Consider the following 72,089-nt stretch of genomic DNA (forward strand, 5'->3'; position numbering starts at 1 on the left):
GGCAATAGGAACGATCGATCTGGTGATCACCTTGGGAGAGGGACCTCGGACAGTCTCAAAACTCCTCGAGTTTGTCGTCATCGATTGTCCCGCCGCATACAATGTTATTTTGGGCCGACCTACTTTGATAGCGTTTGAAGCCATAACTTCCATCCACCACCTTGCGCTAAAATTCCCCTCTTCCTTGGGGATATGCACGGTCCGAGGTGATCAGCTTGCTGCCAGGGAATGCTACAGCATTTCTATGAAGGGAAAATTAAAACCCGAGCAGTTAACGATGACTGTCCAGAGCGGGAATGAGGAATCTAAGGAGCTTGTGCCTAGTCCTGAGATTGAAAAACCTCAGAGTGCCAAAGGGGAGAATATCATCTTAAATAATGATATCGACCCCAGAATAGGCGAGGATAGATACGAGCTCCAGGCCATTGAAGAGCTCGAGGAGGTAAACATTGATCCACGAGATCCCTTGAGGGTGGTAAAACTCGAGAAAAATCTATGTAGAGAAAGGAAGGCAGAGCTGATTAAGTTTCTGCATGAGAATCTAGACGTGTTCACCTGGTCTCATGAAGACATGGTAGGGATTAGTCCGAGCGTCATCATGCACACCCTCCACTTGGATAAAAGCGTGCCTGCGAAATCCAAGAAACAAAGGCACCTAGGAACAACCCAAGCTGAGGCCCTAGAAGAGGAAGTAGCCCGACTCTTAAAGTGCGGCTTTATCCGCGAGGCAAAGTTCCCAATCTGGGTCGTCAATCCTGTATTGGTCCTGAAGCCCAACGGGAAATGGCGGACCTGCATCGACTTCTCTGATCTGAACAAAGCCTGCCCCAAAGATTGCTTCCCCTTGCCAAGGATCGACCAATTGGTAGACGCCACGGCGGGGCACGAGCTCATATCTTTTATGGATGCATATTCGAGCTATAATCAGATCGCCATGAATCCAGCAGACTAGGAACACACTAGCTTCATGACCCCAACTAACGTTTATTGTTACAAGGTCATGCCCTTCGGGTTGAAGAATGCCGAAGCTACATACCAGAGGTTGGTAAATAGGATGTTTGCCAACCAGATCGGTAAAAACATGGAAGTGTATGTTGACGACATGCTGATGAAGTCAAAAACTGCCAAGAACCATGTTTCCGATCTGGAGGAATGCTTTAAGATATTGAGAGAGTACGGCATGAAACTTAACCCCCAAAAATGTACTTTCGGGGTCGCGTTAGGAAAGTTCCTGGGTTTCATTGTCAATACCAGGGGAATAGAAGCAAACCCCAATAAGATCAGGTCGCTACTCGAGATGCCCTCACCTCGATCGCGAAAGGACGTTCAAAGTCTGACCATAAAGGGTGGTAGCCCTTAATCGGTTTATTTCTAAATCTACCGACAAGTGTCTGCCATTCTATAACCTGCTCCGGGGGAATAAGAAATTCGAGTGAACCAAAGAATGCGAACATGCCTTCCTCGACCTGAAAGCACATTTAGCCGAGCCGCCCGTATTATCCAAACCAATGGTAGGAGAGCCTCTTTTCCTTTACATGGCTGTCACGGAAGATGCAGTTAGCGCCGTCTTAGTCCAAGAAGAGGACCGGTCTCAAAAGCCAATCTATTACATCAGCAAGAGGCTTCTCGGAGCTGAATCCCGGTATCCGTTGATGGAGAAGATGGCTTTCTGTCTCATTATGGCCTCCCGAAAGCTCAGGCTGTATTTCCAGTCCCACTCGATACGCGTCATAACCGATCAGCTTTTAAGGCAGGTTTTGCAAAAACCTGAAGCATCGTGATGTCTGTTGAAGTGGGCTATTGAACTCAGCCAATTTGAGATTTTGTACGTATCGCAAACTGCAATAAAAAGCCAGGCCCTGGCTGATTTTGTGGCAGAGTGCACATGATTCCGAGAAGATCCTGTAGAAGAGTCAGCCCAGGCCTCCTTAGCCTAAGCCTCATGGAAGGTCTTCGTAGATGGCTCGTCTAACGAGAACGGCTCTGGGGTTGGAATCATATTGATATCCCCAGAAGGACATCGATTCCACTCGGCGTTGCGATTCGGGTTCAAAGCGTCCAACAACGAGGCTGAATACGAAGCTTTACTGGCTGGGCTAAGGGTGGCCTAGGAGCTGAAGGCCAGCTCCGTTCAGTGTTACAGCGATTCCCAGCTCGTGGTAAACCAAGTGTTAGGGGAATACCAAGCACGGGGAACCAAGATGGCTGCTTACTTGGCCAAGGTAAAGAAAGAACTGTCTGCTTTCGAGCGTGGCTCAATCGAGCAGATACCTCAAGAGTAGAATGCCAACGCGGACGCCCTCGCAAAGCTCGCTACCTCCGGGGAGGCGGAGACTTTGGGGTTAGTGCCGTTGAGTTCTTGGAGAAACCAAGCATAGAGGAAGTCAGGGCGGAGGTCGAGATGATCGATGCCAGACCGACCTAGATGACCCCCATCCTCAAATATCTCACGGTAGGAAAGTTACCTGAAGAGCGAAATGACGCAAGGCGGGTACTTTACCAAGCTCCAAGGTATACAGTGATAGATGGGATATTATATCGGCGTGGGCACTCTCTACCTCTCCTGCGGTGTGTTCTGCCAGGCGAGGCGAAGACCATTTTGCAGGAGGTGCACGAGGGTTTTTGCGGAGATCACACTGGGGGGCAAAACCTTGCCTTGAAGATATTAAGGCAAGGGTATTACTGGCCCGCTCTGTCAAGGGACTTGATCTCCTACGTCAAAAAATGTGACAAGTGCCAACGATTTGCCACATTTTCCCGAGCTCCCCCGGTCGAGCTGAAGATGATCTCGTCCCCATGGCCATTTGCGATCTGGGGGATTGACTTGGTTGGTGCCCTCCCTACTGGAAAGGTAGGAGTTCGTTACGCGATGATAGTTATCGACTACTTCACCAAGTGGGTAGAAGTAGAGCCCTTGGCAACGATCACTTCAAAAAGAGTCATCGACTTCATGGTCAAGAGAATTATCTGCCGATTCGGGTTGCCAAAGAAGATCGTATCAGATAATGGAACGCAGTTCGATAGCGACCTCTTCACCGAATTCTGAGAGGCACGACATTGTTAAGAGTTTCTCCTCCGTGGCCTATCCCCAGGCCAATGGGCAGGTCGAGGCCGTCAATAAGACGCTAAAGGCAAGCCTTAAGAAAAGACTGGATGAAGCCAAGGGAGTTTGGCCAGAACAGCTCCCCCAGGTAGTGTGGGCATACTGGACCTCGCTTCGAACGCCGACGGGTCATACTCCTTTCTCCCTGGCTTTCGGGAGTGAGGCAGTCCTTCCTGTCGAAGTAAAGGTAGCCTTGCATAGAGTCCAGGCATTTGACCAAGACTGCAATGACGAATTGCTATGCGCGTCCCTCGACCTGATTGACGAAAGACGAGAAGATTCACAGCTACAGCTCGCGCATTATCAACAAAAGATCACTCGTTATTTCAACTCAAAGGTCAGGAAACGCGCCTTTAGCGTTGGCGACCTGGTCCTCCGAAGAGTCTTCCTAGCCAGTAAGGATCCCAAGGACGGAGTATTAGGACCAAACTGGGAAGGGCCCTATCAAATAACCGAGGTCATAAAAGAAGGAACCTACAAGTTAGCTCGGCTTAATGGAGAAGCAGTCCCACGAACTTGGAACGCTATCCATTTGAAGAAATATTACCAATAATATCTTTGTAAGGCTTAATCAGAAAAGCCATCTTTTGTTTATTAAGTAATGAGAATTAAATCTTTTTACATTATTGTATATATTTGTGGATGTAACGTCAAGTAACCACGAAAGACCCTTTCCTAATTACTTGGGGGGCATATGTCCTGGATATAACTAGGTCGTCCTAAAACTTAGAAGTTAGTTCAAATTGATTGATCGGTGTTTTTCTTAAAAAGCACAAGATATCGATAAAGGATTAACACGAACTAAGTTTTCAAATTAATTTCCTGGATACAACCAGGTCCTAAAACTTAGAAGTTAGTTCAAATTGATTGATCGATGTTTTTCTTAAAAAGCACGAGATATCGATAAAGGATTAACACGAACTAAGTTTTCAAATTAATGTCCTGGTTACAACCAGGCCCTAAAACTTAGAAGTTGGTTCAAATTGATTGATCGATGTTTTTCTTAAAAAGCACGAGATATCGATAAAGGATTAACACGAACTAAGTTTTCAAGTTAATGTCCTGGATACAACCAGGTCCTAAAACTTAGAAGTTGGTTCAAATTGATTAATCGATGTTTTTCTTAAAAATCATGAGATATCGATAAAGGATTAACACGAACTAAGTTTTCAAGTTAATGTCCTGGAAACAACCAGGTCCTAAAATTTAGAAGTTAGTTCAAATTGATTGATCGATGTTTTTCTTAAAAAGCACGAGATATCGATAAAGGATTAACACGAACTAAGTTTTCAAATTAATGTCCTGGATACAACCAGGTCCTAAATCCTAGAAGTTGGTTCAAGTTGATTAACATGTTTTTTCCTAGAAAAGCATAAGATGTCAATCACAACACCAACATAAACTAAGTTATCGCCAAATGCATTGAAGAGAAGTAACCATAAGGTCGGGGCAAAAATATGTAAACAAATTGAAATAAAGTTGGGGATACCAATTGTTTCGAGGATAAAAACCTCATAATATAAAATTACAAATAAAAAAAAGTAAATGATAAAAGGAAAGGAGAAAAATCCTAAGCCCCGCCAGGCCGCTCTGATGAAGTCACCCCCTCACCATCCTGCTCGGTGGCAGTGGAAGTCTCCCCGGTCTCGGAGGGCACCTCTTGTTGAAGGCGAGCCTTAAACTTCTCCAAAAATGACCCCCACACGTCCGGCCCCAGGAAGGAGAAGTCACCATCCGGGTTGAAGACCCAGTAGTGGTACAGCATGGCCTCCATGGAGGAGCTGGAAGCTGCCCCCTCTGCTGCCAGAGCAGCCTTGGCCTCCTCGACCTCGACCTTCGCGGCGTCTAGAGCGGCCCGAGCAGCTTTGGCCTCCTCGAGCTTGATCTTCGCAGTGTCTAGGGCGACCCTGGTGGCCTCGGCCTCCTGCAGCTTGGTCCGAGATGCCTCTAGCTCGGTCTGCGCAGCGACCGAAGCGGCCTGCGCGACCCTCTCATTTTCTCGGGCAGTTGCCAGGGCCGCCTTGGCATCTCGCTCCTGTTGCTGAGCAGACGCAAGGGCGACCTGAGCAGCCTGATGCTCACCCCTGATCTCCTCGACCCTGGCCCGGGACCGAGATATGCTCCGGTGAAGGGCCAAAGCCGCATGCAAGACCAAAAGATAATAAGGCAAGTGCCTTAGAGAAAAAAAAAAGAGAAACAAGCAAATAGGAAGAACCAGTGGCAAAGCCAACTTACCGTGAGGGTCATCCCCAATGAAGACCCCATCACGTTCTCGGGGCTCCTTGTCTCTGTCTCCCGCAAATCCCTCGGGGTGGCATTGTAGCAGTGGTCCACCATATAGGTCGCGGTTTCGTAGAACGTCCCCCTAAAGGCCTCGAGGACTTTCTCCAAGGCATGGGGGTTGACCGGGACGCACACACCGGGGGTCGGAGCTGACAAGGTTCCAGTGGGCACATCCTGTTCCCTAGTAAGGACAGGAGGTCACAGGGGAGGCGGAGCCATCTTCTCCACTGCAGGAGGGGGTAGAGGCACTTTCTCTATGGCAGCAGGACCTTGGTTTTTCCCCTTGGCGGGAGACTTGGAGGTAGTCCCAACAACTTTCTTCACCATCCGAAGCCTCTTCACCATGGGCCCGGAAGACCCAGAGGAACGGTTTCCTCCATGGAACATAGCTCGAAGATCATTGCCCCCGGGCTGCGACATCTCCTCATCTAAAACAAAGACAGCAAAGCATTAATATACATGTAAGAATATTTGGGCAAAAAAAAAAAAAAAGAAAGCAGAGCTTAAGTATGTATTGAGAAGGGTCCTACCCTCCGAGCTAGAGGAGGAATCTATTGACACGACCTCCGGCCCCGGAGCTTCTACGGGGGAGTCTAAGATAATGACTTCACGAGCTAGAGGAGGCTCTGGGTCCGGATCCGCCTCGGGACTGGACTCTTCTACGTACTGCCTAAGACCCGGAGCTACTACACCCTCCAGGAGGGAGGGCCACGATCTAAGATTGGTCCCGTACTCCTCAAAAAAGGCCGACCTAAAGGCCAGGGTGTTATCTACTACTACGGTCCCCTTAGGGCGGCTCATATCATAACATAGCACGAGCTGGTCAACACATTGGAGTAGGGTGACATCGCGGTCTGGGTCATTTTGGTGGCGGTGAACGGGTTGGCTGGGGTTAAATCTAGCAAGCCGTAGGTCTGCAGTGGCCCTGTCTAAGTCCCTAAATAAATAAGGGTTACCTTGGCCGGAGGGGCCGGCTGTTGCCCCGGACTGGATCCTCTCTGCATTGACTTCCTGGGAGACCTCCAGAGCCCGCTTCCGGCACACGAGGGGCACTTCATCCTCCTCGTCCTCATCCTCATCCGCAGCCTCCTCCTGGGGGATGGGCGCCATCTCGCGAGCAACGGGGATGGTCCGCGGTCTCCTCAAGGCCAGAGTCTGGCCCAGGAAAATTAACTTACACGCCAGCATCGTCTCGTCAGACACGAGCTGGCGGTAATCTTTTTCACTTGGGGGGAGCCCCGCCAAGGTTTCGTATTGACCTCCAAGGGTCACTGACTTGGCCGTCCTCGCGAAAATAGCTGCATGATAGTTTCTAAGTCATGAACGAATAAAAAGAGGCTAATCAGCAACCAACTTACGAGCTGAAGATAGAAGGAACTTACAAGGACGGTTGAAGTAATGGTATTCGCAGTTGCGAAACCCCTTTGACATGAAGAATTGGTCCTTGAAGTCATTGGGGTGGCTGGGCAGCTCGATGACCACAGCCGAATTGGGAAAACGGGTCAGGTAGTAGAACCTGTCACCTCGCCCCCGTTGCTCCGGGCTGTCTTTGAGGCAAAAGAAGTAAAGGATGTCCGTCGGCGTGGGGACCTCCCATTTCTGCTTCAGGAATAAATACTTCAACCCCGCTAACAGACGGTAGGAGATAGGGGGAGCTGGAAGGGGGCCAGCTTCACGTGATTTAAAAAATCCGCGAAGTACTGGTCCAGTGGGAGGAAGGCCCCAGCCTTGAGATGCTCATCGCTCCAGGCGGCGTACTCCTCATCGAGCGGCGCGCAGCTCTGCTCGCCCTCAAGGGGAGGTCGGGCATCCAGAGCGCCCCTCCCTATCTCAATATTATGGGAAAGCATAATTTTGTTGACTTTCCCCTGGGTGGTGACCTTCAAGGCGATCCTCTCGGCCTCGAAAAAGGCGTCGGGTCCCACCTCGACCTCCTTCTCCACGGTGGGACCAAAGTTGGGGATCGGGGAGTCTGTGGCCACCTCTTTGCCTTTGGTAGCTTGCTGGGAAGATGAGCTGCCATCACTCTTCTTGGATGCGCTCTTCTTGGGTGCCATTTGGTCGCCTAACGAACAAAGAAGAAAATTTAGAAAAGGCGACCTAAGCATAAGAAAGAATCTAGCGCGAAGGGTTTCCTTTACACAGGCTGAGGTAATCTCAGCCCGCAGTGAGTGAGACCACGCGATTCTATGAACACGCGCCTATGCTCCCAACGGGTCCCCGATTACTCGGAATCCGCGTGTCAGGAGGGTCAGGATAAAAGTTTTCCTTGGAAGGAAAGTTTCGGTAGGCAAAACCGCCTGTGAAGTGTGTCCCCTAAGCTACCCGGTTTTTGCACCCTAGAAACTGGTTGTTCCAAACAGGCATAAAAATTTTACCCAGAAAATCACCCCAGAGTTGTATCCTATGAGTCATGCTCCTAAGCAGTTTTTCCTACGGTCGATACCCCTATGATAAAAACCTATGCATAAAATACCAGCAAAGAAGAACAAAAAAACAAACAACCTATTGCATGGACTAAAAAGAGAGTTTACCTAAGCAAGAGAAAGGGAAAACATTTAAAGCATGCAACAAATGGAGGACTTACAGAAATTTTTTGCTGTGTAAAGACTGAAAGGAGCGTCTGGGTTGAAATCCTGTTGGAATCGCTGGTATCGGAGTCACGAAAGAGCCCTAGTGTCTGAACTTCAGGAACGCTGGGAATAGTGACTGGAAGTAAGAAAGGGTTTTGAAACTGAGAAGAAACAAGAAGATGAGAAAATTTTCAAATAAAAGGGTGGCTCATGCGAAGGGTGGCCAGCCTTATATATACGTAAAAGGCCAAAGGATGAGGGTCGTTCGATTGTCTTGATGTGGGATACGAGGATCACTACTCGAAAGACGAAACGGCGGCCGAAGATAGGCTAGGCCATTTAATGCGGTTCTCGGAAGACGGACCGTCACCAACCACGATGCTCCACGTATCCGATACCAACGTAATGGGCGGGATATGAAGAGTCCACAAAGAAGCCTAAAAGCCCCCACTGTGGCCCCAGGTGACGTCATATGCCACGAGCAGGGGCTTGGGGGGCAAATGTACGCCCTAAATATCCACGGGTTATTAGCTAGCTGGAAAATGGCATAATTCTATCAGCCACGTGGAGGCCACCTACCCAGAGCTACTGTTACAAATCTCTACCTCTCTAGCTCGAGATAACCAAAGGTTTAGTGATTACTAAGGGATCGGATCAGCAGCATGGACACTACGAGCTGAGACTACATCAAGCTCGGGGTACGAGCTTGAGATGACACCTCTGACCTTTTATAAAGTCAACCACGCAATGTAAACGTGCATATATCAGACATCACGTGTCTGCTCCATTCCTGAATTCTCGGACACGCAGCATAAACGTGCGTGTTCAGGCACCCACGACTGGGTTGGGCCATGCGGCCCATTATCCCCCTTACCTATTGATTAGACCACACTTCATTGTCAGGTTTTAGGAATTAATCATGAATGTCACATAAGTGACCTGATGGGTAAGAAGGTCACGAGATGACCTCATTTGCCAACACTCAGGTGCCCTCTCCCTATAAATATGGAGACCCTCGAAGTTGCAAGGGGTTGGCTTCTAATTTGTAAAGAAATACCCTGTAAGGAATATCAGAGATATATCAATAATATTAGCTGGTGGACTAGAATGATTTTAACCTTTGAACCACCTAAAAAAAACTACTAGATTTATAATTTTCCTCTGAGATCATTCATCTATTACAGTTCATTATTTAGTACTAATCCCTTTCCTTATTCATATAATTATCTGTTGCCGAAGAACTGCGTCAACATATTGAAATAGTATTAATTAAAATAATAGAGATCTAAGTCAGTGCTAAGACAAACAATATTTGGTACTAAAATGGTATATTTTCACAAATTTATTTATATTTAAAATGTTTATTTGTATGAATAGTCCTTAAATTTTATATGTTTTAGAAAGTTGTTCCCTATTTTTTTTTCTTTTCAAATTAGTCCCTATATTTTTGTGTGTATGGACATGAGTTTTGGCCATTAAACGGTGTAGGGTCACGGCTGCCAACAGATAAAAAACTTAGGGATCAATTTACTAAAAAAAAAATTAGAGAACTAATTTACCAAAATGTGTCAAATTTAGAGACATGTCATACAAATAATTCGATATATAGCTACAATTAAATTTAACACATATAGTGAACTTCTTTTCTTTCAGCCTAGCCCATTTTTTCGAGCTCAGTGCAATCATTCTATAATAAAACACTTCCCCGACTTAAGCTTTCTTTCCATTATTAGGATTTACCATTCAGGTAACTATATAGTATTATGATAATTGATAAAAGAAAAACAAAAAACAAAGAGCAATAAATTAAGGAAAAAGTGGGGAACAATTAAAAAAAGCATTTTCCCTACACAATCATATGTGAGTATTTTTTTCTGCCAAAGAACAAGGCCCACTTTATACTTGTCATTGTAGCCAATCTCGCGATCAGCATTGAAGCTCAAAAGAAACCTGCAAATTGTTATATAATAAACATATTTCTTCAGTATCCATCTATGACGAAATCCAATCCTCCAATACTGAAATCTCTTAAATGTTATATATAATTATTATTGAATTTTTAAAAATAAAAACTTTATATCAAGTTAAAAAGAAAAAATTGGTTATGAGACCAGAATCCCCATGAGAAAACATTATAACTCATAAAAGTAACTGTGTAGGACATGAGGGAATAAGGAGGTAAGCAAAGTCGTCATTATGTTTAATATATTTTATATTTATATATTTATTTTTGGTGTGGTTTGGTTGTGGTCAAAGACACAATCCCATGGTTTATTGGCTTGGCATACTAACCAAAAGTCCTCGAGATGGGGTCAAAATCCCATTTGAGGAGAAGAAAAGGAGTAAGGAAGAGCAAAAAAAAATTGACATTTTAAAGGAGTGGCAAACGAACATGGCTAGGCTACCCCACTCATAGAGTCATATATAGGCCTTTTCTCATTGCCTTGTTAATCTTATCCATTAAAGGGCAATTTACAAAAGGAACTTTTTCAATCCTAAACGACGATTAATAAACTAAATAATACATGTCTCTTGTATTTTTATGAGTAGTATTATGCATATATTCAACCATATAATATATATATATATATAGGGTTATGATCAATGAAAGTCCGTTGTTGCTAGCTGATCCATATATAGCTACACCTCGTTGAAAGTTTTCATTATAATAATTAAAAAAATAACAAGAAAATCTAGCACCAACTCTTCTCTTCACATGCATATCATTCACATAGAATAATACTATTAGGTGATGCATATCAATATTAGAGTGAGTTTATTATATCTTTCCATGTCCAAAATTTTGACTATGTATGAAAACTTTTGGACAATTGTAGTACCTACTCTACTTTTATTACAGTGCACATGATGCAGAAACATATGAATGTGATGGTTCTTAACTGTGAGGGTCAGAACTCAGAAACTCATATAAGATATCTTATATATTCCATTCATTAACGAGGCCATATGCACATGTTTTATATATTAATTTCACGGAAAATCATAACCCAGCAGTTAAATTAATAATGCATTTTTTTTCATGTCCTCTTTTATATGTGTATATCCTTAATTTATGGTATATGCATGTGACATTAAATGTTATCATTTTAAGGTGTTGAAGATAGAGACTAATTTGTCTGATGCATCATTAGGAAGGTTACTGATTGGATGAGAAAGCATGTTTTCAGCTTTGTTTTCTTATCATTACGAATATGGGGCATGCACCGCATGATACTCTTCTCTCTTAAGAATTATATGCTCTAATAAGGTTTGGTGAAAACAAAATGCTTTTTATCTAAGATTAATAAACCCTTTTTTTTTTTTTTGAAATACAAGCTAGCTATAGACTCTACTAAACCAGTGAGCATATCAGACAGATAGTATAATAATAGAGACACCAGAGTCAAAGACCGAAAAACCTGAAAAATTGATACTTTATGATACTGCTCATTACCAAAGTAAAATAAACAAAGTGGGTTTGTTTCTATGTCCATCAACTTTGAGGTGTGGTCCTCAGTAGGCCAACTTTTATGAAAACTATAATAATTCTACTTTAACTTTATGAAGATGATGATACCATGATGGTTCACTATAAATAATTTGAACCGGGCATGGCCTTATTTGATATTTCCTTCTCTAAAAGGCTCTATACTACTCTTTAATATGTTATGTTCTCAGAATATGAAAATGGGCAGAAGAGAGATCATGAAAAGTATCCTTTTAGTACTAATAGTTTCGGCACTTGTGTCCTTGGAATGTGAAAGAAAAGCAGTTGCAGAAGCCAGATTGAGGAAAAGTTGTGTTCTAAATCAAAAGTGCCACTTGGAAGTGGCTGAGCCGTTGGATGTGAAAGATCAGTATAGTAATCCTGAAGATCAAGAAGTTATGCCTGGTGACGACTATGACAAGTATAGACAGTATGGTGATGTTCCAAGCCCTGGTGTTGGTCACTGATTGAGACTCCACTGTTTGTCTTTCTAGTGTGGTCTTTCTCTTTTTTCAATTAGTTTTGTTTCAAGTCTTACATATATATACCATCTATCTGTTGGTAAATATCTCTATATCTATATATTCACAGCTATGTGATTCTCTTTTTGAGTTTCTTTATTCATCTTCTTCATTTTAATGTTTTTTTTTGTCTTTTCTTAGTGTGTATATCTCTACATATGTTTTGTGAACAATTCTTGATGTTATTAGTTCAGTCGCACCATATTTATATTAGTTATTAAATTTTAAGTTATATGTCTTTAATAATAAAGGTTGCAAAAAATATATTCCAACAAACAAGCTGTTATGTGCATTGAATTTTGCTCTACCATATGCAATATTTTTTTTTTACAAACATATCAATCAATAGAGGAGTGATAATTTTTGTAAATTTGTTTTAAAATTAATTAAGCCATTAAGTAACACTTAATTTGCAAGCAACTTCTTACCCAATAGATGTTGAGTCAATAATTTTGCCTCAATCGAACTGCCTTAGCTACATACAATTATAGTGGACAACTTGGAAAGTTATTATGCTGCTTTTATATTTTCCATATTAATTATTGTCTTTTATATAAACATATGTATATTATATTTTCAGTGGTGGGGATGAACAAAGATTATGATTATGATATAATTCAATTAAACTATTTTTTTTAGGTTGATCCCAATGATATGTCTTGATGATACTTCGCAAACCAATTTCACCTTCTTTTAACTAATCGGCCCTAATAATCTTTTAGAATGAGCTAAACTCTCCCTAATATCCTTCAAAAAATAGTTTGTTATTTTTTTTTTTTAGATTATGAATTTATAAGTTTATAATAAAATTTAATGAAAAAAAAAAATATTTGCGATAAAAATATTCAAATTATCTGAATTTATATTAAAGTACCTAAATTTATTTATTTTTGCGATAAAAATACACAAATTTAACTTTTAATTGCACTTTAGTACACCTGTCGTTAACTTTACAATTAGATGGTAACGACAAGTACTGGCGGTACAAGTAAAAGTTGTATTTAGGTACTTTTACCGTCAAAAAAATAATTTTGGTATTTAAGTATAAAATTTAGTATAACTTATATAGTTTCGTCACAAATATTCTAAATAATAATAATAAAATTAATTTTGAAAAGTAAAATAAAAGGTCTAAAAGTTTTTTATTTTTCTTTTAAAATTGTTTTTTTTATTGTTTTGATAGTAATTATATGTAAGAAGCAATTGACTTTGAAACTGAAAAAAAAAAACTCACTGAAACTATAAGTTAAGACTAATATATCAAAATAAATCTATTACTTCTATAATTAATGTGGATGATTAAATAAACAGTTTTTTCTGCTACCTTAAAATCTGATCAATTTGAGAAAGAAAAAAGGTTTATACCTGTTTTGGACTTTGTGTTTTGTAAAATGGTTCAAATAGGTCCTTAAATCTAATTTTGATGAATAAAAAATTAAATATAATAATATAGTTCTTAGGCAGAATAACTGTATTTTTGTTTCGAATTGTTAGTTTTATGAATTATTTGTGATTTTAGTTCAAAAAAACTTTGATCAAAATCGAGTTTAAAGGTCTATTTGAACTATTTTAGAAAATACGTGGTTCAAAAAATAATTTATCAAAATATAGAGTCCGAACAAATAACGAGGCAAAACACATATTCAAAAAAAAAAAGCATAAACCCACATAAAAATTGATTTACAATACTACTTGTCAAGTAATTGATTTCCCTTGGATATAATATCAATCAGAGACATGTGTCACATGTATACATTTGAAATAATTTTTTAAAGCAGCTTACGTGTTCAATTGATTAATTAATTTCATGATATCAATCAGATGACAAGTTGCATTTTCCAAATAATTTTTCTTTTTTATTGGATATTTGTGATATAAATACCCAATATTTTAAGAAAATATACAGTTTGGACTTAATCTTTTTTTAGCAAGTAAAAACATTCAAAGCTAGAAAAACAATAATTATGTTAGTCCTAGTCTTTTTAGTTCCGTTAGATGCTGAATGAGATGACACATGTCACCACCTCATTGAATTATCTTATAATTTAAAAAAATATCATATTAATTGATTTTAAATAAAAAAAATACACTAATTAACCCTATTCAACCCTATATTTATAACTCTAACCCTTAGTTAAAGTTTTTCACATTTTTTACTCTTTAAGACAAAATTACCCCTTTGTTAAACAAATAAAACTCTATTTCAGTTTCTTACTCTTCCTCCTTATCGTTGAAAACCCTCCCTCCCAAACCCAACTATCTTCCCGTCGAAGCTGCGGTGGTATTGTCGTCTTCGGCCAGCACCCACCTCGTCCCTCTTCCCAGTTGCGTCATCATCTCCACAGCCACCTTTTTTTCTTACCCATTTTGTTTTCAGCCCCTTTTACACTCTTCCTTCTCTCTCTCTCTCAAATCTACCACTGCCCCCATCCCCTCCGCTTGGTCCCGACCCCACGAACCCACATTGCTGCCTTGCCGTGCTTTGCAGCCATATTGTCGAGCTCACGTCGCTGGAGCCCAAGGTTCACAACACCTAAGACCCCACACTCCCCTTGCACGATACCCTAGTCCAAGGTATTGTTGTTGGGATCCCTTGTTGTTATATTATTTATGACTCTTTTGTTTATTTTGAATTTATCATATTGATGCTTTGAGATTTGATGGTTGTGGTTGGAAACATGTTAGAAGAATGTAAGGTTTGGACTTTGGTTAAATTTCTAACTACTTGAGGAATGTTTTAATTGGGAAATAAGGAGTGAATTTAGTGTGAATTTGGTGTGAAGTGAAGTTGTTGTGAACCATATGTAATTTCAGTGTGAACAATGTGTGATTGTGGTGTGAATTTAGTGTGAACCATGTGTGAAGTGAAGTTGTTGTGAACCATATGTAATTTCAATGTGAACTGTAACGCCCTGGTTGCCCCAGAACAGTTACGGTGAACGGTGGACCGGAAATTTGACTCGTTACCCGAGTCCTTTGGTCAAAAACGTGCTCTACGTGTAATTAACAGGTTAAGGTATAAAACCAGTAAAAAGGAAATGGAGATTTTCATTACAAACTGCTCTGCAGAGCTAAACAAAATGTTTACAAGTGGTTCTCAGTACAAAATGGTCATTACTGTTTAAAATTTACAATCCCGCCGACCTAAGCGGCAAAAATAAGGTAAACCCCCTAGTTCCTCTGAGAACACCTTGGCCGTGGTGGTCAAGCGGCCGCATATGTACACATCACCACATCAGCTCTCCACTCAAGGCTAGGTGAGCTTCTCTTTCCCTTTACCTGCACCACATAGCACCCATGAGCCAAAGCCCAGCAAGAAAACATAACACTTTGCATAAACATTATCAAATGATTATCATTATAATCACACTGAGCATAAAGCTTTCAAACAAATGAGTGAACATCACATGAGGTTCCGATAAACCATACTGAGTGACTGGCAAGCAAGTCACTAATTCAAATGGAAGAGTGGCTGCTAGGTAAGCCACTAGCCTTCAACAGGTTCTGGTAAACCTTATTGAGTGACTGTCAAGCATGTCACTATTTCAAGTGGGAGAGTGGCTGCTAGGTAAGCCACTAGCCTCCAAGCGCTTATTTCATTCATCGACCCTCGGGGTCGGTCTGGCATTAATGCTCTTTGAGCCATTCAATGCTGATAGTTGATTAGATCTAATCTTGTTGGCTTGCGTTAACACGCTAAGGCCGTCCTGACTAATGAGCCAGCTCAACGTGACCAGTGCCCAATACCACTGCCGAACCTGACTAATAAGTCACAGCTTCACAGTTGATACTAGCACCTTTGCCAAATCTGACTAATGAGTCAGTACCATGCGTAAGTGAGCAACATATGCTAAACATTCTTTATTCAATCCAAGTCCATATTAACACAACCAACATGCCTCATGAATCTCCCTGCATGTCACACTTGGGGTGCATTTTTCTTACCTCTGGTTCGAGCTAGAATGAGTAAAAGAACGACCCTTGAGAACGATCAACCTTTAGATTCCTTAGCGGTTACCTAATCATAACCAATTATAATCCATTAATAAAATAAATTAATAAATGGTTCACAATCTAAAATCACACTCCCGGGATCAATCCCCCACTCTTGGGATGCTTAAAATACTCAAACGGAGCAAAGGAACCAAACCCCGAACCTTAAGGATCATTCCGAGCCCTTAAATGTGCTTGCTGAAAAATGGACTAGCGATGCAGCCCCACCAGATGGGGCTGCAGCCCTGTGAGTGGCGCTGTAGCCCTAATAAATGGCGATGCAGCCCTATTTCCAAGTCAGAGAGCCCATCTCTGAGCCCTGAATAGCGCTGCTGCGCCAATAACAGACCAGAAACTTTCTGGTTCATCTTCTTTGCGATTTTTCTTGAAACCAAACCCTCCAAACCAATCCAAAACCTTACCAAACACCCAATTCAACCCCTAAACTTCATCTACATCATACCCTCATCAAAACCCAATCAATTTCACACAAAAACTCCCATTGATTCTAGCAATCCACACCAAAACTATAAGCTGAAAACTATAAAGTAAAACAGAGTATGGCTTGTTTTTCATGGATGAATTCTTACCTCAAATGGAATTAAAGTCCTTTTCAATGGGTGAACCGAGTCTACAACTCCCAAGCTTTGATTTCCTAGCTTGTATCTTCAAGTTGGGACCAAAAACTTCAAAGAATGATAGAGAGGAAATGATGTACGGGAAGGTGATGAAGTTGCTCTGCTTTTGCTCTACAACTCTCTACAGCCACTTGAAACATATATAACCCAAGCAAAAAGACCTTAATACCCCTAGGTCATCAAAAGCTTCTAAAGCCTTCCCAAGGGCAAAGTTGGTACTTTCGAACCTATACCGTTAATCATAATTAACGCTTCCCAATTCCCGCTATTCTCAAAATTCCCAAACACCAATAATTCATGTCCTGTTCCCCTTTTACTCCCGGCAACGTTCTAATCATTAAAACATCCCGAGACTCACCCCGAGCGTCGAACCTAATCCCGTTATGACTAAACCACTACTTTAACACTTAAAGATCGTCTCATGCCGAACAGCTCGAACAAATCCACATTATAATGTGGCCTTAAAACATATCACCAACATACATCCAAATAAACAATTTACCCTCAACGGGCCAAGTTACCATCACACCCCTGTAATTAAAAATATATGGACTCACATGCATGCATTTCACATCATATCATAATATAATCAACATATACATGCATTTTATCAATTAATAACACAATTAAGCAAGTATGGCCCTCCTGGCCTACTATTCACGCCGTTAAACATATCGGGGAAATCGGGGCATTACATGAACAATGTGTGAAATTGGTGTGAACCATGTGTGATTGTGGTGTGAATTTAGTGTGAACCATGTATGAAGTGAAGTTGGTGTGAACCATGTGTGATTTTAGTGTGAATAGTGTGTGAATTTGGTGAGAATAATGTGTGAACGATGTGCGAACCATGTTCCGAAATTATGGTGAACAATGTGAGAATGATGTGTGAACCATGTGTGAATTTGGTGTGAATGGTGTGTGAACCATGTTCTGAACTTATGGTGAATAATGTGTGAATTATAAAAGGAAACTACACTAACTAACCCTATTATAAAACTGCACGGCCTCAATTTCTAGTGTGTATATATCTCTTTTTGTTTATTGTAATAAATTTATTAGCATATTATATATGATATATAAGTGAAATCAATTGTGGAAGGAACTTGTAACTCAAATACAGTAGTTTGTTATCAAATATATGAATGAGTATTATCAAATGACAAACATGCTCAAAGTAGCTAAAGAATAGGTACCATATTTATCTCCATTGTTTTTAATTGAATCCTTATGGAGTGTGTACTTCACAACAATTTATGTTCTTTTAATGTTTATATGTGAATTTAATTGAAAAACTAGTATCTTTTAATGATATAGAAAAACTCATTTGAAATATCATTTTATTTCTGCAGAATGTAAGTAATATTTTTTTAGGTTTTGGGTTTTTGATTGAGAAATATCTTAGCTCAAGCAAGACCAACAATGGGATGGCTTATGGATTATTATGTGTATATATTTGTTAAATACTAACTTTGTTAGAATTTTGTGTGAACAGAGGTGAATTTAGTGTGAACTATGTCTGAATTTGGTGTGAATTATGTGTGAGGTTGGTGTGAATTTGGGTGAGCTATGCGTGAACCATGTGTGAACCATGTGTAAATAATGTGTGAACCGTATGTGAAGAAAGTGTGAATATATCTGAGTTATGTATTAAGCGCTTATTTAATTTACCTTTTCAGATGTCACTCCTCATGCTTCCTATTGAAAGGCATTATCCAGCAAAGGCTGCGTATAGGGGAGGGAGCATTATGAGTACAATAATAGCGAAGTTCACGACATTTGACTTGTTGGAACGAGCGAAACAGTCACCATTCAAGCAATTCTTCTTAGCTCCGCCTCTACAATATTCTGGAGTTATTATTCACCAGTTACTGCTTAGGAGAGTTGTTGGTAGAGGAAAGAACGAATATTGCTTGAATTTTAATATTTGTGGTCAGAATACAAGGTTTGGAATTAGTGAATTTGGTTTGATCACTGGATTGAATTGTTGAATTTCTCCGGATCAGGCAAAGTATAAAGAAATGACCAAGAGTAAAAGACTTCTCCAGACATACTTGAACAATAAAGAATGTTTTTCTTCTGAAGAGTTGGTAGATGGATTCAAAAGGTGCGATGTGAAAGAAGACGTATGGAAATTAGGTCTATGTTTTTTGGTAGACTCTCTTTTATTACCTAGTGAACCAAAGAAGAAATGCTTTATTGATGTCCTTTCCATGGTGGAAAATGAAGATGACTTCTTCAACTATCCTTGGGGGAGATTATCGTACGAGAAGACATTATTCGGCTTGACAAAAGATATGGAAAGGCTAAGGAATAAATACTTGAAGAATGTTGAGCAAAAGAGAAAAAGACCAGCACCTCAATACACAATTTATGGTTATGCCATTGCTTTGCAATATTGGGCCTATGAAATTTTCACAAAGTTCTCTGCATTTGTTGATCAACAACCCCTTGCCTTTCCAAGAATGCTTAGCTGGTCAGCGCATAAAATGCTGAAAGAGAAAGATATTGAAGGTGTATTTAAGAAAAAAAGTGTAAGTCGTTAAGATTTTATTTGAGTTTGTGATTTATAAGTAATGTTTATACCTTATTAATTTATTATTTTGTTGCAGAATCTTGTGAAGGCCACGCTCAATCCAAGACCCGAAGAGAAAGAATTTCATGACTCTATTATTCAAGGACCAGATGAACTACTCATGGGACGTGTTATTAGCTTTGTAGACGATGATGTGGAATTGGAGTTTGAAAGGGAAGAACGTGAGGAATCTCCCACAAAGCCCGATGTAGCAGATGGGCATCGTCATGAGCAAGACAAGAAAGAGATACCAACTCCAATTAACACCCACCATGAAAAGTTGTTAGCTGATATTGACACTTTGAAAAGTAACCAACAAAGAATGGAGGAGAAGTTGGATTATCTAATTGAATTAGTGCTCTCGCAACGTAAAGGTAGTGATTCTGAGGATTCATTATCAGATGAGCATCTTGCTTCACCACACCGTACATTTATTATGGAGCACGTTGTTGGAGAAGATAGCCCTAGCTGTAAGGTGGTATCTCCTGAAGATATGGCTGGGGTGGAATTCAAGAGAAGGAGGGTTCCAACGAAAAGAATTTTTGGTTCCGAGTTTACTGATCCAACTAAGAAGAAAAAGAAAGCAAAGACAATTGTAACTGATCCTTGTGAAATTAATCCCCTACAACCATATGACGAAAAACAAATGAGACGTTTTAAGAAATGGGTAATTGGTTTAAAAAAGAATGATAAGCCTATTTCTCTCTTGGCCGGTTCGTGCACTGCGAAATGGTTTATTCAGCTACTTACACCACGTACATGGCTGGACGGACTGGTAAGACTACTGAAATAATTTTTTTTTAAAAATATATATAATTTGAATGTATATATACTTATAATATTTGACATGCAGCACATTGATGCAGCTTTAGGGTTGATGAAAGAACGAGTGTACACTTACAAGAAGACTTACTCCGAAAGATTCACCATCGTGGATTCTATGTTCCAACAGTTCTTCGAACCACATTGGGAACAATTCAACAAGAGGAAAATCAAATCAAGCTACATTTGGCCAAAATAAGTGCTTGATTACTTGGTAGGTGATGATAACAATTTCAAAAGGAGTTGGAAAGACATTGACGATGTGTTTACCCCAATTAATTTTTCTGGGACACATTGGGTGTTGTTAGAGATATCATTGACAAGCTATCTTATAAAAGCTTATGACTCTAATATCACTGTGGTCTCCAACAAGGAGTTTGAGAATAAAATGAGCAGATGGGGAAAAATGCTACCATTTCTAATTCAATCCAGTGGGCTGTTAAGCCATAGGAAAGATGTCCAACTACAAGCAGAGAAAGTACGTTTTGAGTTCACAAGACTTGGCACAAAAAAAGTGCCACAGACCAAAACTAGGTATAACTCTGTTAACCATATTTATATTGCAAGTAATCACTATGGTCTTCCAATAATTAAAAAACTTATTTCCTTTGCAGTGGCGATTGTGGGGTATATGTCATCAAACATCTGGAGTACTTGCTAGCCAAAAAACCGCTATCCAAAGTAAATGACGACAACGTGGATTTCTTTAGAAAAAAGACTTGTGTAGATTTGTTTTACCATAACTTACAACCATAGTTGTCTTTTATTTAAATATATGTATCTTACTTTTGAATGTATGAAGAAACTATGTCAACTTCATCTCATTAAATGGTATTGAATGATTTCGTTTATTTCATCTTAATAGTGGAATGGATAAATCTTTGTCACTTTTATCTTATTAAGTAATGTGTGAATTGAGTGTGAATTAAGTGTGAATCAGGATTGAAATATGTGTGAATCGGGATTGAAATATGTGTGAACTATGTGTGAATTAGGTGTGAACCAGGTGTCAATTATGTGTGAATTATGTGTGAACCGCGTGTGAAATATGTGTGAATCATATGTGAGTTATGTGTGAATTAGGTGTGAATTAAGTGTGAACATATACTGCGGTCGCAGGAATGTCCTAGAAATGCCAAAACTTTTCAGGAATTGCGGCCGCAAGACACTCTTCCTGCGGTCGCAGAAATTGCTCCGAAACACCGTTTTCTACCAATTTTTGTCATTTTGTCATTTTTCCCCATGTTTCCACACCTAAGTCACCTAATCCATTCGACACCTAATACTTTACCTGAAAAATACATAGATAAACAAGTCTAAAGCTCATTTATCATGAATTAAGCGTGAACCAGGTGTCAATTATGTGCGAATTATGTGTGAACCCTGTGTGAAATATGTGTTAATCAGATGTGAACTATGTGTGATTTACGTGCATGTATGAATTAGGTGTGTCCGAAACAACAAACTTTAACACAAAAAGTCGTATTACTAAACCAATCTAAAAATTCAAATTCCGCAATTGAAGAGTACAAAGTAAAACAATAAAAGTACAAACTAAGCATGTCTAGACGGCGGGGGACAAACAGTGGTGCACGTCACTCGATTGTGGCCCAGGACACCACATATACTACATCTACGTTGTTTGCTATTCTTCTCACCCTTTGATAAACGTCGTTTCTTCTTTGGACGACCAGCCTTCTGCTTCACTAAAGGAGGGGCTATCATCATACTTCTTATGTCATTTGGTATCACCCAAGATTCTTCATTACCCAGCGTATATACAGATCCACCATAGGATGACAACCACGCTTCAACTGTGTAGAATCTGGAGCATAAACTATATGGACTAATGCCACGATCTCGAGAACCAGCTAGAGCGTGTTCACAAGGAAGACCTGTCAAATCAAATCTTCTACAACTACATGTTTTCCTCCTCAGGTCGACATCTCCATCAAGATCACCATCCAATACTATTATTTCATACTAACTAGACGGAAAAGGGAACGAGGTAGTGGACTTGTCTGCTAACTTTCGCAAATCAGCTTCCACTTCTGTGGCAAGAGGACCTGTAGCCGCTGATGCTGCAGTTCGACGCTCGAAAAACCATTTTTGTAAAGTGTGCCTCATAAATTCCATGAGACAAGTAATTGGCCACCCATGTGCCTCAGCAATGACATTGTTCCAGCTTTCGGCAATACTTGTAGTCATTAAATTATATCGATGACCAGGAAAGAAAGAACGAGCCCACTTTTCAAAACCCACTTGATTCTCTAAGTATTGAGCAATTGCAAGATCTTTGAATTTAATCTTCTCAAAATGGCGTAAAAACTCTCGCTTTCTATAAGCTTTCGCTGCAAGGAATAATTCTTCATGGCAATGGTCAGTTTTGAACTTCGCACGTATATTCATGCTAACATGATGTATACAAGCACCGTGGTGTGCCTCAGGAAAAATTTGAGTCAAGGCACTTGCTATACTAGTATGTCTATCAGACACGATACTAGATTCTCCACTTCACCAATCGCTTCCTTCAACCTCAGTAGAAAATACAACCATGAGTCATTATTCTCTGAGTCAACTACTGAAAATGCAATTGGATATATTTTCTTGTTAGCATCTTGTCCCATAGCACATATAACTGGGCGAATATATGTTTTAAACCCCATTATAGAAACACCTAAGTCCATGAAGCAATATTTGAACTTACCTTCATTGTCCATCTGCAAATGAGTAACAGTTCCAGGATTTTTTTGCTCCATCATGTATAGAAATGAAGGAAGTTTCTGAAATGATGATTCTGGTGTACCTCTTATGTAAGCCAATGCATGCTCTTGACACCTCCAAGCTTTAGCATAGCTCATATGAACTCCATATGATAAACTCATATCTTTTACAAGTGACCTTGGCTTGTAATTAACATTATCACCCTCAAATTTTCTCCTTATGACATGTCCAATAAGCCATGGGGATGCCTGACGATGATCTTTATGTCGAACATCCAATGAACATGTGTGTTCACCGAAAAATTTACGAACCTCGAACATATTGGAATTAACCAATTTTGTAGCCCTCAACCTCCATTTGCATTTATCATCAACACATACTGTACACCATATATTTTTCGCAGACTTCTTTACTTTAAACTCAAAGTTTTTCTTTAATGCATAAAGATGGAGTTTCATCTTCAACTCTTGCTTGTTCTCAAATATTTGACCCTCTTTTATTTCCCACGAATTGATACTTGAAGAAGATGTCAGTAATTGAGCTGTTGAGGCTGAAGTAGAGCCTTTTTCCCCTTGATTCAACAAAAGTGGAGTACTTCATAGATTATCTTCACCAACCTGTCTTACTTTACGACCTCTATTATTTGAGGAATCATAGCTCTTCAATACTTCATTGGAGGTTGACCGTTGTAAATTATGCTTCACAAGTACATCATTGCAGGTAGACCTATCAATATTTTCATTATCATCTGAGCTTAATGCATCATTATTATCATCATCACAACTGTCTTCATTGCCATCTGCATCATTATTATCATCATCACAACTGTCTTCATTGCCATCAATGCAAAAATCATCATTCACTTTGGTTTCAACTGGAGGAATAGTATACAACTCACGTGTTTTAGTAACCAAAGGATCATTACTTCTCTTCTCTATAGTAGACACACATAGGGGTGTCCGATGATTGATAGATGTTCTTATCTCATCAAGAAAAAAAGCAACATCATCATCATTACTAATCAAAGATGGAGGGATACCTTTACTTCCAAAATGATAGATTACATTTAAGTCAAGATCAATACGAGACTTGTCAGCTCCGATTAAAGTATACAATTGATCAATAAGACTATTGTAAGTGATAGTCTTTGGCACCTTCATACCCTTGCTTTGTTTAGCACTAAATGACCAACCTTCGTTCAAAACTTGTTCCCACGATCCATTATATAACACCACAATATTTATATGTGTTTGACCTGTATAACATATGACAAAAGGTTCGAAATCCAAAGGTTATTAGGTAAAACTAGCCAAAAGAAACAAAAAATAAATGTGTGAAGCAAGCATGTGTGAACCAAGTGTGAAACGTGTGTGAACAGTGTGTGAACCCAGTGTGAATTATGTGTGAACCAAGTGTGAATCATATGTGAACCAAATGTGAATCATGTGTTAAGTACTCGTGAACCAAGTCTGAACCAAGTATGAATCATGTGTGAACAAAGTGTGAATAATGTGTGAACAAAGTGTGAACGCAGTGACCTAAATCGCGAAAATGTGAACCAAGTGTGAACAAAGTGTGAATAATGTGTGAACACAGTGACTTAAATCGCGAAAATCATTCGAAAATTCGTCATCTCAACATAAAATTATTTCTCTTCACATATTTTTTTAGTGTATAGTAGTTCCAAAATTCTATTTAAACTATTACACAAGACACCCATAACCTATAAATAAAAAAATACTTACTCATTATCAAATCAAATGTTCAATCCTCTTCAAGTTTGGGAGATGATTTTTATTTAATCTTCTTCAAGTTGGGTGAGAAGAAAAGAGATGTGAGAGATAACGTCACTTTCTAAATCTTGGTGCGAAAAAATGGTGATGACCTTTGAGATTTGATGATTTGAGAGAGAATATGTGTTTGATATATTTTGTGAGAGTAGATCATTTTCGTGGCTGCTAGGTACGTGCAAGACAAACAAAAGAGAGAACAACTTAATATCTATTGAAGGGTATTAATGTCTTTTTAAGTGCCTATAAGGTCATTAATGTGAGAAACATTAATGAGGGGTTATGGTTATAAATATATGATGAAAAATGGTTAATTCATGGAGTTACCCTTATGGTTTCATCATATCTTCAACCTCTCTTCTTTTCATCCTTCTTCGTCTTCTTCATCTGCAACAAATGCCTCAACGACGCCTGAGCTTCAAGCATCAACGCTGGCACTTAGGCTCTGAGCTTCAAGCTTCGATGGTGGCTTGGCGAGCTTCAAGCTTCGATGATGGCTTCAAGCTTCCCGAACCACTGCAAGGAGAGACAGACCCCATCCATGCCGAGCAGCATTTGGACCGAAAACACCCATTGCCAAAGCTGGACTTCAAGCTTCGAGGAAGTCGGATCCATCTATCGTTACCGAGGAAGAAATTTGAGGAGGGACGCCAATACCACCAACTATTTCCCTTGAGCGCCACCACCCAAGGAAGGGTCAGCAATGCCCCAAGGAAGAGAAGAAACCCTAACTATCTGCAGGAGAGAGGGAGAGGTTTAAGACGTATTTTTTTTCTTCTGAAAATTATTAAATATTTAGCGCTTTTAAATGATTTATGTTTAATTAGATCATTTAATTTTTTAAGAACTAATTAAATTTTAAATGAGGTTATATTTAACTAGTTAAAAAAAAAATTATTTAAATTTTTATAATTTTTTAATATTTAAAAATATATTCTTTATTTTAATATTAGATTTTATATATATTTATGACTTGGACCAATCACGAGGTGACACGTATTGGTCCAGTCAACACCTAACGGAACTAAACGAATGGGGACTAACGAAATTATTGTTTTTCTAACTTTGGGTATTTTTAGCGCTGTAAAAAAGATTTGGTCCATGCCAGATATTTTCCCCAAACATTAGGTACTTATGCCGCAAATATCTTTTTTTTTTACAAACCAAATAAAATTAATTTTAATATTTTGCCTTTCCTTTCTATATACCTCTTATTATTACAAATTAATAAAGTATGAATATATGGTAGTTATTTTTTGTCAAAAAAAATATAGGAATATTAGTGGCTAAAATTACAATTTAAGCACTTAAATACTTAAAAAAATATGTTAAAAATATCTAACTTCAATAATTTCGTACTTTGTAGGTACCTGATGTTAAATTTTCTGTTAAGTTTGACCAGACATTAACGTAGTAGCATACCATTAGTCAAAAATCAATTAACGACTAAAATATCCAAGTTGTTATGATTTAATTACTTAAGTACCTAAGTTCTTTTTATGGTAAAAATACATAACTTCAATAATTTGATACTCTCTAGGTACTTGATGTAATGCCCCAAATTTCCTAATAAGGTTTAGGACCTTGATTAGGAGGCCGGGAGGACAATAATTGATTTATTATAGTATTTAATGATTATATGCATGTTTACATGAATTATATTATTATATGATGGTGGATGCATGCATATGGGAGAATTTATGATTATTAGGGTATTTTGGTAATTTGGCCACTGTGGGCGTAATTGTATATTTTGGGTGCATGATTGTGATTAATTAATATAGCCACATTATAAGGTGGATTGGTTCGAGCTATCGACATGAGACGATCATGAGATGTAAGTGTTCGGTCTAGTCATAACGGGTTTAAGTTCGGGGCTCGGGGTGAGTCTCGGGGTGAATTCAATGATTAGAGCATTACCGGGAATTAAAGGGTAATGGGATATGATTTATTGGTATTTGGGAATATTGAGAATAGCGGGAATTGGAGAGCGTTAATTATAATTAACGAGATAGGCGGGAAATGACGGTTTTACCCTCGGAAGCTTTTAGAGGGATTTCTTTGGCTTAAGGGCATTATGGTCTTTTGACCTTAAGGATTTATATTAGTTTTGGGGGGTTTGGAAGGCTGTAGAAACAGAGCAAAACAGAGCCTATCCTCATCACTTCTCTTTCTCTCCCGTGCAAGTCTTCTTTCATTCTTTTCTTTGGATTTTGAGAGCCACCTTGAGAAGTTAAGCTTGGAGATCAAAGGGGGAAGCTAGGGAACTTGTCACAGCCATTAAAGGGGATTCAAAACCGTGTTTGAGGTGAGTTCCAGTTATGAATTTAAGGTGTGCTCTGTTTTTTTGAGTTAAGTTTTGAGTTTCTTAAGTTTTTAAGCTTAGGATTGGACTTTGTGAATTGTTGAGTTTTTGGTTGGTTTGAGCTTCAGGTTTTGGTGGTTTTGGACCATTGGGAAGTTTGGGAACTTTGATTTGATGATTTGGAGATGTTTGGATGGGTTTTTGGAAGGTTTTAGAAGTGGAAAAACAAAGAAAAATGGCTGGTGCGAAGTTGGGCCGCGGCCCTGTTCTTGGGCGCCGCGGCCCTAGCTTGAAGAAGGTGGTGGAGGCTCTATCAGGGGGGGGCGCCGCGGCATGGTCCATGTAGGGCCGCGGACCTTAAGGGGAAAATTGCCCAAAAGTGTGTTTTTGTGATGGAAACTTAACTCTAAGGGCCTAGGATCGATCCTACTACTTAGTTGAGTGGGATTCGATGTTCTGGAGGCTTAGGTTGACTTTGGAAGTATTTAATTACTCATTTTGATGAGGTTTTATATTTGGTTATGACTAGGTGACCGCTAAGGGCTTAAAGGTTGATCGTTCTCAAGGGTCATTCTTTAAATCGTTCTAGCTCGAATCTGAGGTAAGAAAACTGCACCCTGTGTATATGTGACATGCATGGCTATTAATGATGCATGTTGGTTGATTATTGAGTATGACATGCATGGCTATTATTGATGCATGTTGGTTGATTATTGAGTATGACATGCATGGTTATTATTGATGCATGTCGGTTGATTATTATGTGTGACATGCATGGCTATTCTTGATGCATGTTGGTTGACTATTAAACGTGACATGCATGGCTGTTATTGGTGCATGTTGGATTGCTGGATATGTTGTATATGGTGCATGAGAAACATGTGATTAGGACATGTCTGTATACTGAGTATGATATTGTTCAGAGCTTGAGTCTCTGTGTTTATGCATCATCCTAATTGTACTAGTACATGTTTAGTAAGCATGCTGGATACCCTGTTTGTGGATATGGAACATGTGATATATGATTGGTGGCATGACTTACTTGTGTTTGACACTGACTAGTCAGGGACCGACTCTAAAGTCGAGAATCATGCATTGAATGGCTCCATGGCATTAGTGCGGGACCGACCCTAAGGTCGAAGAACTTATAAGCGCTTGACTGGTCTATGACCAGATGTTTATAGCCAAGGTATATGACCCCGGTGACTGTTTGTCACATGGCTAGGGGATGTTGTCCATAGCACGACTCTAGAGTCGGGAGGAAGGTTATGTTGGTGACCATTCACCATGCACCTGTCCTGATCAAACTTATGAAATAATCATTTATCAGTTAAGCCCTGGTGACCCTATCGTCACATGGCTAGAGGGAGCTATGCTCGTTATCGTGACTTTCAGCTATTGTCACCTATTTTCTTGGACTGATAGTCCTGAACGGTTATTATGATCGTTGTTGATATTATATCATGTTTTATTGTGTTTTCTTGCTGGGCTTTGGCTCACGGGTGCTACGTGGTGCAGGTAAAGGGAGGAGGAAGCTGGACCATCCTTGAGTTGAAAGGCTTAGGTGATGATGTGTACATATGCAGCTGCTCGTCCATCACGGCCGAGGTTTAAAGTGGAACTAGGGGTGAACCCTGTTTTGCCGCTTAGAACGGCCTGTTGTAAATATTTTCTGTAATAGACTCTGAAATTATATTTTCGGGATCCCAATGTATATGTTAAACATTCTAGTGAAACGTTACATCTTAACCAAAGTTTTTAATCCCTAAACCGCTAATCATACTTAGTTCACGATTTTGGACAAATGACTCGATTAGCGAGTTTAGAACTGTTTGCAAGGCACACCGTAACGATCCCTGGAGTTGGGGCGTTACACTTGACGTTAAATTTTTTGTTAAGTTTGACACAATCATTGACGTGTCGGCATACTATTGGTCAAAAATCAATTCATTTTTATTTATTTCTTAATAAATTAATTTAAACTTAAAAATTAAGTAATTAAACATAATCTAAATAAGTAATTTGGAAAATGACATTACAAATTAATAAAGTATGGTAGTGATTCGTAGTAGGACACGTTATTCTCATTATAATATTAATAATCTGACAAAAGAAATTATGATATTAAGATTTGATGAAAAAAATACAACAAGTAAAGAAATAAAAAAAATTAAAATTCTTCTGAAAAAAAATTAAAATTCTTGTAAATGTGAAAGTGAGAACTAATAAGAAAAGATGAAGGTTTATTTGCATAATAGTAAGTGCAAACAATGTACAGTGCACATTTATTTAGTTTTATTTTAAAAAATTATTAAATATTTTTACTGAATTTTTGTGATTGTCATATAAATTTTAAATAAATAAATAATATTATTTATATAAAAGAATGATATGAACATATTAAAAAAAAAGTTAAACATAAACATTGTTTATAGTATTTTTTTTAAAAAAAATATGATATAACATCGTAGATCATAATAAACTACACTGGTTAATGTATAAAACATTCATAATATTATTCAAATCACACATTTATGATTGGAGAAAAAACTTATTTATTCTTGATAGAAGATAAATGTTATTCTAATTTCTTATGCAGTTACACAGTCGTACTATTTATACATATACACACACATGATACATATATATAATGTACTTATAATATTTGATGTTATTTAATATGAATATATATATTTAGTTAAGTTACATTAAGTAATCAAAAAATATATTTTCTTTATAATATAAACAATAATTTTTTTTAATAAAAATTAAGATTATGTATTATATATTATTATAATAATAATAATATTTTATAATATTTAAATTTTTATTGATATATTAATAAATATTTGTTTTTAATAGCTTTTAAAAGTATATTCTGTTAAATATTTGTAATATACAGTTAAAAAATCATTAAACAAAAAATTTCTATTATTTATACATTTTTTATATAGAAGAGAAATATTGAAAAAATTAAGATTTAATTAATGATTTATTATTAATTAACTAAAGTCTAATTAGTTTAACAAAACAAGTAAGTTTTTATTTATTTTTTAATGTTTCTCAACTTGAATTGTTATCCTGATTGAGTTGGAGTATTTTTATTCGTTGATTACAAAATTTGATGATTTATTTATTAAATGAATTAATCCAAATATACATTTAGCCAGGGTAAAAAAATTCAATCTGGGCAAATAGCAATTATTTATCTCTCCAAATCAAATAGAACATAAATTGTATAGAATTAATTATTTTTTTTATATATTTCTTTAATCAACAGGGTACGCGCCTTTAATTAATCGTGGACGTGACCCTTATTTGTGATTATTAGCACTTTGTTTTTAACTTTTTTAATGATTTATTAATTTTTTTTTTAAATATATCAATTTAAAAAAATAATATAAATGCCTCCCAAATTTACTAATAAGACTTATGGCCTTGATTAGTGTGCCTGGAGAGCAATAATTGATTTATTATATTAATATGTGAATTTGATGATTATGTGATTAGTAATGCACGTTTAGGTGAATTAAATATGCATGTGGGTCTCATTTGGTTATTAGGGGCATGTTTGTAATTTTAGCACGTTGATGGCATAAATGCAATATTTGTGTATATTGTGATTGACACCACGTATGAGTGGTGATATATTTGTGATGCACGATCCGAGACAGTCCTAGGGAGCAGTTTGGCTAGAAAGTCACAACGGGGTCGAATACCCGGCTCAGGAGCAGCCTAGGGGTATTTTGGGGATATTATATGTGTTTGGAATTTATTGAGTAACGGGTAAAAGTTTGGTAATTATTTAGACATATCAGGATTTAACGAGGATTTATAGGAATACTCATGGACTTAACGGGGTCTGGCAAAAGACGGAGTTGCCCTTGGTGGCACTTGAAGATTTGAGTAGAATTAAGGGGCATTCTAGACTTTTGTTAAAATGGGGTATACACTTAGAGACTTAGGAAATTAGTAGAACTCAGAAAAGAGAAGGATAAGCTCTCAAGTCTCTTTCTCTCCTTCGGTTCTCTTCTTCTTCTTCCTTGGGTTTGAAGACTTTGATTTATTGGAGAATTTTGGGCTTAGTTTTTAAGGAATTGAAAGTTGGTTGTGGTTGGGATTAGGTCAAGGGCAAAGTCATTAGCAAGGTATGGAGTTCCATCAATTTGAACCTGTTAAATTCTATAGAATTTATGTTAAAACTTTGAAGCTTGCATGGAATAGGTCCTATATATGATCTTGAGTGTTTTCTGAGTATATGGGGTTGTTTATGAAATGATTAGGATGTTAAGCTTATGGGAACAAGGATTATGGGTTTAGGCCTTGAATTGGGTTGATTTCAGAGGGTTTAGGCTTGAGGAAAATGTAGGAAAAATGGAGGTTTTCTGGGTTTGGAGGTTCGAGCTGCGACCCGTGTGTGCGTGAAGGCCTGGGAAGGCCTCTGTTCTTGAGGCGCGCCGCGGCCCAAGGAAGAGCATGTCGTGGCCCACATCTCCTAGCAGAGAGGCATTTTGCCTCTGTTTTGGGTTGCGCCGTGGCCCTTAAGGGGCTGGGCCGCGACCCTAATTCAATGTATTGGCCGTTTGTAGGTTTTTGGCTCGGGAACCCAATAGTTAAGGCTTGGGAAGGATTTTACCACCGGGATTGGTAGAATCTAAGGTCCCGAAGACTAGAATTATATCCCCAAAGTTATTAAATGGATTAGAGCTTGATGGATGGCAATTGTTGATGCGTTGTGACTAGGTATCCAGCGAGGCTCAAGATAGAGGACTGCACTCGGGATTTCAGTGCTCAGGAAGCTTGGGACACAGGTAAGAAAATTGTTGTACTCATAGCGCAGGGCATGACCCTATAGTTTGTATTGCAGGGCATAGCCCTATGTGATTGAATTGCATGGCGTAGCCCTATTGTTGATGTTTTGTAATTTTTTAAGTAGTTGTTGATTATATGTTATGTATTGCATATTTGTGAATGAACGGCGAAGGCCGAGAACGGCAGGAAGCCGAGTACGGCAAGGGGTGGGGAACGGCATTAAGCACGCGGAGTGTAAAGCCGAGTACTGCAAGGGGCCGGGAACGGCGTTAAGCACACGGAGTGCAAAGTTGAGTACTACAAGGGGCCGGGAACAACGTTAAGCACGCGGAGTGCAAAGCCGAGTATGGCAAGGGGCCGGGAACGGCGTTGAGCACGTGGAGTGCAAGCCGTTAGGGTGAGAACCTCTCAGGATGCTGAAGTCATCCTCACGGTGAAGACCGCGAACTCAGGGCCTGGTAAAGCACCTGGAACGGCATGGTCGCTATGTGTTTAGCCTGTTGACTGTTTTTAATTATACGCTAATTGATAGATATGCATATGTTGATTGTTTGCGTTGAGTTTTCTTACTGGGCTTCGGCTCACGGGTGCTCTATGATGCAGGTAAGGGCAAAGGAAAGGTCGACCAACCATGAGTACGGAGAGTGTGAAGTGATGTGTACATGTCCGACCTACCTGACTGCCATGGCCAGGGGTATTTTTTTGGGAAATTTGATGTATTAACCTGAATTTTGTCGCTTAGGCGACCATAAATGTATTTTGAGTTGTAAATATTTTCTAAACGGTATTTTGGGATCCCAACTATAAAACTTTCTGACATTTTCAATGAGTATCCAAATGTTTTATATTTAATGACTGGTAATGGGTTTTATCTCGACTTAGCTACACTTTTAATCTAAAACATCGATAAGCGAGTGATTAACACATATTAAACTCACTTAGTAACGGCTATAAAGAAGTAGGACGTTACAATTAAATATTAAAAAATGATAATAAAAAGTATTAGACACCTCTAATATATTACTTATGTATTAATAGTTTATCATTTTTTATAATTTTTTGTGCATACTTTTATTTTTATAAACATGAAAATTAATTCTTGTGATTTTTTACTAATGATTTAATTCTAGTGTACTAATTTTTATTTTAAATTATTTATGTTTATATTTGTTCTTATTTTTAGTTGAAAAATAAATTAAATATTTTGAATAAGCTTTTTTTTCCTTGAAAAAATATTATATAAATGAGAGTGCTAAAAATACCTTTTTTTTTTTTAAATAATAATACATTAAAGAGGTGGAAAAAAATTTAAAACTAATGGGTAATTCTTTACTAATTTTTTAATAGGTTTGTGAAAATAAAATTTAAAAATTTGTGAGAAGTTTAATTATAATATATATATTTGTAATAGAAGTACTCTTAAAATAATTAGTCAAATTTTCCAATATAAAATTAAAATGATATCTTAAAATAAAATACTTAATTTCGCTAAAAAATTGCATTTTTATGGTCAATTTGTTTTCTTTCAATTTTATGATTTTAAAGAAATTTTTACATTTTTACGATTTTTTTTAAGTTGTTTTTATATTCATTTTAGGCTTTTTTAAGTTAAAACTTAGTTGTTATGATACATATATTATTATTATTTTTTGTATTTTTTTAGTTTATTTTGAGTTGATGCAGTAAATTGTTTTCAAGTTATTTTTTTCAAAATTGTATTTTTGTAATTATTATAAAACTTTGAAAACTTGAGTTTATATTTAAAAAAAAAATATTTAGAATCATAAAAAAGTAATAAAAACTAAAAAATATATGTATTTAAGGAAAAAAAAACCCAATTAAAATTAGCTTGAGATAGAAACCCAGTTTCGTCCCTACAATTGGCCATTCAATTAAAATATATGTCCAATAAGATTCATCCCACTGTCATAAAAATTATATTTTAACCACTTTTATTATTAGCATTATGTGATGAACTCATAATTACTTTGCTAGTGAACAAAACTTTAGAAACTTCGTAGTTGTTGCTCGTTGGCTGCATGCATAAGTGGCAGTGGAAAAGTTATGTTAAGTTGCTTAAGCACTCGATTACTCTTTTGAAACCTTTTTTATCCTTTTAAAGCTCCATCTATATTTTTATATTTAAAATTTTAACTAAAGATTGCAAAGATTAGTGCTATTTTTCTCTTTCTTTCTTTAATTTCTATTTTGTTTTTTGTTTTTTGTTTTTTCCCCCTCTAAAACACTGATTTTCTATTAAAAGTGATTACGTATATCAACTTTAGACTTTTCCAGCTATTTTCCGCTATGCTATTTATGACATAATTTTGAACTCAATAAGACTTTATACATAAAAAAAGTTAAGAAAATAAAGTAGAAGAAAATTTTAATAGATTTGCTTAAATTTAGCCAAAAGTTCGATTATAGATTATTATTTACCTTTAATTACGGACATAATGTTTTTATATTCATACAAGTAGAGATGAAAATTGAAGGCTTTATGATAAAGTGCCTTTACTATGGATTTCTTTGCTAGGTGATATCTTTATTTTCTATCTATAAAAATTAAAATTTTCTACGATTATCAAACAAAACAACGTGTGTCTTCTACGAGAGAGAGACTTTGATTTTTAAACGTTATCATGGAAGGCATGAATCCTTAAATAAATAATCATACTGAAAATAGGATTGTTAGAAAAATAAAATGAACGGGCCAGCTACAAGCTTCTCTTAACTAAAATAAAACACAAAAGAATACGCTTCACTTTATGGAAACTTACATTTATACCCTTAATGCAGAATATATATATATATAGGACAATTCTCATGCATGGGCTTCACTTTAAGTCCTACCGGTAGGGCTCTCAATGTTTCTCAACCCGTGAATAGTTTTCGGCACGAATTTTTTTTATGACCGTATATATTGTAGCTATTTAGAGCATTCTGCAAAGTTTCAGAAAATTCTGAATAGTTTACAGTACCGAAAACTAGGTTCAAACATGTTGATTTCCACGCGCATAAAAAAAATTAGTCACGCGTGCAACATGTTTGAACCAAGTTTTCGGTACTGTAAACTATTCGGAATTTTCTGAAAATCGCATTGATGCTCTAAATAGCTACAATATACACGGTCATAAAAAAAAGTCGCGCCAAAAACTGTTCACTGGTCGAGAAACACTGAGAGTCCTACGTTAGGGCTCTTTTTGAAGGCCCTACCAAAGAAATTTCACATATATATATATATATATTTAAGACAATTCTTCTATAGAGGCTTCACTTTAAGCTTTACCGGTAGGGCTCTCAGTGTTTCTCGACCCGTGAACAGTTTTCAGTGTGACTTTTTTTATGATCATGTATATTGTAGCTATTTAGAGCATCCTGCAAATTTTCAGAAAATTTCGAATAGTTTACAGTACCGAAAACTAGGTTCAAACATGTTGTTTTCCACGCGCATAAAAAAAATTAGTCATGCGTGTAACAACATGTTTGAACCTAGTTTTCGGTATTGTAAACTATTCGGAAACCGGTAGGACTCTCAGTGTTCTCGACCCGTGAACAGTTTTCGGTGCAATTTTTTTTTATGACCGTGTATATTGTAGTTATTTAGAGTATCCTGCAAATTTTTAGAAAATTCTGAATAGTTTACAGTATTGAAAACTAAGTTCAAACATGTTGTTGCACGCGTGACTAATTTTTTTTATGCGCGTGGAAAACAACATGTTTGAACCTAGTTTTCGGTACTGTAAACTATTTGGAATTTTATGAAAATTTGCAGGATGCTCTAAATAGCTACATTATACACGGTCATATAAAAAATCGCGCCGAAAACTATTCATAGATCGAAAAATACTGAGAGTCCCATCGATAGGGCTTAAAGTCAAGCCCCTATAGAAAAATTGTCATATATATATATATTGAAAACTTTGGTGGTGTATATAATTAGGGCTTATAATACATTTACATATCTACACTTGTACATGTATTTTATATAAAGTAATTACCTATCTTTTCACATCATTTATTTTTATTTTATATTTTACATAAGTGAGGAGGATTGAACTTGAGACATCATTTTTGTAAAAAGAAATACAATTAGAATATACCTACAACCACTTTCATCTTTTTAATTTATACAATTTCTTTTAACAATCTTCAAGTATTCATAACATATATAGAATATTATCTTTATTATTAACTTAAAAAAGAAAAAGTATAATACAAAGTAAAATTATATCTTGGTTGAGTAATGATTGGAACACACTTAAATTGTACAGAATTTTATACATAATAATGTGTATTCAATTTCAACAACACAATTAAAAGTGATGTGGTTCTTGCTTAAAATTATATATAGCTAAAATTGAATACACATCATAGTGTGTAACAAATTGTGTGCAATTTGAATGTATATGGAGCATCACTCATTTTGGTTATTTTTGGATAGTTTTTTTATTTTATTCCTAAATTTTTGCTAATTGCTCTTTTTGGTTTGTTTCCTTTTAAAGCTCCTTCTACAAGCTGGAAGCAACGAAGGAGCCGAAGGTATTGCTGGCGGAGGAGAAGAAAGCCTCATTTCCGACCACCCAATGGCAAATAACTTGCCAAAACTTCAAGTGAAAATGCTACTGAAGGGGAAGAGGAAGGCCAGTGTTATGTTCTTCGATGAACGACCCTAAAAAATAATGAATGATATTGTGTCAAATGAAGACGCTTCTGACCAAATTGAAGGTTAATTTGGTTATGCATTTTCTACACCATGCTATTTATAAATTTATATTGTTTTTTTTCTTTCTACTAATTGGTGTCTAAAACATAGCATTGATTTATTTGTCAATTTTGTTATTTGCTTTTATATTTTTATTTTTTGTATTTCTCAATTAGTATTGATATTTTTTTTACTAGACACATATTTTTTATTTTTGAATGAGATTTTTCTCCGCTAATATGTAAATGAAGTGTTAAATCGAAATTTCGAAGATGAATAAATGAGTCTTGAAATGTACGCTCGAAAAGCATAAGCTCAAAAATAACAAGCATTGGTTGAACACTTGTATAAATAGGCATGATTCCTGATCTGTCGTTGCTGGAGATCGAGCACAAGTTGAAAGGCTCGATCTTAAGTTTCAAGCTCGAAAGAGAGAGTCTTCTCCAAAGCATATGGGTATTATTCGAGCCTTAGTTGTAGGCTCGAAGGCATTGGTCTCCAAAGAATATTTTCAACGAAACTGCTAGGTGAGGAGGAGGCTGACTGGAATAACGAGCTCGAAGTCTTGGTCGATCTCGAAAGCACGTTAACCTTGCATTCGAGATCAGCAACGCGTTTTGCACACGACAGCTCTTAGGAAATCCCTATTCATTAGGGATCTGTTGTTATCAGATATTAAATCCCAATGATCATGAGATATTATGTAATTAATGTATTTATTTACATTTATTTCAAATTTGAATAATTGATTATAACTTCCCTGGATAAGTGGAAGATATTATCATAACCAAGTCTATAAATAGCATGGGATTTTTCATTTGTATTCACACACAAAATTTTATTGAGAATACTCTGCCAAATTGCTATGGAAAAAGCTTTGAGAGAGTGTCAAGATCAATAATATTGATTCATGGACTAGGCTGATTTTAACTGCTGAACCATATAAAAGTTCTTGTGCTATTGTGTTCTTTCTAAAATATTGTTTAGTTCTCTTCAAAATTAAGTTGGCGTCAACAGTTTGATGCTTTCGTTGAGAGCATTAAGAAATCTCTGTATTGTTTAATCATAAACCTCTTGCATTGCATCAATGGCCGCCACGAACAATCCAAGAGTCGGTGGGCGACCATTGCCTCAAATCCCTGAGGAACAAACTCCTCAAACTGAGAACTATCCGTGAAGGCTTGGGAAACAACCTATGGCTGGCCACGACCCGAACAAGGGGAGTGCATCATCTGAATAAAGGGGGCCACCTGCTCCAACCCTCAGGCCCGACGAGGACCTCTATTATAATCCTAAGAGTGTTTAGTAATGATTCCTTATCCTTATCCACGATGATGGTTTCGTGGTTTCACAGTTGAAATCGTATGTTGCAAAAAACTTTTTTGGACTAAACTCGTGTATAATCAAAGCATTTTGCTTGGTTTGTTATCGTTGCACTAGTTATTTTTATTTTATTATATTTTTTTGAACCTGTGGTATGATCATGGTATACCACTTATGCCCCCTTAAAATCCTATAATTTTAAAATCTTAGGTTATTAAATACTTGAGAGCAAGAAAAAAATAAAAAATAAAAAATGAAAATGAATAATATTTTCTTGATAAAAGGGCTTGTTAAAACCTTCAAGAGCAAACCCTATGGGAAAAACTCAAGAAGGAAAAAGAGTGCCTGTGGAGAAGTACAAGCTTGGTTATAACTAAATAAACATCATTCCATAGTTTATTGATAATATGGCCGTAGATGTTCAACGTTCCAAGCTCGTGGGACCAATTCTCCATTTAGTCAAACTAGTTTATAGACTCCAGGTCGAATGATGAATTCAATTTGGTAAGGTCTTTCCCAATTTGGCTTTAGCATTCCTGCTAATGTATCTCTTATGGCCAAAAATACTCTTCTGAGTACCAAGTCTCCCAATCCAAAGCTTCCGTCTCAAACCCTCTTTTTAAAGTATCTTGTGGCAAGTTGTTGATACGCGACATTCTTAAGCTGGGCTTCGTCTCAATTTTCCTCTATAATATCTAATGATTCTTCGAGTTGCGATTGGTTTGAGTCTTATGTATACACCTCGCATATTAGAGCTGGAACCTCAACCTCGATTGGCAACATGGCCTCGCTGCCATAAGCTAATGAGAAGGGCGTGTGTAACGCCCTACTTCCTTAGAGTCATTACTAAGTGAGTTTAAAGTGTGCAATTAACTCGCTAATCGAGGTTTTAAGGCAAAAGTGTGATTAAACCATAAACAGAGCCTTATACTTTGAAAATAATTCCATTCATAGAAAAATATAAAGCATTTAACATTTGGGATCCCAAAATACTGTTTAAAAATATTTACAACTCAAAAATATAACTAAAGTCGGCTAAACGACAAAATCTAGGTTTAGTACAATCATCTCCCAAAATACCCCTGGCCGTGGCAGCCAGGCAGGCCAAACATGTACGCGCCACTTCACGCTCTCCGTACTCATGGCTGATCGACCTTCCCTTTGCCCTTACCTGCACCACAGAGCACCCGTGAGCCGAAGCCCCACGAGAAAACCCTCATAAGCAGATAACATATACATATTTATCATTCAACATATATTCAAGCCACCAACAGGCTAAACACATACGACCATGCCGTCCCAGGTGCTTTACCAGGCCCTGGGTTCGTGGTCCACATCGTAAGGATATCACAGGTATCCTATAGGGTCTCGCCCTGGCAACTTGCACTTCGCGTGCTAAACGTTGCTCCCGGCCCCTTGCCGTTCTCGGCCTTCGCCGTTCTCGGCCTTTGCCGTTCTCAGCCCTTGCCATTCTCGGCTCTTGCCATTCAATCTCATATATGCACACATAACATAATAAAGGAAATACTTAAACACGAATAAACTCAATCAATGGGCTACACCCTGCAACACAATCATATAGGGTTGTACCTTGCAACACAGCTCTATGGGTACAACAGTTTCCTTACCTGTGTCCCAAGCTATCCGCGCACCACGATCACGAGCACAGTCCCCTAACCCGAGCCTCGAAGAAATCCTAGTCACAACGCATGAATAATAATCAACCATCACGTTCTAATCCATTAAATAGTTCCAAGACATAATTCTAACCTCCGGGACCTTGGTCTCTGCCAAACTGGGTAGTAGAAACCTTCCCGAGATTTAACGTTCAAGTTCCTGGGCTAAAAACCCTCATTTTGCCAAAAATCCACTTTTGGGCCGCGGCTCAGCCTCCCTTAAGCACCGCAGCGCGCCCCAAGACAGAGGAAAAATTGCCTCACATCTGCCAGCCTAGAGCCGCGGCGCCTGGGAAATTTCCTGAAGCCCCACTAGCCTATAAACTCAAGCAGGTTGCGGCGCTATTGAACAGGGCTGCGACTCAACCCCGAAACCCAGAAATTCCATGCAATTTTCACAAGCTAACTCCCCTGGAAATCTTCCCAAACTCACCCCAACAACAGGATTGAGTCCCATAATCATCCTAATACACTTTAAACAGCACATAAGGCCAGAAAAACCAACCAAAATCCTACTATAACTCAAGTTCAATTATCTAAGCTTTAACCCCTCAAACTTCAGCAAAAATAGAAGAAAATTAAACAAAATTCGAGCTTAGATCCTTACCTCCAGAATGTTTTTGATCCTCAGCTGATGATAACTACTTCTAGACCCCACCTCCTTCAATCCTCAAGCTCCTCCCTTGATCTTTAGCAAGAAAAATCTTCCCTAGCTTAGTGAGAGAGAGAACCGACTTTATACAGAGAGAGAGAGAGAGAGCTTCCTTCAGACTGCTTTCCTTCTGTTTATTTTCCTTTCCTCCTAACCCCCCTTCTAAAGCCTTTAATCAGTCAAGTAAACCCAAGAATATCCCTTACCAAAAGACATAATTGCCCCTAAAACTTATTCTAACCCCTTAGGTAACCCAAGGGAAATTTAGTCATTTGCCATACCCCGCTAAGTCCCCGAATAGTCTAATAAATCCTTATTAATCCCAACATATCCCAACCATTACTTAATTACTACCCGCTATTAAATAATTCCCGAACACATTATAATATCCCCGAAATACCCCTAAGTTCCTCCCGAGCCGGGTATTTGACCCCGTTGTGACTTTCTAGCTAACTTGCTCTCTAGGACTGTCTCGGATCGTGCATCACAAATATATCACAAATATCACATATATTGCATTTATGCCCTCAACAGCCTAAAATTACAAACATGCCCCTAATAACCAAACGGGACCCACATGCATATTTAATTCATCTAAACATGCGTTTCTAATCACATACTCATCAAATTTACATATAATAATAATAAATGACTTATTGCCCTCCAGGCACGATAATCAAGGCCGTAAGCCTTATTAGAAAATTTGGGATGCTACAACTATCCCCTCCTTACAGAAATTTCATCCTCGAAATTACCTGAACAACTCGGGATACCACTCCCGCATTTCTGACTTAAGTTCCCACGTCGCCTCATCAACCTTGCTGTTCCTCCACAACACTTTCACCATGGCGATGGTCTTGCTCCGCAAGACTTTGTCCTTTCAATCAAGAATCTGAACCAGCTTCTCCTCATAAGACAAATCCTGGTCCAGCTCCAAATTCTCATAACTCAGTACATGCATTGAATCTGATACATACTTCCGGAGCATGGATACATGAAAAACATTATGAACCCTTGATAAGGCTAGAGGCATCACCAACCTGTAAGCTACCTCTCCAACCCATTCCAGAATCTCGAAGGGGCCAACAAACCTAGGGCTCAGCTTGCCCCGAACACCAAACCGTTTTACTCCCCTCAAAGGTGAAACCCTAAGAAACACATGGTCACCGACCTGAAACTCTACGCTTCTGCGTCTCAAGTCCGAGTAACTCTTCTGACGACTCTGGGAGGCGAGCATTTGAGCTCTAATCTTATTAATCTCCTCATTGGTCCTCTAAACCATCTCAGGACCCAAATAACTCCTCTCACCCGTCTCATCCCAATGGATAGGTGACCTGCACTTCCTCCCATAAAACATCTCATACGGAGCCACTCCAATAGTCACCTGATAACTGTTGTTGTACGAGAACTCAATCAAAGGGAGATACTTACTCCAAGATCCCCCAAAATCTAATACACAGGCTCGTAGCATGTCCTCCAATATCTTAATCTTCCTCTCAGACTGTCCATCTATCTGAGGATGATAAGCGGTACTAAACCGTAACTGTGTACCCATAGCCCTCTGCAGACTCTCCAAAAACTTGGAGGTGAAGGTGGGGTCCCTGTCGGATACTATCGACCTTGGAGCCCCATGAATTCGAACAATTTCCTTCACATATAACTCAGCATACTGCTCCATAGTATAAGTCGTCTTGACAGGGAAAAAGTGGGTGGACTTAGTATACCTATCCACAATCACCCACACCGAGTCATGCTGTCCCACAGTCTTCGGCAAACCAACCACGAAGTCCATGGTGATATCTTCCCACTTCCACTCTGGAATTCCCAGAGGCTGCAGCAACCGTGCTGGTCTCTAATGTTCAGCCTTGACTTGCTGACAAGTTAAGCACTTGGCCACATAATCCACCACATCCCTCTTCATGCTCGACCACCAATACAAAGCTCTCAAATCTTGGTATATCTTTGTCGTACTGGGATGTAAGGAATAGGGAGTGGTATGCGATTCATCTAAGATCTCCCGCCGGATATCAGAATCCATCGTAACATAGATCCAACCCTTGTACTTCAGTAACCCCATCTCCGAGATAGAAAAGTCCTTAGCCGCTCCGACTAAGACATTTTCCCTGTGACCTCTCAACTGGGAATCCTTCCCCTACGCCTCCTTGATTCTCTCAAGGAGCGTAGACTGAAGAGTGATGTTGGCTAACCGACCAACCACCAACTCTATTCCCGCTCTGGTCAACTCCTCCGCTAACTTATTAGATATCTGCCTCGAACTGTACAACTGTCCTGGGCCCTTCCGACTCAATGCATCAGCCACTACATTAGCCTTCCCAAGATGGTATAGGATATCACAATCATAATCCTTAACCAACTCTAGCCATCGTCTCTGGCGCATATTCAGATCCTTCTGAGTAAAGAAGTACTTCAAACTCTTATGGTCGGTGTATATCTCGCACCTCACCATATAGATAATGTCTCCAAATCTTAAGTGTAAAAACCACCACTGCCAACTCCAGATCATGCGTGGGATATCTCTGCTCATACTTCTATAACTGTCTCGGTGCGTAGGCTATCACCTTACCAGCTTGCATCGACACACATCCTAAACCCTGTCTGGAAGCATCACAATAAACCACAAACTTTTCATTATCTATCGACAGACTCAACACTGGCGCAGTGATCAGTCGCCGCTTCAACTCCTTGAAACTGTTCTCACATCTGTCTGTCCAAACATACTTTGTCTTCTTCTTTGTCAATTCTGTCAGTGGCGTAGCTATCCTGGAGAACCCCTCAACAAACCGCCGATAATATCCTGCCAATCCCAAAAAACTCCTCACTTCAGGAACACTGCTCGGTCTAGGCCAATCTCTCACTGACTCAATCTTACTTGGTTCAACCAGAATCCCCTCCTTACTAACGATATGGCCCAAAAATGTGACTTGCGGTAGCCAGAACTCACACTTGCTGAACTTAGCATACAATCTATGCTCCCTCAACCACTGCAAAACCAAACGCAGATGCTGCTCATGCTCTGTCTCTGACTGAGAGTACACCAAAATGTTGTCAATGAATACAATCACAAACTTATCCAGATAGTCCTTGAAAACCCTATTCATCATGTCCATAAAAGTTGCTGGGGCATTGGTTAATCCAAAGGACATAACCAGGAATTCGTAGTGTCCATACCTCGTTCAGAAAAGTAGTCTTTGGTATGTCCTCTTCTTTAATCCTTAACTGATGGTAACCTGACCGGAGATCAATCTTGGAAAACACTGTCCTCCCTTATAGCTGTTCAAATAAATCGTCGATCCTAGGCAGTGGATACTTGTTCTTAATGGTCAACTTGTTCAACTCCCTGTAGTCAATACACATTGTAATGCCCCGAATTCTCCGATGTATTTAACGGCGTGGACAGTAGGCCGGGAGGGCCATACTTGCTTAATTATGTTATTAATTGATTAAATGCATGTATCTGTTGATTATATTATGATATGATGTGAAATGCATGCATATGTGTCCATATTTCTTATTACAGGGGTGTGATGGTAATTTGGCCCGTTGAGGGTAAATTAATTCTTTGTACGCATGTTGGTGATATAATTTGAGACCACATTATGATGTGGGTTTGTTCGAGCTATTTGGCATGAGACGATCAAGGAATGTTAATTATCGGTTTGGTCATAACGGGCTTAAGCTCGAGGCTCGGGGTGAGTCTCGGGGTGCTTTTAATGATTAAAGTGTTACCGGGCATTAAAGGGTAACGGGAGGTGAATTATTGGTGTTCGAGGATATTGAGATTGGTAGGAATTGGGAAGCGTTAATTATGATTAACGGGATAAACGGAATGTTCCAAAATTACCCTTGAAGTGGCTTTAGAAGCTTTAAAAGACCTAGGGGTATTTTAGTCTTTTGGCTTGGATATATGTTAAGCTTGGAAGGCTGTGGATTAAACAGAGTAAAAACAGAAGCCTTTCTTTCTCTTCCCGTATCCTCTTCTCGTTTCTTCTTCCTTGTGAGTTTTGTGAATTTGTTGAAGGTTTGAGCTTGGGAGCTAAGCTTTGATACTTTGAGAGAGTGTTCCACTGTTTAAGAGCACCATAACCTGAACTTAAGGTAAGCTTTTAGCCACTGGTTTTTATATATGCTCTGTTTTGGTTGTTAGTTTCAGCCTTAGAATCTTGATGTGGAAAGTGAGGATTAAAGGGAGTTTTCATGTTGTTTTTTATTGGGGTTTGAGAAGGGTGAGCTATGGGTGTTATTTGGGGGTTTAATTGTGTGTTTGGAAGAAGTTTAGAGAGGGTTTGAAGGGCTGTTTTGAGAGGAAAGAGCTCAGGGAAGAAAACTGGTTCGTGTGGCCGACTTAGCCATTCTGGGCTGAGCGCCGCGGCGTAGCAGGAGAGCGCCGCGGCCCTTGGCGTCTGGCAGGGGAGGCCCCTTCTATCTGAAGGGCGCACCGCGGCGCAGCAGGGGAGGGCCGCGACCCTTAAGGTCAATTTTGCCAAAAAGGTATTTTTAGCATGGGGATTCAAGTCTAAGGCCTCGGGGTTGAACCTATTACCCGTTTGGGTAGTGTTTGAGGTCCCGGAGGTTAGGTTTTGGTTTGGAAACCTTTTATTATTCATTTTATTGATGGAATCCCATAATTTGGTTATGACCAGGTAACCGCTAAAGGACCAAAAAGTCGATCGTTCTCAGGGTCACTCTTTATTTGTTCTTGCTCGAACCGGAGGTAAGAAAACTGCACCCCAAGTGTGACATGCATGGATATTTGTAAGGCATGTTGATTGTGTAATATGGACATGGATTGAACATGGAATGCTTGGCATATGTTGTTCGCTTGTGCATAGCACTGAATGATTAGTCAGGTTTGGCAAAGGTGCTAGTATCAGCTGTGAAGCTGTGACTGATTAGTCAGGTTCGGCAGTGGTACTGGGCACTGGTCACGATGCACTGACTTGTTAGTCAGAATTGGCAAAGGTGTTAGTATCAGCTGTGAAGCTGTGACTTATTAGTCAGGTTCGGCGGTGGTACTGGACACTGGTCACTTAGCGCTGACTTATTAGTCAAGGATGGACTTAGCGTGGTTCACGCTAGCCAATAGAGATTAGATCTAATCGATTATTAGCATTGAATGACTCAAGGAGCATTAATGCGTGACCGACCCTGAGGGTCGATGAACAAACAGAGCTTGGAGGCTAGTGGCTTACTTAACAGCCACTCTCCCGCTAGAAAAGAGAGCTTGGAGGCTAGTGGCTTACCTAACAGCCACTCTCCCGCTAAAATCATGTGATGTTCATTTGCTTGTTGAAAGCTTTATGTTCAGTATGATTATAATGATAATCATTTGATAATGTTATTGAAAAATGTTATGTTTTCTTGCTGGGCCTTGGCTCATGGGTGCTATGTGGTGCAGGTAAAGGGAAAGAAAAGCTCACCTAGCCTTGAGTGGAGAGCTGATGTGGTGGTGTGTACATATGCGGCCGCTTGACCGCCACGGTCATGGTGTTCTCAGAGGAACTAGGGGGTTTACCCTATTTTTGCCGCTTAGGTCGGCGGGATTGTAAATTTAAAACTGTAATGACCATTTTGTACTGAGAACCACTTGTAAATGTTTCGTTTAGCTCTGCAGAGCAGTTTGTAATAAAAATTTCCATTTCCTTTTTATTGGTTTTGTACCTTAACCTGTTAAATACACCTAGAGCACGTTTTTGACCAAAGGACTCAGGTAACGAGTCAAATTTCCGGTCCACCGTTCACCGTAACTGTTCTGGGGTAGCCAGGGCATTACACACATCCTAAGAGATCCATCCTTCTTCTTAACAAACAACACTGGAGCATCCCATGGCAAGAAACTCGGTCTGATGAACCTCAAATCCAGTAACTCCTGCAACTGAATCTTCAACTCCTTCAGCTCAGTTGGAGCCATTCTATAAGGTGTCCTAGATACTGGCTCCGCCCCGGCACCAACTCTATGTGAGCATCCGAGCTCTAATCTTTTCAATGGCCTCATTGGTCCTCTGACTGCTTCAGGACCTAAGTATTTTATCTCACCCATTCATCCCAATGAATGGGTGATCTGCACTTCCTACCATGCAACATCTCATATGGAGCCACTCCAATGGTCGCCCGATAGTTGTTGTAGGAAAACTCTATCAAAGATCCAGGACCCTTAAAAGTCCAAAACGCATGCCTGAAGCATGTCTTCCAATATCTAAATCATCCTCTCAGATTGACCATCTGTCTGAGGATGATAAGCTGTACTAAATTTCAATTGTGTACCCATAGCTTTCTACAACTTCCCCAAAACTTGGAAGTAAAGATGGGGTCTCAATTCAACACGATAGACCTAGGAGTCCCTTTAAGGCCTTCTATATCTTTCATATAAAGAGTAGCGTGCTGATCCACTAAAGTTCATCCTCACCGATAGAGAGTGAGCTAACCTAACATATTGGTCTACAATCATCAAAACTAAATCATGCTGACCCACTATCACGGGTAGTCCAAGTCCATAATAATGTCTCCCATTTCTCATTGGATAATCGCATTCGACAGAACGCCGATCCGACCCTTGTACCTTAGTGCACCCATCTCTAAAATTGTATAGTCCTTAGCCACTCTGGCTAGGAAGTCCCCTCCATGTCTCATCAACTGAGGACCACTTACCTGACCTTCCCTATTCTCTCCATAAGAGTAGACCACAAGGTAATGCTGGCTAACTGGCCCATCGCCATCTCAATTTCCCCTTCTAATCATATCCTCTGCCAACTCTCAGGATGTCTGCTTTAGACTAAATAACTATCTTGGATCTTTCTGGTTTAAAGCACCTGACCCTACATTGGCCTTCTCCGAACGATAGAAAAATTTCACAGGCATATCCTTTTACCAACTCTGACTAGAATTCTCTGCCCTCAATCTCAATCCTTATGCATAAAGAAATACTTTAAACTCTTAAAATCAGTGTATACCTCTCACTTTTCTCCATACAGGTAGTGTTACCACACCTTCAGTGAAAATACCGCTTCTATTAACTCTAGACCATGTGTAGGGTACTGTTGTCCCTATTCCTTCAATTGTCATGATGCATAGGAGATCTCCTTCCCAACTTTCATAAGGATACAATATAACCCTTATCTCTATACACCACAATATACCACAAATTGTTATTTATTTGATGGAAAACTCAGTACTAGAGTAGTAATTAATCATTGCTTCAACTCTAGGAAGTTTTTCTCACATCTATCTAACCACACAAATTTCAGATTCTTCTGTGCCAACTCTCTCAGTGGTGCAACTATTCGAGAACCCTTTTTACGAAACATAAGTGATGCCCTTTCACTCCAAGAAAACTTCTAATCTTAAGAGCATTCCTTGGCCTCGGCCCATCTCTAATTGCCTCCACCTTGACTAGATCCACCTCAACCCCATTCTCTATAATACCAACTCGAGATCTAACGCGCTACTACTCAAGGACTGTTGCATTGTGTATTTTAAATAGTGCTAAACTCACTAAACGAGTCAATTGGCTATAATTATGTAACTAAACGTGATTAACGGTTTATGGTTAAAAAATTGGTCAAATGTACCATCGGTTCACTAAAATGTTTACTTCATACATGGGATCCCAAAATACCTTTAAAAGGTTAATTACATTGACAAAAGTTACAACCTGCCGACCTAAGAGGAAAAATAGGGTTTGACCCTAGTTCCTCCTTAAACCCTCAACCACGGTGGTTGAGCAGCCACATATGTACACATCATCACCTAAGCTCTCCAACTCAAGGATGGTCCAGCTTTCTTTTCCCTTTACCTGCACCACAAGCACCCGTGAGCCAAGGCTCAGCAAGAAAAGTTAAACATGCTCATAAGCAGTAAATAACATATTACCAAATCATAATAAGCATGCTTAGCAGTAATAACCCTATTCATGCATGCATACAATTCATATAAATGACTACAGTGTCATAAGGGCCAATAGCCTAAGATAAATGATCAATGAATAATATCGGGGTTCAATGCCAAAAATACATGATTATGGAATCATACTGGGCTCAACACCCTAATACTGTTAGGAAAACTTATACAGGATCTTTATTTATTTTCATGTAGATCTAATATTAAACAAATTAATATGAGATAACCTAGAACATGTTTCTAAAATTGAATTCAAAAGAGAAACAAAGACAAGAATACTTGCAGTATACGCAGTGGAATGAAAGAGTCCTTCCTTCAGTTTCTCTAACTCTTGTATCCTCTCTGTCGCAGAGTATTATCAAGAAACTGAACCGATCTTTTATTTTCTTCACAGTCTTCCAATGTATCCTTAGAATCACCTAGACTAGTGTGGGAAATTCTCAACACATGACATAGATATAGAGAGAAGAAGAGAAAATAACAAAGAGGCTTAGAAAAGGACTTGTGTTTAGAGAGAATCTAAAACTATCCGAAAATCTGACTTGTGACTTGTCAAACTTGTGTTTTGACTTCTCTCTAAGCACTCCTTTTATAGACTCAATTAGGCCATTTAATTTAATTAAAAATAAATAAAATAATATTCATTTTAAAGCCCTAGGTCGAAATTATCATGGGCTTTAGGCCCGTGAAATTTCCTATTTGATTATAAGCCTATTAGACTTAAAAACAAGGCCTGTATTATTTTCAATTGATTTAATTAATTAAATAATCATTTAAATCATTTATCAAATTAATTATTTATAATTTTAACCTTGATTTAAACTTATTTATTAATTTAGATACCAATTTATCTTAATTAATAAATCTTGCATAATTTCTCTTTTCTTCTCTAAATTACACAACTCTGTGAAACTATCCAAAATTGATCTGGTCAACTTTGATAATTCTAATTGATAATTAAATCAATTAATTGAGACTATCTAGATGATTTTATCCAAGGTACAATGGAGACCATGGGCCTATGAAATCAAGCTCTAATAAGTTAACATAAATCTAACAAATAAATTTACTAACTTATTAATTCCTCGCGACTCCACTATAAACTCAGAATTGCACTCTTAAATTCATAGAACGTTCTATAACAAATATAGATACGCTATTAATTATCCATCGTTACAACCACAATTGTCACTCAATCCTCTATAGATGGTCTACAATGAGATAGGACTAAAATACCGTTTTACCCCTCATTGTATTTTATCCTTAAAACACTTAGTTCCTTGTAAATGATATTTCAGTAAACTAATTTAATTACTGAAATGAGATCTCTATCATTTAACACCTTGAACCAAACTAAAAGGAAACCATCATTTCACTTATTCATCAGAAGCTATAGATGTTCATATCTATGATTAACACTCCCACTCAATTATACTACTGAGTTCCCAAGATGTAAGTATGGGCTAGTCCGTAGGGTAAGCTGGTAACGAATAAGTCAAAGAACTCAAATAATACAACCAGTTAGAATACTAACCACTCAGAATTGAGATTGAATTGACCTATGGTCAACTATATGATATGACTAGAATAGATAATAACGGTATATTTGCTTATCCCATCTACTGTCAATTTCGGTCCAATCTGATGTAACAAATACATATGATCTTATCTACTTTGCTAATATTCTGGAAAGAACATAACACTACAATGTGTAAGTAGATCATATCGTAGATTGGCAAGTCAGTGTAAATCCTGTGCACTGACTAATTTTAGGACTAACTTATTTTGAATATTTATTTATATAGTATATAAAATCAATTTGTTACAACTAATTGATTTAATATATCAGAGTCAATATTTTATTTATTGACAAAATATTCTAATTAATGGTCAGCATTTATCTGTTAAACCCAATTTGAATTTCCTAACTAAATATGGAAATATCTTAACTAAGTTGAGAGAATATCTCAACCTCTGTAACTGTGGCAGAGACTTTGATGGTAGGTCTCACTCTATAAATATAGAGCACCGGTCCCCAAGCTCACTCCTCATTCTGACTTTCAGTAACTCCATCTAAAAGAGTTAGTGAGAGCTTGGAAGCCCGTGTACTCGTTCTAACTTCTGTTTCTTTTCTTTTGTAGATCTAAAGCTAGATCGAGATTATCAATTGCAATGGCTGGAGGTATACAATATTCGATCCTCTTTTTGTATATGTTCATTCTATATATTAATTCCGCCTACATGTATATAGGATTGTTCATATGCCTATATTTCATTTTATTCTAACATTTGGTATCAGTCGCCATAATTATCTCTGCCTTGGTAATTTTATCTGCATATATATTTATTTGCTTTATATATGCCTTTATATTCATATTCATATATATATATTTGGTTTTGGTTGGCCGTACACATAACAAAATTTCTTTTGGTATTTTGATTATGTTTTTTCTTGCCTTTGTTGTTCAGTCTAGGATATATATATATATATTCATTCCTACCATTTTGGGCATAACAACTTATGGTCATATACACGTGTATATACATATGCATAAATACATTGTTTTTTTGGCAAATCGTGTTGTTCATATAGGTTTGTTTAAGATTTTTTTTTCAATATCATTTGAGATTCTTTTCCTCATGTTTTATTTAATTTTCTTATGTTTTTTAGAATGAAAAACAAGCTTTGAAACCTTAAGTACCGGTTCCGTCCAACATTCATTTTGAAATCAAATTCTAGATTTTAGTTGGTGTTTATGCATTATAATTACATGAATCTCTTTAGACACGGTTTTCTAATTAATATGGGTTGAGAGATTAAATTTTCGACGTCAAAAATGTCGTTTTCCAGCTGGATACGCAACCAGGTCCTTCGGACCCGTTTTATCTGCAACCGGGTCATATCGACTCGGAAAACTGAAGAAGAAGATGGGGAAACGACCCTTGCTGCACAGAAAATGACCCGTCGTTTGACGGGTCATACAACAATTCTAAGTCGTTTTCCCCGCAACAGATTTTTTTCAAAAAATAAATAAATAAGAAAAATTGAAGAAAATTATGAAAAATTACATTTTTTATTTATTTTGGGATTTTATTATTTTCTTGATTTTAATGCTTATTTAGACACTAAATTTCATTTTTAATTTTTGCCAATTAAATTAAAACATATAATTTTGGTAAATTATATGTTGACGCGGTTCTTCGCCAACAGGTAATTAAGAGAAGAAGAGAAAGGGATTAGTGCTGAAAATAGAACCGTCACAGATATGAAATCTTAGAGAATGAACTATGTGACTCAAGACACGTTTTTTTAAGTGGTTCAAAGGTTAAAATCCTTCTACTCCACTAGTCAATATTATTGATGTATTCTTGGTATTTGGTTTACAAAGTATATGGCTCTTTAGAGACTATTTTTTCCAACCCCTATCAACTCCCAGGGTCCCCATATTTATAGGAGAAGGCACCTGGAAGTTGGTAGGGAGGTCATCACGTGACCTTACCATTGGTCATATCAACTCTGTAACATTTATGATTAATTCCTAAACCTGACACATAAGTGTGGTCTAATCAGTATGTAAGGAGATAATGGGCCGCACGGCCCAACCTAGCCGTGGGTGTCTGAATGCGCACGTTCCTGATGCGTGCCCGGAAAGTCAGGGAGATATCGGACACGTGATGTCAGATATAGGCACGTTTATCTTGCGTGTGTTGACTTTACAAAGGATCGGGAATCCATGAGCCTAAGCTCGCACAACGAGCTGCTTCACTGACCCAACCTTCGGCCTTAAGGACTCCTTCCCCCAGTCTTGGGCAGCATTGGCGGGTTCTTGAGGATTTCTTCGAGCTAAGTGGGTACGACCTGAAAACCAGGTCTCTGACCTGGAGAGGCTTCGGGCTAACCTTGATTAGTCCGAGGCTCGACCTGCTAATAAGCCCGTGGGAAAACCAGGGCGTACATCTGCCCCCCAAGCTCCTGCTCGTGGTATATGACGTCATATATAGAAGACCACAGTAGGGGCTTTTAGACTTCCCTACAACCCTTTACATTCCACTTTTTGTGCAGGCGTCTGATACGTGGAACGCCGTGGGTGGTGACGGTACGTTTTACGAGAACCGCATTTAATGGCCTAGCCTATTGCCCAGCCGTCGTTTCATATTTCGAGTGGAAGGCCTCGGATTCCTCACTAGGGTCATCCAAGAGCCTTCTTCACGTGATCCTTCCCTTATATAAAAAGGGGGTGGCCATCCTACGCACGGACCACCCCTTCATTCAGAAATTTCCCCAAATCTCTTTCCTTCTTCCTTCTCTGACTCTCAGAAGAACGAAACCCTCGCCTCTACTGCTACCATTTTCCTTGTTCTCGAAGCTCAGGCGCATGAGTTCCTCCAAAGCTTTGGAAGCTACTGCATTGACGAGGCTCCTACCAACGCAACACTCACGTTTTCCTTCCAGCCATATACTGTAAGTTTTCTGACCCTGTTCATTTTGAAAAAGAAATGCCACTGTAGCTTAGGTAAAAATTTTTTTACTGTAGCCGCATGCAAGGGTTTTCTGGGTTGTGTGGGTAGGAGGGCGACAACCCCTTTTAGGCTAGAGCACACTTGTTGTAGGAAATTGCCTTAGAGTATGGGTTTCAAGATGCTTCTTCAGGAACAATTTCTGGTTAGGATTTTTAGGAACTTTGGGTGCAAAACCGGGTAGCTTAGGGGATACGCTTCAAAAGCGGTTTTGCATCGTTCTGCCTGTTGGAACTTCCCCCCCAAGGCAAATTTTTACTCTGAGCCCCCTGACACACGAATTCCGAGTAACCTGGGATCTGTTGGGAGCATATGCGCGTGATCATTGAACCGCGTGGTTCCACTCTCCACGGGCTGGGCTTACCTCAGCATGTGTAAATAATAATTGCTTCGTCCTTCTGCTTGGGTCGCCATTTCTAAAGTGTTTTCTTTTGTTCGATAGGCGACCAGATGGCTCCAAAAAGGGACTTGCCTCAGAAGAACGTGGGAAGCTCGATCTCCCAGCAAGAGAAAGGAAAGGCGGTAATGCCCAGCTCGCCGATCCCCCATTTTGGCCCGGCCGTGGAGAGACAAGTCGAGGTGGCCCCCGACGCATTCTTTGAGGCGGAGAGGATCGTCTCGAAAGTGACCGACCAGGCGAAGATCAATAAACTTTTTCTCACCCACAAGATCCCATTGGGGAAGGCCTCAGTCATAGCCCGACCTGCCGCGGAGGGCGAGCGGAGCTGTACGCCGCTAGACGAATCGTTCGCGGCCTGGAGTGGTGAGCACTTCAAGGCAGGGGCCTTCCTCCCCTTGGACCAGTACTTCACCGACTTTCTGAATTACGTGGGGCTGGCCCCATTTCAGCTCCCCCCCAACTCCTACCGTCTGCTGGCGGGGTTGAGGTACTTGTTCAAGAAGCAGGAGTGGGAGGTCCCTACTCCTGCTGATATTTTATATTTCTTTTGCCTCAAAGCCAGCCCGGATCAGCGGGGGCGAGGTGACGGGTTTTACTATTTAACCCGTTTTCCAAATACGGCGGCAGTCATCGAGCTGCCGAGTCATCCAAATGACTTCAAGGACCAGTTTTTCATGTCAACTGGGTTCCGGAACTGTGAGCACCACTACTTCAATCGTCCTCGTAAGTGAACCTTGACCCTAGCTCGCCTTTTGAGTTTTGTTTAATTTTAGCTCTCCCGTACTCCATTCTGACTCCAGTCCAAATCTTGCAGCCATTTACGCGAGGACCGAGAAGTCTGCGACCCTCGGGGGTCAATATGAAACACTGGCGGGCTTGCCCCCCAGCGAAAAGGACTACCGCGTGCTCGTGACGGACGAGACGATGGTGTTCTGCAAACTGATTTTTCCAAATCAGACTCTGAACCTGAAGAGACCCCGAGGGCCCCCAGCTCGTGCAAACAGAACTATCACAGTGGAGGAGGTCGCGGAAGAGGAGGACGAAATAGCTGAAGTTCCGCTCGTGAGGAATAGAAAGAGGACCTTGGAGGTCGCTCAAGGGATGGACGAGGAGAGGACCCGAACCAGAGCAGCCGCGGGTCCTTCCGGCCAAGGTAACCCTTGTTTGTTTAAGAGTGTAGATAGGGCCACTGCAGACCCCCGACTGGTTAGGTTCAACCCTAGGCAGATCGTCCATCGTCACGGGAGGGACCCGGACCTGAATACACTCCTGCTCCATTGTGTTGACCGGCTCATGCTGGATCACCAAGAGAGCCGGCCTAGGGGTACCATAGTAGTAGATAACACCCTAGCTTTTAGGTTGATCCTTTTTTAGGAGTATGGGACCAACTTACGCACATGGCCATCACTTCAGAGGGGTACCTATGCCCCGGGGTTTAGACAGTATGTAGAGGAGTCGAGCCCCGAGTCAGAACCGGACCTAGAATCCGCGCCAGTTCGTGAGATAATTGTCCTAGGCTCCTCCAGTTCGGGGGGTAGGGCTCCCTTAATATTCGTATACTTTTTTGCTTTTTAACTTCTGCATGTTTGCTAACTTGTAATAACCATGTTTTTTTCTTTGGCAGAAGAGATGTCTCAGCCCGGGGGTAATTTGCGGGGTGTAGTCTTCGGCGGGAATCCCCCAGCAGGGCCAAGGTTGAAAAGGCTCCGAGAGTCCAAGAGCACGGCCGGGGCTTCCACCAAATCCCCGGCCAAGGAGAAGGAAAAGACCCCACCATCCCAGGTCGAGGGGGCGATCCTCCCCGTTGCCCGAGCAGGACACATGCCCCCGCCGCACCAGCGGTCTCCACCAACCACCCAGAACGTGGTACTGGAGATCGGGACTCCGGACGTACGCATCCCGGTCGACCCTCAGGATCTGGGAAAGATCCCAGAAGCATTCCGGGGAACGGTGTATGAGTCGGCGAGCTATGCCGTCGGCCGCTTCTACAAGCTCAAAGAGAAGGATCTTCGGGCTATCGAAGCAACGAGCCCGGTCCGAGTCATAGAGTCTTTGTTGGACATGACCCTAACGGTAATCTGCCCCACTCCTTTAAAGCTGTAACACTTGTACAATGCCTTGTTTTTCCACTTAGCCAACTTATCCTTCCTTTCTCGCAGGGCATTGCTGCCGCTCATCGAGGTATCGCTAGGACCAAGGCTCAGCTCGAGGAGATGGAGGCTGAGCGCCAGACCGCCCTTCAGGAAGCTCAGGCGGCGAAAGATGCGCTGGCGGCTTCGAAGGACGAGCTAGAGAGGAGTCGCTCCGAGAACCGAGAACTTAAAACCTCCCTTGCCACTTCGCGAGCAGTTCTTGAGGCAGCGAAGACCGAGGCCCAGACCGCCCTGGAGGCCGCCTTGGAAGCCGAGCGGGCCATCTCGGAGCAGTCCATGCAGGACCTGTTCTATCACTGCTGGGCCCATAACCCGGATGCTGACTTATCTTTTATGTCGCCGGACCTCTGGGCTTTTTTGCTGCCGAAGCTCCAAGCCCGCCTAAACAAAGAGGCACCGCCCTCGGAGACTGGGGAGGCCTCTGGCGCGGTGGAGCAGGACGAGACCGCGACCTCAAAAGGACCAGCTGATGGTGCTTAGGGCACTTCTCTTCGAGCATTTTTAATTATTTTTTATTTTCTTTGTAACCTTTTCATGAGGTGTTTTCACCTCGAGATGATTTACTTGGCAATCTTGACTTATATATATATTTTTATATATAAGCTTAGTTCATGCTAATCCGTTATTTATATCATCCGTTATTTATATCCCGAGCTCTTTTAAGAAAGAGCCACGACCAATAAACATAAGTTAACTTCCAAGTCTTATGACCCGGTTAAAACCAGGAACTTATTTTGAAAACTTAGTTCGTGTTAACTTTTATCCATATCCCGAGCTCTTTAAGAAGAACCACGATCAATAGATTTAAATCAACTTCTAAGTTTTATGACCCGGTTAAAACCAGGAACTTATTTTGAAAACTTAGTTCGCGCTAACCCTTACCCATAGGTAAGAGTCAACACCTAAGTCATTAAGGAGACCTGGTTATGTCCAGGTATCATATGCCCCTCAAGTAACTGGGAAAGGGTCTTTCGTGGTTACTTTTAAAATCACACTTGCAAATAGAAAGAAACATTCGATTCTTATTTATACATAGAAAGTGGCCCTCCAGGCCTTACAAGTGGATCACTGATAGTATTTCTTTAAGTGGATGGCATTCCAAGTCCGCGGGATCGCCCCTCCATCAAGTCGAGCTAACTTATAAGTTCCCTCCTTGATGACTTCTACGACCTGATATGGTCCTTCCCAGTTTGGTCCAAAAACCCCATCTTTGGGATCCTTACCGGCCAGGAAGACTCTCCTTAGGACCAAATCGCCAATGCTAAAAAAGCGTTTTTTGACCTTGGCGTTGAAGTAGCGAGTGATCTTTTGCTGATAATGGGCGAGTTGGAGTTGCGAATCCTCTCGCTTTTCATCAATCAGGTCTAGGGAATGGCACAGGAGTTCGTGGTTCTGGTCTTGGTCGTAGGATTGGACTCTATGCGACAGAACCTTAACCTCCATGGGGAGGACTGCTTCACTCCCGAAGGCTAGGGAGAAAGGAGTGTGACCTGTGGGAGTTCGATGCGAGGCCCGGTACGCCCATAGGACCTGGGGGAGCTGGTCTGGCCAGACCCCTTTTGCCTCGTCTAGCCTCTTCTTGAGGCTTGTCTTTAGTGTTTTGTTCACAGCCTCGACCTGGCCGTTCGCCTGGGGATAGGCCACGGACGAGAAACTTTTCACGATTCCGTGCCTTTCACAAAATTCGGTGAACAGATCGCTGTCAAATTGGGTGCCGTTGTCGGAGACGATCTTCTTAGGAAGGCCAAATCAACAAATGATGCTCTTTACCACAAAGTCGAGTACTTTCTTTGACGTTATTGTCGCCAATGGCTCTGCTTCGGCCCACTTGGTGAAGTAGTCAATGGCTACCACGGCGTAGCGGACCCCGCCCTTCCCGATGGGCAGGGTGCCCACTAAATCTATTCCCCAAACGGCAAATGGCCAAGGAGCCGAGATCATTTTTAGCTCGACCGGAGGAGCTCGGGCAACCACAGCGAATCGCTGACACTTGTCGCACCTTTTCACATATGAGACTGAGTCTTTGGACAGAGTCGGCCAATAATAACCTTGCCTGAGAACCTTTAAGGCCAGGCTTTGCCCCCCAGTGTGGTCTCCGCGGAATCCTTCGTGAACTTCCTGTAGGATGGCCTTCGCTACGCTTGGAAGAATGCACCGAAGGAGAGGTAGGGAGTGCCCACGTCGGTACAACACTCCTTCGACTAGCGTATATCTCGGAGCTTGATAAAGGACTCGTCGTGCGTCGTTACGCTCTTCGGGTAACCTGCCCTCGGCGAGATACTCAAGAATGGGAGTCATCCAGGTCGGCCTAATATCAATCATCTCGATTTCTATCTGATCTCCCTCTATACTTGGCTTTTCCAAGAATTCTATTGGAACCAACCCCAGGGTTTCTGCCTCTCCCGAGGTGGCGAGTTTGGCGAGAGCATCTGCGTTGGCGTTCTGCTCCCGAGGTATTTGTTCGATCGAACCTTGCCCGAACGCGGACAGCTCGGCTTTTACTTTTTCAAGTAGGTAGCCATCTTTGGCCCCCACGCCTGATATTCTCCCAGAACCTGGTTCACCAGGAGCTGGGAGTCACTGAAGCACTGGACGGAGTTCGCCTTTAGCTCGCTAGCTACCCTCAGCCCAGCCAACAAAGCCTCGTACTCTGCCTCGTTGTTAGACGTCTTGAACCCGAACCTTAGCGCCGAGGGGAATCTATGTCCCTCGGGGGATATCAGGATGATTCCGGCCCTGGAGCCGTTCTCGTTAGATGAACCATCGACGAATATCTTCCACGACGAATGTGGGGAGGTGACCTGAAGCAAGCCTTCTGATGGATTCTCCTGGAATCCTGCGCACTCCGCCACGAAGTCGGCCAAGGCCTGACTTTTTATGGCAGTTCACGGAGTATAGAAAATCTCGAATTGACTGAGTTCGATCGCTCACTTTAGCAAACGTCCCGATGCTTCAGGCTTTTGCAACACCTGCCTCAGGGGCTGATCGGTCATGACGTGCATAGAGTGGGACTGGAAGTACGGCCTGAGCTTTCGCGAGGCCGTGATTAGGCAGAACGCCAGTTTTTCCATCAGTGGGTATCGCGACTCTGCTCCGAGGAGTCTCTTGCTGATGTAGTAGACTGGCTTTTGAACTTGGTCCTCTTCTCGCACTAGCACGGCGCTTGCTGCATCCTCAGTGACGGCCATGTACAGATAAAGAGGTTCTCCTGCCCTGGGCTTGGACAGCACGGGCGGCTCATCCAGATGTGCCTTCAAGTCGAGGAATGCGCTTTCGCATTCTACCGTCCATTCAAACTTCTTGTTTCCCCGGAGCAGGTTGTAGAAGGGTAAACACTTGTCGGTTGATTTGGAAATGAACCGGTTGAGTGCTGCCACTCTTCCTGTGAGGCCTTGGACGTCTTTCCGCGACCTGGGGGAGGGAAGCTCGAGCAGTGACCTGATTTTGTCGGGGTTTGCCTCGATTCCTCGGGTATTGACTATGAACCCCAGGAATTTCCCTGATGCGACACCGAACGTGCATTTCTGAGGATTGAGCCTCATACCGTACTCTCGTAGTATTTTAAAACATTCTTCCAGGTCGGGAACATGGTTGTCGGCAGTCTTTGATTTGACAAGCATGTCATCAACATACACCTCCATGTTCTTTCCGATTTGGTCTGCGAACATTCTGTTTACTAACCTCTGATAGGTAGCTCGGGCATTCTTCAAACCGAATGGCATGACTTTATAGCAATAGACATTCGTTGGGGTCATGAAGTTGGTATGCTCCTGGTCCGCCGGGTTCATCGCGATCTGATTGTAGCCTGAGTACGCGTCCATGAAGGACATGAGCTCGTGCCCCGCTGTGGCATCCACCAGCTGATCGATCCTTGGCAATGGAAAGCAATCCTTGGGGCAGGCTTTATTCAGGTCGGAGAAGTCAATACAGGTCCGCCACTTCCCGTTGGGCTTTGGAACCAGCACGGGATTAGCGACCCAAATTGGAAATTTGGCTTCGCGGATAAAACCACATTTTTTGAGCCGAGCCACTTCTTCTTCAAGGGCTTCGGCTCGGGTCGTTCCTAAATGTCTCTGCTTTTGGGATCTGGCAGGAACACTTTTATCCAGGTGGAGTGTATGCATGATGACACTCGGACTAATCCCCACCATGTCCTCGTGGGACCAGGCGAATACGTCCAAGCTATTCCTCAGAAATGCAATCAGCTCCGCCTTTCTCTTGTCGCAGAGGTTCTTCCCAAGCTTAACCGTCCGTGACGGATTCTGTTCGTCAATGATCACCTCCTCGAGCTCCTCAATAGCCTGGAGCTCGGATCTATCCTCGCCTACTCGGGGGTCAATGTCCTCATTTAGGGCGATCTTTTCCTCTTCGGAAATCTGAGGTTTTTCAATCTCGGGAGCCGCCTTGGGTCCCTGAGATTCCTCTTCGCCCTGAATGGCCATTGCCAGCTGCCCGGGTTTAGACTTTCCCTTCATGGAAATGCTGTAGCATTCCCTGGCAGCGAGCTGATCGCCCTTGATGGTACTAACTCCCGTTGAAGTTGGGAACTTCATGGCGAGGTGTCGAACGGAAGTGATGGCTTCGAAAGCTATGAGCGCAGGTCGGCCCAAAATGGCGTTGTAGGTAGCGGAGCAGTCAATGACCACGAACTCAAGTAGCTTAGAGACTGTCCGAGACTCTTCTCCTAGGGTGATCACCAGCTCGATCGTCCCTATCGCTGCCGATCCTTCTCCCGAAAAGCCATACAGCATCATCGAGGTGGCCTTTAGCTCGGCGACAGTCAGACCCATCTTTTCTAAGGTGGATCGAAATAGGAGGTTCACCGAGCTCCCATTGTCCACCAACACTCTCCTTACTTTCCGGTTGGCGAGCTGGACTGCTACGACCAAGGGATTGTTATGAGGGAATTGGACATGGCCTGCGTCTTCCTCCGTGAAAGTTATCGGTTGTTTCTCTAACCGTTGCTGTTTTGACTGACGTTGCTCCGAGGCGAACTCCGCTCCGTTATGAGTCTTTAACTCATTCACATACCTCTTCTGTGCACCTCTGCTCGTGCCAGCCATATGCGGCCCTCTAGAGATGGTGGATATCTCTCCCTCGATCGCGGGAGGAGGGACGTCCTGATCTACCCGAGGCCCGGGCTGATTGGCTGGGACTTCTGGAGTTGGTTGACCCGCTGGGTCCCTGTTTCGTGAATATTGCGCCAAGGGGCCTGCTCGGATGAGAGTCTCGATTTCATCTTTTAGATGTCTCCAATCGTTGGTATTGTGGCCGATGTCGTTATGGAAACGGCAGAACTTCGAAGTATCTCTCTTTCCCTTGTGGTGCTTCAATGGCTCCGGCCTCTTCCAGGGGACCCGAGCAGCGTTGGCCAGGAAAATGTTTTCCCTAGACTGGGTGAGCTCGGTATATGTTGTAAACACGGGCTTGAATTTGTCCACAGACTTATTCTTCTTCTGACCGTGCTGGCTGTTTTCACCGTTTCCCTTTCTTTTGCCACCGCCGGGCTGGTTGTTCTGCGCATCGCCGGGGATTGCCACCGCGATCTCCATCCCTGCCCTAGCGGGCTTCTCGGGAACCTGGCTGGTCCCCGCGGCTGAAGCTTCTGCTTCTTCTAAGTTTATCCATTCTTGGGCTCTATTAAGGAATTCGTTAACTGAGCCGACTCCCTTCCTCTGAATATCTTTCCACAGGTCACCCCCGACCAGGATTCCGGTTCTCATGGCCATGAGCTTAGAGCTATCGTCAGCGTCCCGAGCTCGAGCAGCGACATTCGCGAATCTGCTCAAGTAGGCTTTTAGCGTCTCACCGGGCTGCTGTCTTACGTTAGCTAGGGAGTCTGCCTGGATTCGGGCGACCTGGGAGGCGCGGAATGCCCTTTTGAAGTCAGCTGAAAAAGTCTTCCAGGAACTGATTGACTGTCTTTTACTTTGCTTGAACCACTGCCTGGCAGGTCCGATCAACGTGGAAGGAAAGATCAAGCAACGCAGCTCCGGGCCAATGTTATGAGCCATCATTAGGGTGTTGAACATTCCCAAATGATCCGACGGGTCTCCGTCCCCGTTGAACTTTGACAAATGGGGCATTCGGAAACCGGATGGGTAGGCCGTCGCTGCTATATTGGGGGCGAAGAGTTCCATTTCGTCGCCAGAATCATACTCGTCTTTTTCTTTCTCTGTCAGGAGCTTTCTCATCAGCTCCTCCATTTGAGTCAGGCGCTCAAGGGTTTTGTCCTGAGATCCTGGGTTATTCCGGGGCTGTTCCACAGCTCCGGACCCATTGTACACATTAGGTGGGTTGTTGCCCCCCCTATCTTGAGATAGGTTATTTGGGACATTCCCTCCGTTACGTACTTCGGATCGGGCCTCCGCCAAGCGGGCTTGCCTACCACCTTCGGTTTGATCGTCTCTGTGAGAGTTGAGGTGATCTCGGAGGTCGCCTCCTTGTGTAGTCTGGATACTTTGTGCCGAACTCAGTCGCTGACGCAGGTCTCCTCCCGAGAGATCACTCCGGCGACTACCGGTCCAGTGGCTCCTGCTGGATAGGCTTGGAGTGCGTCTTTGGCGGTTACGACCTGACCCTTCCCCTGGCACCCTGCTGCGCCAGGAAGGCCCAGCCGACGGCGGGTCTCTCCTACTACTCCCGTATGCTGGGACGTCCCGAATGGGTTGAGGAGATGGGTATCTGATTGGAGAAGGAGGATGCCTGACTGGGGAAGCGATCCTAGTTCCGTCCGTACGGATCAAATTTGGCGGGGGCCTTTCGGCCCTGCCAGCTTGCTGGTCCTGCGCAGGGCGAGCTGGACGAGGTGCAGGACGGTCTTCTGGGACGGGCTGGCGCTGCTGGCCCGCCCCGGATCTCCTTCGGGAGTTTCCTCGAGCTCTCCTGGGCGCCCTCGAGGAAGGTTGAGAGCTAGGGGTTGACGTCCTCACTAAACGGCTGTAATCCTGTTGTCTGACCCCAGGCCTTTCCCTGAAGTTTGCCTCTTGATGGTGCGATGAAGGGGCGGAGTTGGCTGCATGAGGCCTATCTGAACGACTATGTCTGGACCGATTACTCCGGCGAGACTTAGGAGCCTCACCTTGCCTCTCTCCAACGTTAACGTTGGTTGTGAGAGGGGGTAGTCGGGCCAGAAAATCCTGGATCTGCCGATCGGCTGTTGCTAACTGGCTCCTCAGTTGAGCATTCTCCATCTCCACCGCAGTATAATAACACAGGTTTGGATTAGGTGGCCGGATGCCGAGCTACGAGTGTCGTCCTGGCCCGCCGGCTGCTTTCCTGGCCTCTGCTGGACTTCAGGAATTTGCTCATCAGGGATGGTAACATGGTGGGCCTCCTGCCCATCATGAGGTTCTGTTTCGTTGCCATGCCTGGATCGAGTGGTCACCATAGTTGGGTGTTTGCGGTAGCACTAATCGAACTTGCTCTCAATGAAAGCACCAAACTGTTGACGCGGTTCTTTGCCAACAGGTAATTAAGAGAAGAAGAGAAAGGGATTAGTGCTGAAAATAGAACTGTCACAGATATGAAATCTTAGAGAATGAACTATGTGACTCAAGACACGTTTTTTTAAGTGGTTCAAAGGTTAAAATCCTTCTACTCCACTAGTCAATATTATTGATGTATTCTGGGTATTTGGTTTACAAAGTATATGGCTCTTTAGAGACTATTTTTTCCAACCCCTATCAACTCCCAGGGTCCCCATATTTATAAGAGAAGGCACCTGGAAGTTGGTAGGGAGGTCATCACGTGACCTTACCATTGGTCATATCAACTCTGTAACATTTATGATTAATTCCTAAACCTGACACATAAGTGTGGTCTAATCAGTATGTAAGGAGATAATGGGCCGCACGGCCCAACCCAGCCGTGGGTGTCTGAATGCGCACGTTCCTGATGCGTGCCCAGAAAGTCAGGGAGATATCGGACACGTGATGTCAGATATAGGCACGTTTATCTTGCGTGTGTTGACTTTACAAAGGATCGGGAATCCACGAGCCTAAGCTCGCACAACGAGCTGCTTCACTGACCCAACCTTCGGCCTTAAAGACTCCTTCCCCTAGTCTTGGGCAGCATTGGCGGGTTCTTGCGGATTCCTCGAGCTAAGTGGGTACGACCTGAAAACCAGGTCTCTGACCTGGAGAGGCTTCGGGCTAACCTTGATTAGTCCGAGGCTCGACCTGCTAATAAGCCCGTGGGAAAACCAGGGCGTACATTATATATTTGGAAATTAATTCAAATGTGCAATTACTTGATTTTGGTGTATTTATTGCATGGTATATTTCTTTTATTTATGCAATATTAAATAATTGTGTTATTTTAAGAATGTAATTACATTTTTATTTTACAATTAAGTTTGTGCAATTATTTTATTAATTCACCAAATCAATAAATGATTTTATTGTCTTATTTAGATTTTTCTGCCATTAAGTATTTATATGGAATTATTGTATTTATTTTCGTACAAATATTTAATTATGCTAATTTGTATGATTATTTCGTTACCATTCATGCAAAATTTATTATTAGTATAATTATCTTTAATTTTATATGTATGGATTTATAATTTTACATACATTATATATATTCTATTATTGTGCTAGATATATTTAGATTATATTCAAACATTAAGATAGGTTGAATAATATTTAGCACATTAATCTTCATAATTTATTCATAAAATATTCATAATATATTTAGGATGAATAAAATTATGAATAATCCATTAACAATTTTGTGGTTGACATAAGAACGCATGAAACTGAGACAAATGCTCAATCTAGAATGGTTTTTAATGATCTTCGGACGACCACACTAGGAGCACTACTCTCTGTGATTGCCTATTATGTTATAACGAAAATTTTCTTAGATCTTCCTAGAGCCTCAAACATAATATCTAGTGAACCATATAATTTTAAATAATTAGGGAGTAGCCACAGCATCTTTAAATATATAAAATTATATATTAATTTGAAAGGATCACATAACGGACATAAATTGTGATTGATTAAATAGATATAATAATTTTACCCTACTGAGATTTTATTATATTTATATAATTAATTAGGATAATATATTAAATTAATTTTCTTAATTTATCCACAGGAATTATGAAAATTAATTTAATAGTTTTATCATAAAGTTTAATAAAGATAGAAGTATCAAACCTTAATTTATCCCAAATAATTCGTTTGAATAATCTATCATCCTATACATCTAATTTTATTAAATTAAAAATTTAGCCCACATGCAATTTTTGTTTAATAAAATTTCATTCTTCAGCATGTTATACATTGGTAAAACATGACTTCATTAAGCCTCAATCTTCAAAATCTAAGTTTGTTATCCTATTCATGCAACTTCTTCATCATCCTCTAGTTTTGCTGAAATCCTTACCGAAATTCCTGAGCTTAGGGGTGACAGTTTCAAAATCTGGAAGGAACGAGTTCTTCTTCATTTAGGATGCGCCGACATGGACTATGCAATAAGGAAGGACGAACCTGCTGCAATCACTGCGACTAGCACTGCTGCTCAGATCGCACTATATGAAAAATGGGAGCAATGCAATCGCCTTAGCATCATGTTCATTATGTCCAAGATCCCTTTGGAAATGCGTGGATCGGTGGAGCAACCTGAGAGAGTCAAAGACTTGATCAAACTGATCGATGAGCAGTTTGACACTTCGGACAAATGCCCAAACCTTTCCGGGATACGGCGTGCAATATCCGGCCCAGCAGTATCTAACTCCCCCGATAGAGCCAGGATTGACAACTGCGCCTGGAATGACCTTTGCCGCGTCTGCAGTCTATGGCCCTGCATCTTCGGGGTATGCCCGGGCCTAGTCTACCCCTTTACCCAGGTACGGAGTCGTGCCGGTCGGGTACAGCGCTGCTCCTGGGGGGGCCCAGCCGTCCCAGATGGGAGGAACCGAGGCAAGTGTGAATCCCTCCCGGGAAAAGAGATCCGGGAAAGGACAAAATTGGTCTGAACCCTATAAGAAGGGCAAGAGGGGTTATGAGCCCCAGTATTCGGAGTACACCAACCTAGTGGATACAAGGGAAAACATCTACCTGGCCACAGAAAGGACGGTTCATTACCGAAAACCAGCCCCCATGTTCAAAGGGGGAAAGAACCCAAGGGATACCAGCAAAAGGTGCACGTACCATATGGAGGTTGGCCACAAAACTGAAGAATTTTGGCAGCTGAAGGACGAGATCAAAAATTTGATCAAGCTGGGACATATCCACCAGTGGGTCAGGATGCTTGTGGGAGTTCCGGGACTGCCAACAGTCCCCGGACAGGCCACAGTCCCGAGCGCACTTGGAGCGTACCCACCTCCTCGGGGAGGATACGCAAAGGGACTGGGAGCACAGGCCCCTCAGGGAGCCCCCGCTGAGCAAGCGCTCAGACCCGAAATGACCTACCCTGCTGGGACCGTGCCCCCGCAAGTAGATGGTCACGTAGCCACCATCTCGGGCGGGCCCCATTTGGGAGGACCGACCTGAAATGATCAAAAGCACTACCTCAGCGAACTTGACCACGACTCAATGCTTGAAGTTGATGAACCTCCCTATCACCTTCACAAAAGATGATGTCCGCAATGTCCATTTCCTGCATCATGACCCTCTGGTCATTAATGCCCAAATAGCCAATAAGATGGTGTCCCAAGTATTGGTGGATGACGGATGCTCCGTCAACATCTTGTTCAAACCATCCTTCATCGCGATTGGCTTAACTGAGGCAGATATGGCCTCATGCCCAACCCAAATCTACAGCTTCAATGGAGACTCAATACTCCCGATGGGGAAAATCCAATTGCCCGTAACACTAGGGAATGAGATGCAAAGCTCGTTCAAATTTTGTACATTCGTGGTGGTTGACTGCTCCACCGCTTACAACATCATTTTCGGTTGGCCCGCATTGGTCGACTTTGGGGATATCACCTCCATCTGCCATCTCTGCATGAAGTTCCCATGCAATAACGGAGGAGTGGGAACAGTCCAGGGAGATCAGAAGAGCACCCGGAAATGTTACCACGTGTCTGCCCAGCCCATTTACATGGTCCGCGAAGAACCTCTTGAAGAGGAAGACGTTGATCCAGTCCCGTCCTCTCCATTAAGACGGGTTGTCCGGGAAGAAGACGAGCTGGATCCGCGGATTGGGGACGACTGCATATTGGAGCCCATGGAGGAAATTGAGGAGGTGTGCATCAGCGACACCGACCCAACTAAGATAATCCAAGTGGGAAGAACCTAATTGCGGAGGTCTGGGCCGCCATCATCACCCGAGTAAAAGAGAACCAGGATGTACTGGCCTGGTCTCACTCGGATATGATCGGGATTGACCGCATTATCATCTGCCATGCCTTAAATATCAACAAGGACGCGACCCCAGTCTGGCAGAATCAGAGACCCCTAGGTGCAGAAAGGGTAGAAGCCCTCAAGCTGGAAGTTGAAAAGCTATACTCGATCAACTTCATCCAAGAAGCTTTGTACCCCGTGTGGTTAGCCAATCCAGTGCTGGTGCCAAAGCCGAACAGGACTTGGAGAATGTGCATCGATTTCACGGACCTCAACAACGCTTGCCCCAAAGATTGTTTCCCACTCCCTCGGATCAATTAGATGGTGGACGCAACATCTGGCTACGAAATCTTGAGCTTTATGGATGCCTATTCAGGCTACAACCAGATCTCTATGCATGTAGCGGACCAGGAACATACCAGCTTCCAAACCAACAAGGGGGTGTACTGCTACGTCGGCATGCCCTTTGGACTCAAAAATGCCGGAGCCACCTATCAGTGGCTAGTCAACAGAATGTTCCGAGCCCAGCTAGGACAGAACATGGAGGTCTACATCGACGACATGCTAGTCAAATCCAAGACCTCCAGGGAACATTCTGACGATCTGGCCGAAGCCTTCGCGATCATCTGAAGGTATGGGATGGAGTTAAATCCCAAAAAATGCACCTTCGGCGTGGCATCTGGGAAGTTCCTATGGTTCATAGTAAGCTACTAGGGAATAGAGGCCAATCTGGACAAAATCAAGGCACGGATTGAGATGCCCTCACCACGGAAGCACAAAGATGTTCAGAGCCTAACTGGGCGGATAGCCGCTTTGAGCCGTTTTGTCTCGAAGGCCACGGACAAGTGCATCCCGTTCTTCAATGTCTTTCGGGGAAGCCAAAGGTTCGAATGGTCGGCTAAATGCGAAGAGGCTTTCCAAAGGCTGAAAGAACATCTGGCCCGATCACCAATATTGGCGAAACCGATGGAGGGAGAACTGTTGTAACTCTATTTGGTCATGACCGAACACGCCGTCAGCGCCGCATTAGTACAGGAGGACGGGAAGGCCCAGCTCCTGGTCTATTATGTAAGCAAAAGGTTATTAGGTGCGGAATCACGATACCCATTAATCGAAAAATTGACATTTTTCCTGCTGATCGCGTCCCGAAAGCTTAGGCCTTATTTTCAGGCCCATGCGATAATAGTACTTACTAACCATCCCCTCAAACAAGTGTTGCAAAAACCTGAATCATCGGGAAGGCTCTTGAAGTGGGCCGTGGAGTTGAGTCAATTCAATATTGCATACATTCCTAGGGTATCAATCAAAGGGCAGGCCTTGGCCGACTTCATCGTGGAATGCTCCGGGACCACTGAAGAAGACAATCATGCCGATTTCGCAACACCCTTGTGGAAGGTTTTTGTAGATGGAGCCTCAAATGAAAATGGAGCAGGGGCCGGGGTCATCCTAGTGTCCCCACAGGGACACCAGTTGCAAAGAGCCTCAGTTCAAGGCTTTGAACAACGAGGTCGAACACAAGGCCATGTTGGTTGAACTGTGCCTGGCTCGAGAAGTAGAGGTCACGAACCTAGAGATCTATAGTGACTCCCAATTGGTTGTCAGAAAAATCTCAAGAGAATACCAAATGAAAGGGGAAAGGATGGTCACTTACGTGATGCAAAGGCGGGAGATACTTCAGTCTTTCAAGAAGCACTCCATCCGCTAGATCCAAAGGGAACAAAACGTGTTTGCAGACACGTTGGCAAAGCTGGCCACGGATGCCGAGGCAGAACTTTTCGGGCTGGTCCCGATCAACCATCTCCCTGCACCAAGCATCCATGCCCCTACAATCAACGCTATAGACTACTCCACGTCTTGGATGGGACCCATCATCCAATACCTAACGACTGGGGGGTTGCCCATGGACAGAGCAGCAGCCAGAAAGCTTCAGTACCATGTCCCCAGATACGTCATGATGGACGGAAAACTCTATCGCAGAGGGTTATCCATGCCATACCTCTGATGCGTATCCGGGACCGAAATGAGTGCAATCATGCATGAGGTGCATGAAGGTTTCTGCGGAGATCATACAACCGGACTCAACTTGTCCAAGAAAATCCTGTGGCAAGGGTATTTCTCGCCAACCATGAAGAAAGACTGTGTTGATTACGTCCGTAAGTGCGAACAATGCCAAAGATACGCGAAGATCCCGCGAGCCCCCCCAACGGAAATAACTCTTATGACGAGTCCCTGACCTTTCGCGGTATGGGGAATCGACCTAGTAGGATTGCGCAACCAGGAAAGGTGGAGTGAAGTATGCAATCGTGGCCGTCGACTACTACACCAAGTGGGTCGAAGCGGAACCATGAACACCATCACCTCAAAGAAGGCCTTGGACTTTGTCATCAACAACATCATATGCCGATACGGGCTCCCCTACAAGATCGTGTCCGACAATGGGAAGCAGTGTGACAGCATCCACTTCATGGACTTCTGTGAGAGACATGGCATCATGAAAAGCTTCTCCGCGGTCGCCAGACCCCAAGCAAACGAGCAAACAGAGGTCGTCATCAAAATCTTGAAGGGGACGTTGAAGAAAAAGCTTTAAGCTTGCAAGAGCAAATGGCCGGAAGAGTTGCCACGCGTGTTATGGGCGTACCGGACCACCGAACGAACGTATACCAGACACACTCCTTAATCCATGGTGTATGGGTGCGAAGCCGTCATCCCAGTAGAAATAGTTGTCCCATCCCATAGGAGGGACACGTATGATCCTGCTCAGAACCACGCCTTGCTCTAGGAATCCTTAGATCTTATCGAAAAGATCCGGGAAGAATCTCAAGTTCAGTTGAAGATGTATCAAGGCAAGATCGCTCGGCATTTTAACTCGAAAGTAAAGAGCCAAAGGTTTGAAACCAGCGATATAGTCCTAAGGAGAGTCTTCCCTGCAACCCAAGATCCAGGAGTGGGGGTTCTGGGCCCAAACTGGGAAGGACTATACGAAATCCAACAGGAAGTATGTCCGGGAACGTACCGATTAAGGCGACTCGACGGGACTGAACTCCCAAGGGCCTGGAATGCGGAACATCTCCGCAAGTACTATCAGTAGTCAAGAGACCATGTTTAGGCTTTTAATTTTCCTTGTAAACAATGTACGCCTCAGGGCGATTTCATGAATAATAAAAATGATGTGTTCAAAACATCATATATGAAAAAAAAATACACTGTGAAACAACGAAAGTTCTCGTCCGTCTCTATAAACAAGTGACCCATGACTAGTCCTCGATCACTTGGGGGGTGATATATCCATTCATACGAGCAAATCTGAGAACAAAAACAAAACAAGACGCTAAATGCTCTTGGTTTGAACCAACAGATTGTAATGGAAGCCCAACTCCTAACGAAAGGACACAAGTTTAACGCCAAGTCCCAACCCGGACCGACAAGGTCTGGGGGGTACAAGCCCAAATCAACGCAGGGCTAAGGCCTAGTCCAAACCCGGACCGACAAGGTCTGGGGGTTACAAACCAAGTAGGACGCAAGGCTCAGGCCTAGTCCCGACCTGGACCTACGTGGTCCGGGGCTACAAACTCAATAGGACTTAAGGCTCAGGCCTAATCCTGGTCCAGACATACATGGTTCAGAGGTATAGTATCCAATAGGACATACGGGCCAGCCCTAATCCTAACCCGGACACGCTTGGTCCGAGGATATTCAGTTGACTAAAACGTGATCCCGAATAACCAAATACCCATCCACGTCTCCTCTATAAATGGTCCAGGCCGAAAAAACCTGTCCCGTGGTTCAAAATAAGCTAACCAACTCCCTAATGGCCCAGCCCATTGGAACCTGAGCAACAGGGTTAAGGCGAGTTAATAAGTTAAAATCTAGAAAGAACTCGGGCGGTCCGGGCTATTGGAGCCCGTATTGTAAAATCAGAATAATTTAGTCCAGGCCATCAAGACCCAAACACGGGTCACCAGAAGAGACATTTTCTGCAATTTTTCCCCAACGGTCTCGACCGTTGGAACCGAGACCAAACATTCGACTCATTTACACAAGGTGGTAAAAACACTTAATGAAAGTTTAACGAATGGAAACGGGAAAACCTTATGCAAGAAATGAAGTAAAGGTGAATATAAAAATTATCTTAGATGCATCCGCGTCGATAAAAGTGTTACGAAAACAGAAAAAAGAGAAAGAAAAACAAGTAGAAGACCCGGGCCTAGGCTTCTTCGTGCCCTGATGCCTCCGGGTTGGCTCCATCTGCCTCTTCCTCATCCAAGGGTTCTGCGTCAGCTTTCTCCTTGGCCTCAAATTCGGCTCTCTTCGCGGCAGGGTCGGGGTAAAGCAAGAGGTTCATGTTCTTGTCCTGAAGCCAGGCCATGTAGATGGCCTCATCAAAGGTTGCCTCCAGCATGGTGTCCGCTTGTTCCTTCCTTTGACGAGTCTCCTCGTGCTTTTTCACCTCCAGCTAGAGCGAATCATCCAAAGCCTGGATCCGGGATTCAAGACCGGTGATCCTCTCCCGATCTTGGGATGACTGGGCTTCGGCTGCCTCCAGGAGAGCTTTAACATGGAGAAGCTCCGTCTACAAACTGGCCACCAGCTTTCTATGCTCGGCATAACTCCGCGACAAAGTCTCTTCGAGTTAAAATTTGGTCTGGGCTGCCTCTTCGCGGTTCGCTTTAGCTTGAGACACCTCCTTGGACAGGGCCTCCTTAACGGTTTCCCACTGGTTCACGGCCACTTCTAGCTCCAATTGGCCCGTCTCCATTTTCATCGCCATCTCGGCCACCAAGTCGACATTCCGATGGGCTAGTAAAGCGTCCTGGAATGAATTGAAGTTAGAAAAGTCTGAAGAACTAAAAATACGAGAAGAAAAAGGAGGTATAGATGGATAACTTACAACAGTGGTCTGATGGCGGATCGCCTGGGAAATGAACAGCACATCCTGGTTGGCCATATTGGCGTACCGCTTCAACTGCAGGTTGGACATAGTAGCCCCAACCTGCTCCAGCAAGTCCACGGTGAACGGAGTCATGTCTTGCCCCAGTTTGGGACGGAACCCCGTCTTAGCAACAAGCCGATCCACGATTGGCTGGGAAGCGTTAAAAGCTGCCGGACGCTCCGAGAACTCGACCTTACGATGAATCATCAAGGCCCGGTAAACCTCCTCCCTCTTCTCTCGACCATTCTCCCACGTCCGGGACACCATTTTGGACCGCTCCTCCAGCAAAATCGCCTCTCTCTTTTCAGGCAAAGCCAGATGGATGGGAAGCGCGGGCGCTTCCAGAAGTTCCTGGGCAGTGATTTGACTCTCCCCGGAAGACTTCCCAGCCAGGGGGTGTCTTTGGTCTTGGCCCTCTTCGCCCCCTTCATGGACTTGCCTGCAGCTGGTTCTGCGGCTCTCTTCTCGGATCCCCAACTATTCAGGGGGTCCTCCTCCAGGTCAATCACTAGAGGCCGTGCGGGAAGAGGTGGCACAAATTCGGCGGGGACTGTCGAAACGGGAAGCGCAAATGGGGCCTCCCCGACCGGGTTCGGCTCCGGCACTGAACCCTTGAATACCGCGTCCAACGCCTTCGCCTTGGACACACCCTTGGCAGCTTTCTTAGCAGCAGCCCTGGCCTTGGCGGCCTGGGCCTCAAGGGCTTGCTTCATTTTCTCCACCGGGTTGGATATGTCGGAGCCTTCTGAAATGGATAAACAAAAAGGGAATTAGCAAAATAAACAAGCCAGGATAAGTGAGTAAAAACAAAACCAAAAGTATTTTGGGACGAACCCTTGCCTAGAACTCGGACTAGACTTAATTCTCCTAAGGCGAAGGAATGGACTCGGTC

General features: G+C 41.6%; 3 protein-coding genes across 3 annotated transcripts; 1 reads left to right on the forward strand and 2 right to left on the reverse strand.

Moving 5' to 3' along the window:
* The first annotated feature begins 18,619 nt into the window (after window positions 1-18,619).
* On the forward strand, window positions 18,620-19,734 carry LOC133795875 (uncharacterized). The gene is made up of 3 exons (XM_062233335.1): window positions 18,620-19,132; window positions 19,211-19,598; window positions 19,688-19,734. Exons 1-3 carry the CDS (start codon window positions 18,620-18,622, stop codon window positions 19,732-19,734), a joined length of 948 nt encoding a protein of 315 aa, XP_062089319.1.
* A 1,540-nt stretch (window positions 19,735-21,274) lies between these two features.
* On the reverse strand, window positions 21,275-22,404 carry LOC133795876 (uncharacterized). Its single transcript, XM_062233336.1, has 4 exons — window positions 21,984-22,404; window positions 21,580-21,890; window positions 21,425-21,493; window positions 21,275-21,286 (listed from the first exon to the last, which is right to left on the reverse strand). Exons 1-4 carry the CDS (start codon window positions 22,402-22,404, stop codon window positions 21,275-21,277), a joined length of 813 nt encoding a protein of 270 aa, XP_062089320.1.
* A 62-nt stretch (window positions 22,405-22,466) lies between these two features.
* On the reverse strand, window positions 22,467-23,879 carry LOC133795877 (uncharacterized). The gene is made up of 2 exons (XM_062233337.1): window positions 23,543-23,879; window positions 22,467-23,290 (listed from the first exon to the last, which is right to left on the reverse strand). The coding sequence occupies exons 1-2, from the start codon at window positions 23,877-23,879 to the stop codon at window positions 22,467-22,469; spliced, it is 1,161 nt and encodes a 386-aa protein (XP_062089321.1).
* Between the last annotated feature and the right edge of the window lie 48,210 nt (window positions 23,880-72,089).

The sequence above is a fragment of the Humulus lupulus genome, chromosome 8, assembly GCF_963169125.1.
Source record: "Humulus lupulus chromosome 8, drHumLupu1.1, whole genome shotgun sequence".
NCBI lineage: Eukaryota > Viridiplantae > Streptophyta > Magnoliopsida > Rosales > Cannabaceae > Humulus > Humulus lupulus.

Coding starts and splice junctions, on each gene's coding strand:
- LOC133795875 (XM_062233335.1), top strand. CDS start 18,620: ATGACCAAGAGTAAAAGACTTCTCCAGACATACTTGAACAATAAAGAA. Junction 19,133..19,210: donor GTGTATTTAAGAAAAAAAGT/GTAAGTCGTTAA, acceptor ATTTTGTTGCAG/AATCTTGTGAAGGCCACGCT. Junction 19,599..19,687: donor GCATCTTGCTTCACCACACC/GTACATTTATTA, acceptor GTGGAATTCAAG/AGAAGGAGGGTTCCAACGAA.
- LOC133795876 (XM_062233336.1), bottom strand. CDS start 22,404: ATGAATATACGTGCGAAGTTCAAAACTGACCATTGCCATGAAGAATTA. Junction 21,891..21,983: donor CTCGTTCCCTTTTCCGTCTA/GTTAGTATGAAA, acceptor TTGATTTGACAG/GTCTTCCTTGTGAACACGCT. Junction 21,494..21,579: donor ATCGAGTGACGTGCACCACT/GTTTGTCCCCCG, acceptor TTGAATTTTTAG/ATTGGTTTAGTAATACGACT.
- LOC133795877 (XM_062233337.1), bottom strand. CDS start 23,879: ATGAAGGTGCCAAAGACTATCACTTACAATAGTCTTATTGATCAATTG. Junction 23,291..23,542: donor TGATGGCAATGAAGACAGTT/GTGATGATGATA, acceptor TGTTGAATCAAG/GGGAAAAAGGCTCTACTTCA.